Source organism: Pelecanus crispus, chromosome 3, assembly GCF_030463565.1.
Source record: "Pelecanus crispus isolate bPelCri1 chromosome 3, bPelCri1.pri, whole genome shotgun sequence".
Classification (NCBI taxonomy): domain Eukaryota; kingdom Metazoa; phylum Chordata; class Aves; order Pelecaniformes; family Pelecanidae; genus Pelecanus; species Pelecanus crispus.
The window spans coordinates 51,617,312-51,689,400 of NC_134645.1; the positions used below are offsets into that span (position 1 = coordinate 51,617,312).

The following is a 72,089-nucleotide window of genomic DNA, read 5'->3' on the forward strand; positions in this document are numbered from 1 at the left end:
AGGACCTGCCTTTCATAAACGCATGCTGACGGGGCCTGATCACCTAGTTGTCCTGTATGTGCCATGTGATGGCACTCAAGATGATGTGCTCCATGACCTTCCCCAGCACTGAGGTCACACTCACAGGCCTGTAGTTTCCCGGAACCTCCTTCTGGCCCTTTCTGTAGATGGGCGTCACACTTGCTAACTTCTAGTCAACTGGGACCTCCCCGGTTAGCCAGGACTGCTGATAAAGGATTGAAAGGGGCTTGGTGAGCACTTCCACCAGCTCCCTCAGTACCCTTTGGTGGATCCCATCCAGCCCCATAGGCTTGTGTGTGTCTAAATGGTGTAGCAGGTCACTAACCATTTTCCCTAGGATTATGGGGGCTTCATTCTGCTCCCCATCTCTGTCTTCCAGCTCAGGGGGCTGGCTACCCAGAGAACAACTGGTCTTACTATTAAAGACTGACACAAAGATGGCATTAAGTACCTCAGTCTTTTCCTCATCCTTTCTCACTGTTTCCCCCCCGCATCCAATAAAGGATGGAGATTCTCCTTAGCCCTCCTTTTCATGCTAATGGATTTATAGAAACATTTTTAATTGTCTTTTACAGCAGTAGCCAGATTAATTTCTAGTTGGGCTTTGGCCCTTCTAATTTTCTCCCTGCATAACCTCACAACATCCTTGTAGTCCTCCTCAGTGCCCTGCCCCTTCTTCCAACGCTCATAAACTCTCCTTTTTTTCCTGAGTTCCAGACAAAGCTCTCTGTTCAGCCAGGCCGGTCTTCCCCCACGCCAGCTCATGTTTTGGCACATGGCAATGGCCTGCTCCTGCACCTTTAAGATTTCCCTCTCAAAAAATGTCCAGCCTTCCTGGACTTTTTTGCCCTTCAGGACTGCCTCCCAAGCGATTCTGTCAACCAGTCTCCTAAACAGGCCAAAGTCTGCCCTCTGGAAGTCCAAGGCAGCAGTTCTGCTGACCCACCTCCTTACCTCTCCAAGAATCAAAAACTCTATCATTTTGTGATCGCTGTGCCCAAGACAGCCTCCAACCGTCACATCACCCACAAGTCCTTCTCTGTTCACAAACAACAGGTCCAGCAGTGTCCCTTCCCTAGTTGGCTCACTCACCAGCTGTGTCAGGAAGTTATCTTGACACTCTCCAGGAACCTCCTACACTCTTTCTGCTGTATTATATTTCCAGCAGACATCTGGTAGGTTGAAGTCCCCCACAAGAACAAGGGCTAGCAATTGTGAGACTTCTCCCAGCTGCTTATGGGGTATTTTGTCTGCCTCTTCATCCTGGTTGGGTTGTTTATAACAGACTCCTACCATGGTATCTGCCTTGTTGGTCTTCCCCTGATTCTTACCCATAAAACTCATCACCATCATTAAGCTCCAGACAATCAAAACACTCCCTAACATACAGGGCTACCCCACTGCCTCTCCTTCCTTGCCTATCCCTTCTGAAGAGCTTATAGCCATCCATTGCAGCACTCCAGTTGTGTGAGTCATACCACCATGTTTCCGTGATGGCAACTATATCATAGTTTTCCTGCTGCACAATGGCTTCCAGCTCCTCCTGTTTGTTGCCCATGCTGCTTGCATTGGTGTAGATGCTCTTCAGTTGGGCTATTGTTCTTACCACCTTTTTATGTGGGACAAGCCCTAATTCCTACATGACCATTTTCAGGTTATTTTGTGGTTTCTAACACATCCTTTGGTCCCTTGCATCTTTGCTACCACATGGATCTCCATCCTCTACCTCCACTGAGATGGCAGACTGAAGGACCTTGCTAGCACACCATTCCTCAAACATTAGCATGCCACCCCCAGGCTTATTTCTAGTGAGCCTGGTTTTATCCCTTTCCCCCTTCAAATCTAGTTTAAAGCTTTTAATGACCTCTGCTAACTCCTGTGCAAAAATCCTTTTCCCTCCTTTGAGACAGGTGTACCCCATCTGTCACCAGCAGGCATGGTGTCATGTAGACTGACCCATGATCAAGAAAACCAAAATTCTGCCAGTAACACCAGGCTCAGAGCCAGGTATTGATCTGCTGGCTCTTCCTGTTTCTTCCCTCATCATTCCCTGCAACTGGAAGGATAGAGGAGAACATTACTTGTGCTCCTGACCCCTTAACCAGTCGCCCCAAGACCCTGAAGTCTCTCTTGATTGCCCTCGGACTTCTTATTGCAACTTCATTTCTGCCTACCTGAAAAATCAATAATGGATAGTAATCTGAAGGCCATACCGGGGTAGGAAGCTTTCTCTTTTCTAACTGTCTGTTAGTGGTGACACCTCAGTATCTTACACTTGCAGCCCACAGCAATGTTACCTGACCAGTCCATCACTGTTCCAGCTCTCCCTGCCCAGGAATCTGGAATGAAGGAGAGATGAACAGGTTCAGCAGTCAGAGAAAACTCTTCCTGACATGGCTCTGGCACATGATGGGTGTAGTGGAAAAGAAGAATTGAGCTTTTCAATGGCCATGCCCCTCACACCCCTTCCAACCCCAAAGCTCTCCCCCTTCAGTGAAAGAATTGGTGCATTTGGCCCATACTAAGTGGAAAGAGGAAAAAGCCACTTGAGTACTACATACACCATGAAGGTATGGAGGCCAGTCTAAGACTGCTTTGGGCACATTAACTTTTTATTGCTTATTTTTTCCTTTGCATTACCTCAATTATGAATTAAATATATTATCCAAACACACACACACAAGTTCGTTGCACATACTTCTTATTAGCATTCACCTAGCAGCAGATGAAGATTTCTTTTTTATTTCATTTCATCTAATTTCATTTTTCATTCCAATCCTTTCCATTCCATTTCATTTAAAATACTTCCCAATCATTTTATAATACTTTCACTTGAAGCTGAGAAAAACGACATATTCACCAGATTTAGGATATTCTGCTAATAACACATCATCATTCCTGACTTCAAAGGATTTCAGAGCTTTAAAAATTTCTGGCTGCTTATCACAGCAGGGTACAAAACTCCCTGGAAAGAGAACATTAGCTTTTCTGGGGACAGATTATCAGGGGCAGTTATAACCTTGTCCAGCATGTCAATGAACTTCTTGTTGGCCATTTTTTTCTCCCTATGGCTGTGTAAATCTGTGCAAGCAGTGATATAAAGGGGCAGTTAGGTTATTTGTTTCTCAGCAATCAAGTAAAAAACTTGTCTTGCATGTTTATAAAGATAACACTAACAAACTGTGGATCGTTTTGAGGACTTACAACAAATTCATATGATTTTGACCCCTGTATCAGGAGTACTGGCAATGACACAACTCCTAATCTTATACTCTTTGCATGTGGCTGTGCAAACAGCTGTCAGCAAATGATGAGCAAGACAACTATCTCATTTAATGGAGTACGGTGCAGTGACTCCCTGATCAGCTCTGTAAGCAGGAGAACCAATGGGTGGATTTATCACCTCAGGTATGATCCTGTGCTAATGATTTTGGCCACAGTCTGTTGTCTCTGCACAGCATCACACTATCAGGTGGATGCACCAGCTTGGGTTAGCACTAGTTATAGTGGCTTTCCACAGACCTCCATTACTCAGTGTAAATGAGGCTGGAATCAGGCAATGGCATATTGTGGACATGATAAGAAGAAGCCTAAAACCTCTGGAAGCATCTGTATAGCAGGGCTGTCCAACAGCCATAAATTCCAGAAGGTTGAATTTGCCTCCAGGTAGGCTGGAAAGAAACTGCCTGCATTTTACCAGAAGTTTGTTGAAGCCAACACATTATTAGAAAATGTTTCCATTGGCAAAGTTGTTGGTTTTCAAATAAAATTCTTTTCATCAAACAATCTCTGATTGCTTCCAGCAGTTACCGAGCTCCTCTGCAATGCACCAGACAGGCACCTGCTTCTTCAAGCCCCTCTCCTTCCCATGCCTGCCTGCAGCCCAGTGTATTCAAGATCCTTGAAGCTCATTTTCTCACTCCCAGCTAGTTCCTGATGCGCAGACACACTAATACTCTTTACAATGCCTGGCCTCTCCTTGATCATCTCCTTTTAAGGTGCCACCACCTTAAAAGGCACCCACTGTTCAGTGTGCAAGCAACATCCCTAGCATGCCTCGTCATCCCTTCCATAACTACTCTTTACTGCCAAGATCCCATCTTCCTTTGTAAGAAACCTGTCTTTCCAGCTATACTCACATCTGCTCCCTACCTTGGCTCAATTTTGAGCATTCCACAGTCTCCGCAGGTGCCTTTTCTGGAAGCATTTCTATCTATCCCTGAGGCACTGCCTACTCTTGGCTTTCTAAAGTAGGCAACTTCCCAAATTATTTCCCTCCTCCTTGTCCCACCAAGTTGGCCTTACATATATGTACAGCTTTGTCCCTGATTTCCACCACTCACCTCCATCATATCCACCCTTTCCTACCTCCCCTCCTGCAACCCAGCAAAGTCCTTCACATACTACAGCTGCTACTCCCCTGTGCTTCACTGAGAGTCTCCTACCTCAGAGCAGTAGCATAAGGAGCTGTTGCCAACCCCTCAAACAGAGTAGAAGACGCTAAGTGATTGCAGAGCACGAAGACAAAAGTGCTAGGATCAATCTGGGGAGAGTGTTTTGACCTAGAGCAGAAAATTTCTATTACTCTTCATTTGAGCTGTTTTGCTCTCCCAGCCACGCAGTGGTGGGAGACCATTTGGGGAGTCTGATGATTCCTTCAGATGGATATACATGCAAGGCCATGAAGATGGCAGCAGCTGTGTGGAGAGCTACAGAGGTGCCAGGGTAAGTAATAACTGACAAATTCACCGGCTCAATGTACTTGAGTCATGAGTAGACCCTGTGTGACTTCTGCTTACCCACAACTCCATGATCATAGGACCAGGGGCTGGAGCGGGTCTGGAGTGCTGACTCCCATGTCCCACAAAAGCAGGAGAATGCCACACTGCTTTGAAAGCTGTCAGGAGAGGTTTTGTTGGGAAATGCTGGGTCATTGTCACTTTTCATAAGGATTCACTTGCTCTGCCAAAACATAGAATCATAGAATCATAGAATCGTGTAGGTTGGAAAAGACCTTTAAGATCATCCAGTCCAGCCATTAACCTAACATTACCAAGTCCACACTAAACCAATTAAGGGTAGACTAGTCTAAACCATGTCCCCAAGTGCCACGTCCACCCGTTTTTTGAACACTTCCAGGGATGGTGACTCCACCACCTCTCTGGGCAGCCTGTTCCAATGCTTGACTACCCTTTCCGTGAAGAAATTTTTCCTAATATCCAATCTAAACCTCCCCTGGTGCAGTTTGAGCCCGTTTCCTCTTGTCCTATCGCTAGCTACTTGGGAGAAGAGACCAACTACAACCTCCTTTCAGGTAGTTGTAGAGAGCAACATTCACACCTAATTTTTGTTAGGGAAAGTTTCTCAGCTCCAGAATGAATATTCTAATGGGGAGAGATTGAAAGAGACTAGCCCACCTCAAACAGGCTAATAACTAGGGCATCCAAGGTACAGAACCTGGAATAAGGATATAGGGGAGATGAGAAACAAAGGAGTTAAATATGCCTCTCCTATAACCTGGGTGTGGGGGAGCACTGCATGGTAATTTATTGATTATTTTGGAAAGCTCTGAAGGTTTTGTTTCATCTCAGGGCAGAGTGGGAAAAGCCCAAACTTGAGGGACACAACAGCTAAAAATAATCACACTGGAAAAAGCTACAAACATGTAGGTGGGGGTGTAATGTTTGTAAAACACTGTAATCAAAATATTTTAGCAGATAGCATTTGCAGACAATTCACTTTAAAGCTGCTATGTGTGGCACCCATATAGATTGCATTTCTTTCATTTCCTCCCACACATGATCCTTGTTGGATTTTGAGCAATAAAACTGAGACACAACTGTTAGGATCCTTATCCTGTTGCCATGCTCACCCTAAAATCTTCTGGAGTCTGACCCCTAACCTGAACGAAAACCCGGGAGGTTGTCTGACGTCTTTGCGCCATCTACTGTCCTCCACAGATCTTAGCATTCAACTGACACATTTTTTTGATTGCACAGAGAACTGGTTAGATGTTTTCATAGAAATATCGATTATAACTGTATGGTCTTGTTCTTGGGAGGTAACAGTCGCTCAGCACCCCAAATCACTTTTTTTTTTTCCTCCCTGCCCCCCCCCCCCCCCTTATCACAGTCAGATTGACTTCCAACAGGTCATAGTCTATTCAGGATTTCTCCAAATTATTTCCAACCCTTTAATAAGTCACCTCCCTTTGGTTTTAAAATGTCCAATGCTTAATTACCCCAGCTTCAAAAAAGTATGCCTTGTTTCTAATGACTTTCATCCCCAAATAATGGACTGTTTTTCCTCTGAGATGGAAAGGGGTCTTTAAGAAGCCAACACAATGAAAAGATAACATTCTTTGTCTTTCCACAAAGAAAGCCTACAGAGTAGTCCGTGCATTCCCAGGCTACTTGCTGTATGTGAAACGATATATAATTAAACACCTTCCTCAGAGCTGAAGAAAGGACCAGTGTCTGAAAACGTCACCTCCAGCTGCTGGATACCAAATGCTCTGTGAGAGAAAGGCTCCTTGCCTGAAGGCTGGAGATGTTCAGCTGAAAGACCCTTCTGAACACAATCAATATACAGCAAAAGGAAGCTTGAGGTTACCAAAAACATTACATTTCCAGATCTGCCAGCTTAATAATTGTCTAACATATTGGATATTGGGTTAAGGTGACATGGCCCTAACAGTAACTAATTTACCTTTAAAACTACAGCCCACTTACACTTTGATTAAGATAAGCAAATGCTTTCCCAGTCTGAATTAATACACTTGATACTTCAACAAAAAAAAATAGCTTATGTTCAGCTCGTTGTTTCTGGTGGGAGAAAAAAAAAAGGGGGGGGGGGGGGGGAACTGTTACTGGAGTTTCATGTAACAAAAAATCAGCCATTAGAACAGCCATAGGGGAGAGAGCAAAAGTGCAGCTAACTGAAATGCATTTCTGGCAGTAGCTAATACTGGATACTAAGGGAAATAATATATGTAATGGTGCAGTGGGAGAGTAATCCTTTCCCCTGTTTATACATCCGGTCTTCAGCAATCAGCAGCTGTCAGTTCCTGAGGTGATGGAAGCACTCCAACTACATTTAGCAGCCACCAGTGGACCAATCCTTCATGATTTTTCCTAATCTTCTTTTGTCTAGCTATGTGAACTTTAGTCTCCACATCATCCTGTAGCAATGAGTTCCTCAACTGAATTTAGTATTGTGCAAAAAGGGTTTTTTTTCTACTGCTTCTCCACTATCACAAGCATGATAAGATTTCAATCACCCTATAAAGACTTCTAGGCAAAAAGGTAGCTAGAAATTCAACTTCCTAATGTAAAACCCCAAAAAGAAAATAATCCTTTGAAAATAATATATATGCCTTTTAGAAATCTCTTTTTAAAAGGCAAAAATTCATTCCCTTTTCCTTGATAAATTATCTTTATTGTGAATTTCTAAGTCTAAAGGATCACAGGAGGAACATGCTATCAGCAGGTCATGACTAAAGAGATACAATACGCACCAAAGCTACCTTCTCCCTGGGTTCACCATATGCTGCTCAGCCTTCTTAAGGACAGAACCAATAGTTATTCACATGTCTTAAGTGCTAGTAGGTGTGGTTTTGCTTTATGTATTCGTACCAGAGAAGAAAAACTTACCTTCAAACTGTGTGCACTGTAATGCTTTTTAGTCATTGACAGTGTACTACACACAACCTACTAACTGCGTTGTATACACCAACATACACACATATATGTATATAGATATAACACAGTTAGTTTTTTCCTTTTAATTTGGCAATTCTGAAACTATTCTAAATGGAATATCATTCAATGCCCATTACTGCAAATAAAACTCAATCAATTTCAGGTAAACAGAGAAACTGCTATTTCCCTAAAAAGTTAGCTCAAATTAATCCAAAGCTTTTCTTGCCATTGTCATCCCTTATCTGGGATTACATATTTTAAATGTCGGCCTCCTACACTTGAACACAACACGTAAAGTACTTTTCTTGCAACATTAATTCATGGTGCAAAATTGCCTTTACTAGTGCCTAAAAGGGAATTCATACAGCCTATGTAAATGTATTTCCACGTTGGTAAGATTGGACAGATCTCTGATCTCTAATTTGCACCGTTCAAAACAATGATGCCACAACACAGCACTGGTTGAAAATATTTGATGGAGCATGTTTTATTAGAATATGCTCTTTCTGGCAAAACGATTTTGTAGGATCGTGTCAGTTTTTATAAAAGCAGTTATATATGAAAGATGTACATCACATCAAACTCAGAATATTTGGGATTGACTCCTTTCTGGAATATTGTCCTGACTTCCCCCTTTCATATTGTTTAAACTCACTGATATTTCATTAACCTAATACATTATGTGAAATATTTTACATTTTTACAGGCAGCTTAACTCTGCCATTTCCTACCTTTAGACTACTTAATTTCCCAGCTTCATTCAGGTAATATATATCGAAGTATGGCTACAAATAGTGTTATAGTTTAGTTTAATACAGTCTATTTGTTTTTTCACATCTGACAGAATTTACCTTCCCCTTGTCACTTGAAAATAGTTGGCAACTACAGCTTTTTGTCCACAGCTCTCCCCAGAGGTGGTGCAGTCTGGTGCTGTGCCATTAGATGTCACTCTGGACCATGCAAAAGAAGATCAAAGCATTAACTAGCATCTTCCCATCAGCAAACAATAACCCCAGTTTCAAAACAGGAAATACGTCTTCCAAGATTGCACCTTATCCATGTGCCCTCTCCAGTATGTACAGCTTGGCCTCCACCTCCACATTCCTCTGCAACTACTGGCTGTGCTGACACAACAGCACACACTGGAAAGCAGGTCAGGGGCCATACAGCAAAAACTTGGTCCTGTCCTTTCACTTCACAAAGGAACAATTTCTAAGGTCCATAGTTTTCAATCACATGGAGATACCATGAAAAAACACAGCTGTGGGGTGCCTCTGGGAGGGCCAAAGGGCAATTGCTGAGCATGGTGTCTGAGCTTAGAGCAAATAATCCCGCAAATGAAATATTTGGTGGATTGGATCTGAAGCCAACTGACTAACCACTCTATTCCTGCATTGCTTCTTGTGGGTTCTGCTTCCTTTAGTCTTTTTGGTTGGTTGGTTGGTTGGTTTGTTTGTAGTTTTCTCCTGACTGAGTTGTTCCCAGTGAAGCATTTAATCGGTTTGTTGCGGATCCCCCAGGGGAAGGGGGCAGTGATGGTAACTTTGATCTTGGGAGAAGAGATAGTAGTGGTAAGGTAAGGCACTCCCATGTCTGTTGGGTGGATTCTGCTGATGCTGAAATCCTGGGGGGAAAAAAACCCCACATATTGACTTCTCATGGCAGCAGGATCAGAGTCTAACTGCACTTACGGCTTTTATTATATTCCCAACCTTCCAGTCTAGGGCATCATGGCATTTTATGCAAAAACTGCAGGAAGCATAGCTGCCATGTCAAAACAAGACAATTTTTTAAAGTCCCCAGATTTTCTGCTGAATGACTACTGCACACAACAGCTGTGGAGTTTTGGGCGCATCCTGGAATTTCAGCCAAAGGGAAAAGTCCTGCTTGGGATAAGACTTTTGCCCATTGCCACATAGTTCCACTAATTCTAAGCAGCTCACAAACAGCTGAAGGCGGGGCACCTTTGAAGTACCTTGTAATCTAATCACATTTATGTCTTTTTAGGCAGAGCACCTCATATGTCGCAGCAAGATAGGGTTGGATTAATTTAAAAGGAAATTAAAGAAAGGATTATAAACCCCCAGAGGTTATTAAAGGTTCTGCTTTCTGATAGCAGAGGCATTATACCCTCTCAGAAACCACACTGCATACACATGTGCAGGTGGAAAGCCAAAAGAACAGGGGTTGTGGGTATAAGCCCTGACAGCCATGTAAGTAAAATTCACTTTGAATCAAGAGAGAAGCATAGCACTGTCAGGCTGAGAGCTCACATACCAGAAATGACAGCTTTCATTGGAGAACTTCGCCCAGAAACCAGTTACATAGGGAAGCAACTCTTATCCCTCCTGCAGAGATGGGTACCCAAAGCACAAGTTCCTGGGGGTCACATCACATGGCTATGCTGTTTTAGGGGGCTCCCAGTGTGCCTAAGACAGACAAAAGTGACAAGCCTGAATACAAACACCAGGGATGCAATAGTGCTGCAAAAAATACTGAAGTGTTCCAAGTCCAGCCTAGTATGTAAATATTGACTTGATATCAGCATCAGGTGGGCAGTGTTCTTTGGGGTAGGATTAAGCATTTCAAACTGAGGCATTTCAAACTGAGGTGGCCCATTTTCCAGCAGGAAACCAATACCTTTCAACTTCTGACTGTCATCATCACCTTCACCATTACAAGGGGCAAGCTGCTACTCTGCATGCTGGAAAAAGGATGGCTAAAGTTACACCACAATTGTTCTCCAGAAAACCTGCTGTATGATTCAGCTGGTGTCCTTGAAGGCTCTGAAGGTTTGCCTGAGACAGTTGTCTTCTCAGCCTGCAAGATAGCAAAGCATGTCTTTTTGTCCCACCTTCATTTTCTTCAGCAATGCTAGGAAAGGAAGTGAGCATCTCCTCCTCCGTTACACCCTCCTGAGTCTCATCTTTCCTCATTTTCCCACATTCACCCAGGGGACAACCAGAACCTCATCCCAAATCTCTGTCATAGGATAGTAAAGTAATACCTGCCATCTCCTCTGCATTTCACCTTACGTGGCAGAGAGAAGAGACAATGCCATTCATTTCAACATTGCTTCCAGAGGACTATAAAGACAAAGACTACCTGTTGCTACCTTAATTTGATGTCCTGGGAGGGATGGATTCCTGTCTCCTAGGCAGGATGGGTCTGCAATGGAATATGCTGATTAGCAAACAGAAAATGTACACAAAGCAATCTGGCCTTCCAAATTTTCTCTAGGAGGAGCTTTACAGGATTTACACAAGAATTTGCTTGCAGGGAAGGAGATTTGAGCACCTAATTTAAAACACCCTCTTCTGTGAAGATGAAATATTTCTTTGGGTGCCCACACATGCAGACATGCTTTGGTTTTTGCAAGTGTTTCTGTGTTTGTCCTTAATGTGTACTGCAGCTGGTGCATCAGTGTTATTTTACAGGTATTAAAAACATTCAGCAGGGTAGCTGCTAGCTAAGGTTTCAGACTTTTGATGGCAGATGTTCTTCATGGTAGCAATGAGGATAGCAGCTGCCTCTGTTTTGGAAGAGAGAATGGAGAAAACTTCATCCACACTGATGTTTAGAGAGGGCTGGTCTTAGGGCTTCTGGAATACCTAGCAAGCTTTAAAAAAGCACTAATGTCTCACTTCAGGTCAGAAGAATAGGGCAAAAAAGATCTACCTTGCTGCTAATGTGGGTCTGGGCACTAGCTTCTCCACCTTTGCAAGGCAAATTCTGGGTAAGGATTTCTGCCATGCTTCTACGATCTTGAGAAAAAGCTTTTGAAGAATTATATCTATACAGAAGAGGGAGGAAATTTATCAGTGCTGCAGGGAAGAGGAATCTGGGAAGTAGTAATAGAAACGACCTGATGGATAATTTCAGCCCACTAAAAGGGAAGAAAAGAGTCTGTGCTACTTGATCCTACTTTACTCAAGCTGCTGCAGAAGGCATGGGTGTGAGAGAGCTATGGTGTCTCTCAGGCAGGCTTGCACAATGCTCTCAGGGGACGCCCAAGCCATGGCGTGGGGCCATGAGCTAGCACCACAATTACAAACAGCATGGCTGTGCTAGAGCACAGCTGAGGCACAAAAGAGCTCAGGGACACCAACACAATGACACTCACACAGTCCTGCTAGGACGTGATGGAGTATCTCTGGACACACACTGCACTGATGTAGCAGCTCTCTCCAGATCTCCAAAACAGCACAGTGCTCCCATGGTCAGTGAGAACAGAAATAGCAGCAGTCTCTCCTGAGAGTGAAGGATGTCAGAGCTGAGAGATGAAGGGCAAAGATGTGCAGACAGGAGAAGGACAAGCCACCAAATCCAAACATGACCTGAATAATTTTTGGAGGTTCAGTTAATCCCTTAAGTGACTTCTAATTTCCTCTATTTCTCTCCATGTCATTCAGGATTCCTGATGGTGTTACTGATTTTTTTTCTACAATCACTCTTAAATATCTAGCAGTGGAAACACTTTCAAATAGACGCTGCATCTTCAAACCCCTACTCCAAGCTCCACATTAAATTAATGTAGTGGGGTGGGCAGTCAGGCAAAGCTTTGACTGAGACTAGAAATGCTTGCCCCTCACTGACCTAAAAGTCATGGTTACCCTGTAGCAGTGCTACACTTTTCTGGTTCTCACACCACTACATTTGGCAGTAACTGTGTACCAGTGCATCACGGTCTACAGTGTTGTATAAACATAATAATTACAAAAGCCCCCACATGAGGGGTAAATGCTCCTCTGAAACTCCTTTGCCAACTTTTTGGCATTGGTATTTCAGAGAACACATGTGCCCACAACACCAAAGCACAATTATCTCAGTCAGTGGAACAAAAGCACTAGCAATTCCTGCAGTTGTGCTGTGCCCACACACAATGGCAGCACGTTCGTTGTCCAGAAAACCTATTATCAATCACAGGAGACTGTTTTACAGGCAATAGGTCAAGCTCAGACCAAGCTTAATTCCCTGGACGTTTTTCAAACCGGATTCAGATACGCTCAAAGTGGACCTGGCTCAATAGCTTTAATAGACAGATAATTTATATTTAGGGAGTACTGACATGCGAAATTTTCTAGCAGTGCCATAACTGAAATACACTCTGGCGTTACTTGTGCTTCTCCAGGAATTACAGAGTGGCATCCTTTGGGAGAATTTCTCTGCCATCTCAATCTTGATGCAAATTTAACCCAGCACCCTCTTGACATAGGCCTCTGTCAATTCTGTAAGCTCCTCTACTCCTGTCCATTCAAGCAAGCCCTCCAAAACACCTCTGAAGCCGAGTAGAAGAACATTCAGCAGGAGGTGAGACTCAAGATGCTTATTTTATAGCCTGGCACAGGTGGGAAGAGTAACTGGTATCACTGCAGCCAAAAGGACAGCAAGACAAGTAAGAGATGCCTTGTATGCTCACATTCTAACATCAGAAAGACATGTGGAAAGATAATGAGGTCATGTGGGTCTCCTGCGGTGAAGGATGAGATGTTATGTATGGTAGTATGTACAGACCATAGTAGTATGTATTTTGCACGATACCAAATCATCTCATGTCCAATTAACTGTGTTCTATGTATTTTTGCAATCAAATTATGATTAAGGATTACTTGGGCATGGGTTGCTGATACTCATTTATAATACTTCAAGTGATTTTAAGAACCCAGTATTTTATAAAAAGCTCTACTCTAGTTATGATTTTCTGTCCCCTGTCTTTCCCAGGTGTTCACACGGCAATGTACTTTGCAATCAAACTAGTCTAATAAAATATCCAGTTAAGAACGTAATCAAGGAATCTTCATAGGCACCTCACAATAAACACAAATTTGCTGAAGAGGAATAGATTGTAGAGAGGATGACATGGCAAAGTAGGGGCATAGATAATGTACATGTGTGTGTCTGTGTGTGTTTGTTCACAGCCTATTCACACCAAAAAAATTGTGAACAGAAACATTAAACAAAGCACAAACTCCACAGCCTCAGTAGCAGAGGACTTAGAGATCAGCTATGCATCTCCCATTCCTCTTCCCCATCCCGGCATGTGCAATATGTGCTTTAGCCCATCCCATTGCTGAGCACACAGTCAGTGTCTCAGCATGCTTGTAAGTTTTCCATTTGTTTTTCCACAGCTCACTAATGACTTATAACAGCCCCCTGATCACCACCCTGCTGCAAAGATGATGATGAATTCAGCAGACCCTACATGCAAATGGCAAAGCATACAAAACACTAACTGTTGCTACCTATACGCAACTGGAGTTTTGCAAACCTGCTGGTGTTGCATAACATGCTGAAAATATAGTCTCACAGAATAAGCACTGTCTTCCTGCCAGCACAGCTCTTCTTCTGCAATATGCCTTAGAGCAAAGAACCACTGTCTGTAAAGTAATTCAATTTTATTCAGTAGCTAGTTTAGTTAACCTTTATAGGAAAGAAAGAAGTGAAAAAGAAATAAATATCACTATTTTAGTTTGCCACTGCTCTTTTCAGACGTGAAAAAATGAAGCAAAGGCTTTGTCGATGAGAAAAGTTTGCCATAATATTGTTCCACTGATGCATTTAGCAATACGGCAGTGGTGTGATGCTCACCAGTAAATTTTGTCAATTTATAATGCTGAAGCAATCTCTGCTATAGTTTTATCACTGACCTAGCTATGGGGCCCAGATACGGCACAGTTTTGGGAAATGGAGACACAATTGAAGCTCTGTGATTAATTCTTTCAGGGTAGACTCAGCAGGAAAGCACACCCCCCAAGGCATGTTTTGTGTACATTTGCTCCTTCTTATAAACAGAGGCAAAGCAATGGTTGAAACACAGGATTCAGTGTACGGGTTTTCATACACTTCCGTCCTAGCAAAAGGAAAGGATTTAACATTAACATTGATAAGGCTTCTTCTTCCATCTCAGATGTTGCTGACATTGATGTGCTTCTGCGGGGATACACACATCTGCACTTTCTAAAAGAAGTCATTTAAGTGGAAACATTTCCCAGTCGCTACAGAGCTCAGTCTGATTCTTATACACTGTTTTAGAGTGGTTTTGAGGATTCCCGGGAAAGTAAGCGTACCTACACTGACTACAGGGAAAAAGAAACAAGCAGTTTATTAACTTCAGACATGCACTACACTAGGTGAGTTTTACAAAGCTATTGTCTTACCGACCTGAGGACCGTGAGGAAGATGGTCCATCCGTACATTCTTGTGCCGTCTTGCGCCGCGAGTTCAGCCCAGCGGTCGGTAGGTGCCAGCTTTATGTGGGCATCCCCATGGAGGCAACGGTGACCTCGCCGTACACCAGCCCACCCCTCTTCAGGAAATCCCAGTATTTATATTGCAGAGGAAACGGGTTTCAACACACATGGCCAGCGGGTGCCAAAACACGCCTCGGTTGCAACAAAGGGAGCCTATGGCGCATGCGCCCACTGGCCAGGCACGCTGCACGTGCCATAGTCATCCCATCTATTGGTTCATGGGCTTTGTTCACGCGGCATATTACCATAATCCAGCAGTCACGTATCAGCTATGCTTAAGCCAATAACAGGATGTTCCAAAGCAAGCAAAATCATGAGCTGTGCTTTGTATTTTCCACAGCTGCATGTCCTCCCTAACATTTCTCAACTTTATCTCTGTGGTCAGTATTCCAAACAATAAATCATCTGTTTCCTGTGCTAACTGCATGTTCTCAGCTATCTACTTCTCACCCAGTGTTCATCCACAGACCAAAATTCCATCTTTTAACCCTTCCGTACACATACACCATCATACAAATCTTATTAGCTCACAAAACTCGCAAAAATATTCCCACTAACCATTCAGGCCAGTGGAGCAAACTGGATCTTCCCCATTTTATCTTGCCTAGAAAAGAGAATGCATTTTAAAGCATGTCCAATAAAATCACAGCCCTCACAAGTCAGCAGATTGTTGGCTTGTTTTTTCTGTTTTTTAGTGAAAGAATCCAAAAGAAGCAGGCCTATGAGCATCCAGCAAGCTAAGGGTGCATTATCTGAATGTGTTCAATGCCTGTTAGTCAATAAAAGTACATTACCATGCCATCCTCCGCATTGCAGTCTAACCCCCACTACCTGCACAGATCTCCAATGCAAATAAATACGAACACCAGCTAAATCAGCATGCTGTGAAACTGTAAGAGGAATTCCTCTTTCCTTCCACGTTCCTCCTGGATATCCTTAAGCTAACTATTTTTAACAAAAGATGTTTTGTTCTGAATGACCTGACCCAGAATTTGCAGAAGTATTTGGCAAGATTAAAATTAGTGGGTCTTTAGGCTTCAGTTTAGCAAGATATTAAAGCATGTGCCTAACTTTAAGCATAGAAGTAGTGCTTTTGACTTCAGTGGGACCACTCACCTAGTTAGAGTTAGGTGAGTGTTTACATACCTTGCTGAATGGGTGTCTTGGGGCTTTCTAACCACGTCCTGAAAAGTTTTGCCATCCTTAACTAAGCTTGCCGATACATTGCCATGAAAGGACCTTTTCTCTCCCTCTTTTTTCTGGCATTGTGTTTTACTCTCATTGGAAAAACTATTCGAGGTTGTTTTGCACTAACTAAACTTTAAGCTACATCTGTCCAGCAAAAAAAGGTAGTGTCCTTCCTTTACAAGACCTCAGAGTTAATCAGTGGAATCCTGCAGTGGAGCAGGAGGCATACTTTATACTCTGGAACTGCACACTGGCATGTAGCTTTTCCTGCTGGAAATACATTCCTTTTTTGAAGAAGTAGGCCTAGACCTTGCACACACCACGTTTTGCTTTGTTTTTCAGAGAAGTATGGAACTTTGAAAATGGAAAGATCATAGAGAGTTACATGCATGCACACACACACAAAGAATGGTGGAAAGACAAATCTACGTGCAAATGCTAGTTAAGAATCTGATGTGAAGCATACGATGTGAAATATAAAGCAACGGAACAACAATTCTCTGGTATAACTTTAAAGACTTTCGTGGATTCATTTCTTATTAATGCTGGACAGGTGAAAAAAGAAAATTGGGATCCCTTGGACTAGAGGAAAATAAAAATAATAAATGATTAATTCAACAAAACAGCAGAGACTGTGATTTCAAATATTTTTAGAAGACAGCTGTGCAATCCAAAAATATTTCCAATATTAGTAGAAAAGCCCATAAGTAAAAATAAGCTGCGCATGTAAGAGTGAGAGCAGACCCTGGAATGAGGGATTACAAGTCACTTGGACCAATGGCATACAAACAGAAAAGGTGGCAGCTTGGATATGCAAACATGATCACCTATGTTGAAAAAGCTGTTGAAGGATAATGAAGTAAAGGGAAAGTAATAATGAAGAGCAAGGACCAAACTGGGAGGAGGGTTAATTTCTGAATTAATGATCAGGAAGAGGGTTTTAAACAATATTGTAATGAAATCTCCAGGTGATGTGAACTTGCTAAGCATTATGAATGATAATGAGGGCAGAAAAATATTGCTGCAGAGCCAACAGAAATCAGGAGGACAGGAAGAAAGTGAGGTTCTGCTGGGGAAAAAAATACACACTATAATTGGTGGAAGGAAATACGGAAAGGAGAGAGGCTGCAGAAGAGAATTAGGGACTAATACCAGGATTGCCTAGTAGTCAGTTCTGAATGTTCATCAAGATGCCAATGAGTGAGACCAATAGGTGTAAAAGAAGGTATCACTCGACATGGAGAAATAATCATTATTCTCCTTGCCTTCTGATGTAACAGCACGAGGCAGACTGTGCCCTGGCTTTGTGTGCCTGATTTCAGGCAAGCATTGACTTGCAAACTGTTCTTAGCAGGAGCTGAGGTGAAAAAGGGCAATCAGCACCAAGTGAGCACAATCCAGTGCAAGGCTACAAGCCACATCAGAGAAGGGCTAGTGCCGGCATGGATAAAACAGGCCTACCCTGCAGGGGCAGCAGAATGACCGTGCTTCCATTTCCTCTTTGCCTGTGCCCCAGCCCAAGCAGCCAGCCTGGCTCTTTCCATCAGAACACAGATGAGGTTTTGAAGTGATGGGGAGGGACTGCTTGCCCCTCTTGGCAGCAAGTTACTCTTAGCTCTCTTCAAAAACTGCCTTACTCCTATCTCTGTGGGACAGCCTTCTGGCCCAGCTCCTCCCTTTAGGTTTGTCCATCCCAGTATCCACATTTGGTATCTCATTCTTAGAGAAGACAAATTAAAAGCTTCCTCTATTTCCAAAGAGTCTTACACCAACTTTGTGTCTATGAACACATGGAGGTGCAGCGACTCCTTGAGCACTGGCCCCAGGCCAACCGTACTCACCACATGTGCCCCCCAGACACCTCTAGTTATGACCTGCTGTAAACTTAGATCTCTTGCAGTTCAAATTATTTCTTTATGCGTTCACATCTTCCTTCTTAATTTAGGATGGCAATGCTTGCCCTGGCAAGAAGCCATTATAGCCACACCAAACTGTATCACTTATTTTCCATTCTCTATTAGGTTCCCACCTCTCTCATTCTTTCTGAATACTGATGCGCCTTAATTCTGTGTCCTGGCTTAATTCTCAGGCTTCTGTCCCCAGACCCATCCTGGCTACTGTGTGCCACTCTTTCTGCCTACCTGGATTTCCGGTCCCCACCACTTTCTCCATCCTCCTGCATATTCTGTGCTTCTTGAGTCCCCAACTGTGCAACAGTTGCTCATGTGCCCCGCTCAGTTTGCCCATCTACCCACAGATTTATGGATATGCATACATTTTTATGTGGACCAAAATATGGGCTTTTATTTACAGAGATTTCAGTTGAAGGGCATAAACTGGAAAGAGACAAGAATGAGCACTTTCATGCTAAACTTGTGACAGTCCTCAGCAGAGCCTCCTCCCTCCTCCCTTCCCTGCAACCCCCACCGTTGTGTTGGGAGTGTCACAAGAGAATCAATCTGCAACCCTGCAAAAAATAAACAGAAACAATCACAAAAACAGATGGACATCTCCTAATCCCTGGTAGCTGAAGGCAGGATTTTACTTGTGTTTTCAGAAGATTCCTCTTTCTAAAGACCTCCATCAGCTCAAATCTATTTTTGTAGCAGAAGCTGTATCTGTCAGCTGCACTCTCACTTCCTTTTCCCTACCCATTACCATGTAAGCTATAGTTCAAAAAGTCATTTTTTTCAATTCAAATCAAATTCTCTGAACTCTAGAAAGAGACCTTCCGACCAGTGATTTGTTTCTTTCTAATTAAATAAAGTAATCCTTGAGACATCAGCCCTTAAGAAGAATGTTTTTAAAGGCAGCTGCACTGCTAATTAGATGAAATGCCTAGATGATGGCAATTTACTTACAGTCACTTCACAGATGGACATACAATACTATGCATTCTCTGGCAAACAGTGTTAGTACAGAACTAACACTGCCCAGTGTGGACAGTGTAAGGGTTTAGTCCACTTTCAGGATATTCTTAATGGTTGAACTTAACATTTCCAAAAAATGGCAGAAGACTCCATCCCACGTCACAGCAGAACCCTGTACCGCTAAGCAGTGCCTCCATCCTTTTACATATAAGGATATGCTCAGTACGTGTCTTCTGGGCATACAACAAATGAGAGTGACAGGTATAAGAACTGCACGTTGCCTTATCTTGAGTAGGATAATGGCTTTGTGTTAGGTTTGGCTCAATCCACATGTGACTGCTCCGCATCCTCCAACTAACCTTCTAAACATCTGCCAGATGTTGACAGCTTAGAAGATTCCCTCAGGCAGAATCTCTGCATGAGACCCTCAGCAGGATCGATGGCAAGAGGCTTGTGAAGGTCCCAGGAACAACGGGACAACTCAGAGGACAGAGAGGCTGGCTGGCAAAGTGAGAATGCTGGTGCATGCGCTGAGTTTCTGTCATGTCAAGGGATAGTCCTAAACAAACAGATTCTTCCTCAACTAGTGCTACACATGCCACTGTCAGTACAGGCTAAAGACACAACTAAAATACACACAGGCTGAAGCCTATGCGGAGAGACTCATAACTAACAAGGTAGTGTTACCAAAAAAAAGTCTGAATTACTTTTCACCACAAAACATAAGCAAATGTGGGAAGCAAACTGCAATTTAGCTCTTGAAGTTGTCTGGTATACTAAAGCATTTTGTGTACTCTGGACTTCATCCAAAGCAAACATTCAACTACTTTTCTTTTAAACACATCTGGAGATCAATACAGATTGTCCTACCCTTAACATTAGTCCCACACAAACTGCCTAATATGCATCCACAAAACAAGGAGTAAAGTAATTTCTGAGGTCACATGAATGATTTGGCTTCACTTTTAAGTCCTACCACAGATTTCCTGTTCAATCCTGCGTAAAAGAGTTACCCTCTTTGTACATCTCCATCTGCCAAACAGGGTAAATAACACCTGCCTCCTTTCTGGTAGTTTATGAGGCTCTGAGAGCATGTCCCTACCACAGGTGCAGGCACACCCAAGCTGGCTCCATATGAGGAGCACTAATTGTGTTCCTCATTTTTCTAAGGATTCAAATTAAAATGCCCAGTATTCCATTTACCAAAGTGCTGAGTGCTCAAAACTGCAACTGAAGTCAAAGGGAACTCTGCTTAGAACAATAAAATAGATATATATTAACTGTATAATACTAAGTACACTGAAAAATCAGGCCAATGGGCACCGAAAATGAGCGAGCATCTCTGAAATGAAACTCAGTGCCTGAGGTCCCCTCCTAGAAAACAAAAACAGCTTTATACCTTTTAGGATGTTGTAAAGATATTATTCATTCATACCGTAAGGCACTTAAAAGCTAGAATGCTAAGTATATTTTTAAAAAGCAAAAGGAAATGCTATCAGCAGTGCACAGCTTAAATCATCTGCAGTAAATAAGGCATGAGCTAGAGCATGAGGGCAGAAGACATTGAGTAGTTCCCCACTGATCACCTGTCTTTCATTCCATACACTTATTGAGGAATAGACCTGTGGCACAACACTGTGTGATCACATCATACAAATCAAGACCTAAAGTAAGGTTATGTAGACAAGTTGTTTTATTTCCTACTGTTTTGGTGTCTGATTGTGCAACCATATCATTGCTTTACTACAGCTTTTTCGTGAAATTTAATTTACCTCGGGATCCATCGGTGGAAAAGAGAAATCTTATTCCGACTCTTCCATAAATCAATAAATGTCTTTGAAATTAATTGAATTAAAGTAACATCAGTGAAAAGCCAAGCCTTTTGGCTCCTGAAAAGTGCAAGTTACTTTTCAGCATTTGGATTTAGTATTCTAAAGCTAGGCAGGAAAATGTCACATTACCTATAGACTGTTCCCTTTTTTTTAAGTCATTCTTAAAGTCTAGTGAAACTTTACAGAGCACCAGTATTGAACATTCTTCTCTATTGGTCATTAAGAATAGCTGAAGTTTTATAAGTCCCTACTATAAAGCTTTCACCTTCACCGCTACCACTCCCCCACATAATCTCACAGTTTTAAATTTGGGGGCGATTCACACCTTTTACTCTCTCCTCCAGAAATCGGATAACACAAGCTATTTGTTGAGTTATCTGAAAAGATTAAGTGACATCACAAGGGTTCTGGGGAAGAAAGTAATCAGTACAACAGAGGGGATAATCAGGAAGCTGATTAGAATAAAGATACTGCCGTGATATAGCCCATTTGGGATTTAATGTATGAAAAGATAAAAAAGATGAAAGAAGAGGAAGAACAAAGAGCAAGGGATAACAGTTCCTTGTAAAGGAAGGAGGAAAGGAAAGAAAGATATATGACCTTATATTATCTAATTCTCCTAGCAAGTATGTCCTAACTGGTATTTGTGTCGGTGACTCCTGTTTGGTCATGCTAGAACATGGTTTGAATAAAATAAGGAACTGTGCTGTATGTCTGTTTTAACAAGTGCCAAGCCAAGTGATTTACAAAAACACTTCAGCCCCTCATACCTGCAATGGCATTTTGCAAGATTCTTGCCACATGCCACACACTGATCGTTGCTTGCCACCCTCCATCTGAGAGGTGACAGCATTTCATGCTGTCTTTTGCCAGCACGTTCAAAAGCATCTCAGTTTTGAACTCAGTTTTTTTTCCACCTTGTAGGTGAAGCGTTCAGCCATCCTGGCACTGAGGCATTGCTCTGCACAGGGAAATTCAGCAAGATGGATGAGGAAGGAAGAAGAGCAGAGGCATATTAATTAAAGAGAAAGCAAAAAAAAAACCAACCCTAAAACATGCCTTAGATGATGTCATGTGTCATACGTCGTACACACTTTAACTAAGCACTGTAGTGCTGTGACCATCACTCATTCCTGTTTCTGCAGTTCCATCTGCAGCTGGAGACATCTGTGAATATTTCTGCATGACTTGTCAGAATAGGACCTCTCTGGACCCCTTCTGACATAGTTCAACTTTGCAGGTTAAATATTGTTCTCAAATCTTCAAGCTACATGAAAACTGTGGAAAGTGACATGGTGAAAGCAAGTTCTACTGGGACGATCCAATAATGTGTTGCACGGGACTTGGTGAGCAAACACATGAACAATTTGGCCCCCCAGCAAGAAGCTGGATTTGGCATTACTCCAGTGCTTCTGACATTCCTACAGCTAGGGACTGCTACAGGGAAAGCTAGGCTGGCTGGAGTCTCAGCAGCGGAAACAGCCACCCACACATGGTGTTGAAAGAAGGCTACTTGAAGAACAGATGACAGAGCAACTGGTTCTCGCTCACCCAACTCATGTATCCCAGCACAAAGTCAAGGGGCATTCAAATTAAAGTATGCTAGCTTTTAAAGATATGCCACAGGGTGAACAGAAGATAACCACGGACAGATGGGTTGTGTGTGTGCTCACTGCTTCATGGGGAATCACACACCCTTCCTGAAATTATTTCAATCTCTTGAGTGTGGCACACAGTGATCTCAGGATCTGTGGGATTCAAATGCTTCTTATTTCACTGTAGGCAGCAGTAAAATTAGTCTCCTGTAGCATGGTCTCCAACTGTGTTCACCAGACACTGGGTGTCAGGGCTTCTTCTCTCCCTCTGCATCACTACAGACTACACATACTGCCTTTGCTGCCTGCTACCCAACTGCCTCCTAAGAAGCTGCAGCTGCCTGTCTTGGGAGCTTTAAACACAGGCATTTCTTGGTAGCAACAGCACCATGACCTTGTATTTCCATGACCAACTGTCTTTTCTAGTCGCATTTAAAGCAAACTACTTTCTGGGGGGCTGAGCCACACCTCGATCTCACAAAAGAGGTCTCTGCCTTGCTTCCAAAGTGACAAGCAACAATTCAGTACGAGAAAGCGAACTCCTGCCATTAGATCCCAGCTGGGTCGGTTTCTGAAGAGGAACATGAGGAGTGCCAGTGCTGTGCCTGTGCCTGGCAGGAAACGTCAGCAAAGCGGGGAAGGGATGGAGTTACAAGCCCCGCATTTTTGTGAGGGAAGCGTTGTACCTGCGAGCGCTCACCGCACCATATCCTGGCACTATTTTCATTTGCACGCAGCTGCAGCACGACGACGGGCTCGGGTCCTGTCTCCGCAGTGTCCCCGGAGCCCGCTCCCGGGCGGGACGGCCACCCACGCCCCGGCGCTGCCTCCTGCCTGGCCGGCCCGCTGGCTCTCCCGCGGGGGGCGGGCGGGCACCCCGTCCTTCCCCGCCGCCGGGGCGGGGGCGAGGCGAGGGCTGCCCCCGGCAGGGGCAGGGGCAGGGGCAGGGGCAGGCAGGAGCCGCCCCCGCGCGGGGCGGAGGGAGCGGACGGGCACTGGCTCCTCTCCGCGCGTATCCACCCCGGGAGGTGGCCCCGGCGCTGCCCGGAGCCGCAGCCCTCTTCCCTTCCTTCCCTCCCTCCCTCCCTCCCTCCCCCGTCCCCACCTCTCCTCCAAAACCGCAGGAGCCGCCGCGGCCGCGCTTCACTCGCTCGGGTGCCAGCCGCGGAGCGGGGCGGGCGGCCCTCGCCCGCAGGCACGGCCCGGGGCGGGAGCAGCCCCCGCCGCCTCCCCGCCGCCCCACTGCTATGGCCGGTGCCGCGGCCCAGCCTTGAGGATGCTGCTGGGCGCCCCGCGGGCGGGCGGCTGGGATCGCGGCCGGGTGGGCGAGAGGCTGCAGGCGGCCCTGGCCGGCCTCCAGGAGCTCCAGGTGCTGCGGGAGAAGCAGCGGGAGCTGGTGCGGGCCGCCCTGGCTATGCCGCAGCGGCCGGCGGCGGGCGGAGGAGAGCAGCCCCTGGCCGCCCACGGCAAGGAGCACCGGCTGGAGGCCACCCTCACCGCCCTGAAGGAGCAGCTGGTAAGGGACGGGGGGGGGACGCCCCGCTGCCCCCTTCCCGCCTCCGGGGCTCCTGCGGGGCCGCGGTGCTGAGGGCGGGCGGAGGGGAGCGCCGCCGGGCCGCCCTGCACCGGGCTGCCGGGCACCCGGCTCCCCCTCGGGAGCCGCCGGCGCCGTTTCGGGGCCGAGAGCAGGCAGGGCGCTGGGGCCGCGGCCGCCGCCGGCCGCTCCCCCCCGCCCCGGGGCTGCGGGGCGCCGGGGGGAGCTGCAGCGAGCGCGGGCGTCCCCGTGGCAGCCGCGGTAACGGTCGGTTCTGCCCCTCAGGCGGGGCTCACCTGGGCGCGTAGTCACGGACCCGAAACGCGCGGCGTTGGTAGAGGGCCCGGTGCCGGGGGGAGCGCTGGGGAGGAGTTTGTTACCCGGCGTTGCTCATTCATCGGAGCCCAGGAGCGGGAGATGATTAACTTCTGTGATACACGTATCGCGATTGTGAGCCCCCGGCTCTTAACGGCGGTGGCCGTTCCAACAGGAGATCAAGAGGCACGCGGAGCGAGATAAGCGTCAGTGGAGTCAGGGCTCAGGGGGTTGGTATGGGCCTGTGCACTCCCACCTATGTGTGCCCACGCCTATGTGTGCTCCCACCTGTGTGCGCCCACACCTATGTGTGCTCCCACCTATGTGTGCCCACCTGTGTGCGCCCACCTATGCGCGCCCGCGCGGTTGTGTGCCGGCGGGAGTCAGTCTGCCGGGAAAGGGGGTCGTGGGCCAGGAGTACTTTGTTCTTGCCACGGATTGCCGTGATCAAAAAGGAATAACCCAATGCCGGGCCTTGCGTTTGAAGTGTTACGCTGGCTGCTTGCATGGGTTTTTTTGTGGAAGAAGAAAAAAATTGGAATTGCGACTGAAACGGGTTTCATAGGTGAGACAACAATCAAAGGGTAAAGGGCTTTAATTTCTAGTATGGGCAATTACACCCTTCAGTAAACTCAGACTTAATTCAGAGTCCTCTCCCTCCCTGTACTGGTGCAAGGCTTGGCCGTCAGTTGTCAATCAGGTGTGAAAACAGCATGGCTATTCGCTCCCCGTAGGCAGCTTTATCAGGCAGCGTCTTGGAATAAAATTGGCTTTAACCTTCAGGGAAACCTAGCCACCACATGGGAAAACACAGCAGCGGGCATATCTTGATTAAAGTAAAAAATGCAGGACAAGTGGACTGCCAACCGCTTGATTACCTGTCATTGATAATTTTAACTAATGGCTCTACTTTATTTCTTTTTTTTTTTTTTAACTAAACAAAAGAATTGAAGGCATTTATTTCCTGTCTGGGGCCACTGGGTTAACAGAAACACCCAGGGACCTCTGACCATAGTGACTGTTCTTTTCTCATGTCAGCTGTTGTGCTTTAATTACTCATTGGTTTATATATTTTTCAAATAAAATATGAAAAGAGAAGATTAGCTTGTCAGGACTTTTCTGGCACCTTACAAGGATTTCCAAGGACGCAGGAGAAACTAACCATTAAAATAGAAGAAAAAAATGGCCTTTAATTGCTGCCCTTAGCAATGCAGGAGTCAGGAGGAAGAGAGTAACTCAGCACACCGCTGGAGAGGGACGGATTTCGCCAGTAGGTGCCAGTGCAATTATGGGGAACATGTCTTCTGGGGGTGCCTGGGAGGGAAGTGTTCATAAAGCTTGAGGGATGACTTGGAACTACATAAATCCAGGGGCAGGTTCTTCAGCAAAAATGCAGTTGTGCGAATGCTTAAGTAGTGGTCCAAAGCTCTTCTGATTGACCTGTGGCTCCTGGAAGCTTTTCAGACTGGCATACCTGGTACCTTTATTGGTTTTTTTTTTTTTCCCCTGCAAATTGCTGACATTTATTTGAGTAGAGGTGCAAACCTCAAAGCTCCTTAATAGCAAAGTAAACCCAGGTTGGTTTTTTTTTAACACTCCTGTTAGAAGTAGTCCACAGATCCTAGGAACTTGGTGACCACAGGCTGAAAACTGTTTCTCGGTGACTCGTGAGCAGTGTGTTGCACTCAAAACCCTTGAAAATTCTGTTCATGATCACAGGAAATTAAGTTAAAAATAAAAACAACAGAAAATGCAAAGCACAGCATTGCTCAGGGAGTGTTAATGTCTTCATCGTTGTTGTTCTTGGCCCATGGACGATAGAGTATGTGATCTCTGCTCTGTAAGATTTCAGATTGAGAAACTAATTAATGCTGTAAATTTAGCTTTGCCTTGCAGTGTATCTTGATCCAAGCTTCAAGTAGGGCTGTAGCCCTGGGCTTTATCACGGTCACGGCTTAATTCATAAAGTTTGGACCTTGCAACGTAAAATGGGGAAGCTGTATCAGCTGGAGTGGCTCAAGGCAGTGGAAACAAGGCAGATAAAGAGTCAAGCCAGGCTTCTCCTATAATGGTAAGGTGAGAAATAGAAGAGCAGAGGCATTGTCCTTAAGGAGTCAAGTGCCACCAGCAGGAATGGGTGGAACAGAGCCATCAAATGTGTTAGGGACCAGGTGTGGATGCCACTCCAGCATCCCAATCTCTTCCCCAACAACAGGTACCAGCAACAGCCAGCAGCTGGCCTTTCCAGCAGTCTGCTGTAGCCAGCAAGGTTGCAGGCCTGCTGCTGCCCCTAGCAGTCATGTCCTTTTTTTTGCCCCAGCCAGGCTCTTTTTGGTGGCCAGGGGTTCTTCTGGCAGCTGCAAGTTGCTACGGTGCAGGCAGGATCAACTCTCTGTAGCAGAAGAGAAGCAGAGTTAAGTGATGCCATCTACCGTCAGTGGTCCCAAAGGCGCTAAACTAGTCTCTTGGCCAAACTATATCAAGGTGGCATAGAGGAAAAAGGAGAGATACAAATTCAGGCTAATACAAAGAAAGAAATCTGTGACACTTTCACTGTCAAAGTAGATGGATGTCTAAGGCTGCAGCATCCAGTATTTTCTCAGCTGTTTCCTCAGAGAACATATTTATAAAAATCGGTTGATTTGATTTGAATCCTATGATTTTTTTTTTTGCAAGCTTTCAGGTGGCTTATGATGTTACAAAAGTGTGAGAAGGGACACATCATACTGAAGAGGAAAAAAATGCCACTTGGTACCCTGCATTTTGCACAGATCTTTTTTCCCCCTTACACTGTTTTAGATAAAAGAAAACATGTTTTAAACCAGGGATTTTATGGGGCTTTTTAACACTAAACTAACTTAAAGGTTTTGTCAACTGAGAGAAAGAGTTGCTTCCAGAAGGAATTCACCTCACTCTAGAATAAGGGTCTGGGATAGGTGAGATTAAATTTCCTCTGAAGCTGGCAACTTTGCACCATCAGTTACAAAAACACCCAAGGGTGAATAGATTTCAGATGTGCAAAACTATACAAGATTAATGCTATCTTTTGTCCATTCCAAAATACAGTTGAATTAATAAAATTATCAGGTGATAATCTACAACCAATAAATGTCAACCCCCCTTTAACTGAAGAAATTAATAGTTGAGAAGAATAGTCAAGTATGACCAGTGGTTTTTGGTGCCTTGGTTTGGGGGGCCAATTTGCGTTGTCTTAAAGGAACCTGCTTTTCAGAGAGTGTTCTTCGTTCTGAAAAATGAGTGGTATGACAATCTCCCAGATTTGGCTCCCAAAAACTGTAGGACATCGATAGTACAAGTTGCTTTGGAAAGTCTGGTCCTGCATTGTGCAGCGTACGGAAGTCTTCGCAGCTGCATTGCCCAAAGCAAACAGATGGTTTCACCTACAAGGTTTTGTCTCATGTAAAATTCATGTTGTGAATTGAGAAAGAGTGCGCTTAGGGTTTATTGTTGTGGGTGCTGCTTAATGTGGTTATTAGAGCAATAACAACCTCAAGCAAACACACCGGAAAAGTCATCCTTATCCAAATGGTTTGAGGAATGCTTCTTGTCTCAGAGTGCAGAAGGAGTTAACTGAAAGATCAAAGCTATGAAGTCTGCCGGAAACATGAAAACCCAATGGTGCGAGACACCATAAAAGGGTTAAAAACAATGATGTAAATCATGTGTGTTGGTTAAAATGCTGTGAAAGCATAGACAGAACCTGGAGGTATAATAAATAATCTTTGAATACCTGAGAGCCTTGCGGCCTCTCTGTCATTAATCAGAAACCACAGACTGAGGGATTGGCTGGCAAAACATTAATCGTTAAGCAATTAATTCCAGCCGCGAAAACAAAACTTTGTGATTTCCTGAGTAGGTGGGATTGAAGGAGGCACGGCGTGTTTTTGCTTTTTCACCATAAAGGAAATAATGAAGTACTGAGGAGGTCATACATTCATCATTCAGATCGGATAGAAAATGTCCTTTATTATCCAGTTCTTCCCTTCCTTTTTGTTTATATGAAACAGGAAGAGGGAAAATCACCATGGGTTTTCCTAGGAAGAAGTAATGAGCCTCTTGAGCAAAACATTTCTAGACGTGTGACACTAACAAAAAAGGGCTTTATTCTTGTGTCTTATATGTTCTTCCAGTCCTCCATAAAAGCATGCTAGAAATAATCTTTTTATTCTTCTCAGCAGCATCACCAGTCGTAATAGTTGTTTTGTGAGGCTTGGGACATCTGTCTTTTTTCCTTAAATCCCAGTTTCTAATCATTTACCAGTTACCTTAGTTCCTTGCTTTCAGTATTTATAGCTATGGAGAAACCTAAAAATGCAAATATTAAAATATGAATAATCCAAACACAAGGAAAGTGGAGTCAAAAATGTGTACATACTGATTTTGATTTTCTGCATGTCATTTAATTCTGCAGATACTTAATTAGTTCAAGGGACCTAGATTATATTTTTTTCATATTTGGGGTTGGAAATGCTGCTAGACCTGCCACTTGTATTTTTAAATCTGAAACGTACAAATAAAGAAGAATCTTAGTCATGTTTTTCTCTCTGTTACTGAGTGGAAACCTGGCCCCTCAAGGGCTGTGAGCACAACTTTACAACCAACTTCAAGAGACCACCTTTCTGCAAAGTACTGTTGGATGGGTGGTGAGGGGTGATGTAATTAGAAGCTGCCTAAATAGCTACTGGGCCTAGATAATTTGCCTAGTGCCATGTGAGAAGTTTGTGACAGAAACCAACTGTGGTTCTTTGGCTGGTCCCTAACGCCTGGCCATCTTCCTCGCCAAGCTGACGGCATAAATACTGGGGGAGCAACTGCGGGAGCAGTGACCTCAGATCAGCCTGGTCAGTGGTTGCAGTGGGCAAAGGACCTTGTTGCTGGCTTCTGAAGGATTATTCATAAGCTTGAGACACCATTTATTTTAAATACAGTCATTTTCACAGCAGCATTCAAATGCCACCTTCTCCTTGCATGAAATGTGTGGAAATATCTAGCCATGAGACATGCAAGGAAAGCTTTCAGCAAAACAGATGTCACAATTTGTGCAGTGTACCCTTTCAACTATATAAAGACATGTCATCAAAGCCAAGGGTTTTACAGAAATGAGTATGCTGCCTTTACTTTGTGTGGCAATAAGATACTTTTACGTACAGCAGTTTCCTTTCATCAGGCGGCATCTTAGAGTTCATGCAGACAATACATAATCTCATCCTCTGCTCAGAGGCAGTGTATGGCAAAACGCAGTGCCTATATTAATACATTAATTAGTTAAAAGATTGCCATCCTCTTCATAGAGAGACAGTTCCTGCCATAGGTGTAACAAAAAACCCAAAGGTTAAAATAAGTATATTCAGTATGAAAAGATTTGAGAACTTGTTCACTGGGCAGAAGACAATACATGCTGAGAAACAGAATGTTTTGTACTTGTCCATTATGTCAGTCTCGTTACAGAGAACCATTTGCAACAGTCCCTAGCTAAGCAAAACACTTCATGAGAGCAGAATCTGCCCGCACAGATGGCCCGAATTCATTCGTTGCCACTGAGATTCTAACTGTGATTATTCTTCATTTCCTCCTTCTTCTCTCAACTTGTGAATTAGTCTCGTTTGAGGAGACAGGATGTCGGCTTGAAAAGCCACCTGGATCAGCTAGACCAGCGAATAAGTGAGCTGAAATTGGACGTCAGTAAGACCTCCAGCGAATACTTGGATAGTGACAGCCGGCCCAGCTCAGGTAATGCGCACTTGGTCGTTTATTCCCAGGGGTGTGGTGCTAGGAGAACTGAAGGGTGTCACTTCTAAGCAAAACTCTCTGTATTGATTGGTCAGAAACAGTGCCCCATGGCTGAGGTGGAGAGTAGTCATCTGGCACAGAGCTGGTGGGAATTTTACTACACTTTTAGTTGGAAATGCTTCTTCACTCAAACAGTATTTTTTCTGGGGTTTTTTTTTTTTTTAAATGTTGAGTGTGTAAGTTCAGGATTTGTGCACTTAAGCACATACACACGTTTCAGAAGCTTCCTTTTCTGTTTGCTTTATATAGAGAGGAATAATAAAAATTCCTAGCTTGAATTTATACAGAGCCTTTTTTAATACTTCCATAATTAATTGGCAATGATCACAAGACCTGGAGAGGGAAGATAGCCTCCATTCTCTTCCCTTAGACATTGCAGCTATCGTAGACTTGGCAGCTCTGATCACAGGCTAGTTTTACTCTACTTTCCCATCCAAGCTGTGCTTGTATGCACCTAGCAGGAGTTACAGCAGCATAAGACAGCCCTATTTTACACCAGTTGCATAATAGTCCCCACAGATGTTTTCCAGTGAAGAACTGGGTGTGATGGTGCTGCACTTCACCCCATCCCACCCTCAGAACTAAGCATGCATGTGTGTGCCAAGCTGGCTCAGGGCCTCAGTAAATATGCAGAAGCTCAATAAAAGGTGGTTGAATTAGACCATACCTCTGCTAAAGTTACCCAAATAAGTGATCGTGAATTTAGGCCTGTGGCACATCGCAAATGAAGATTTGTTCTATTCTCTGCATTTTTCTTTTACAGAGCATGTTTAGTTACTGTAAATAAGAAATATCTTCCTATTTATTTTAACCCTGCAGGCTTTTATGACCTGAGCGACGGTGGTTCTTGCTCACTCTCCAATTCTTGTACCTCTGTGTACAGTGAGTCCATCTCTTCCTCCCACACCAGCCTCTTGCCCGGCTCTCAACACCCTAAAGCAAGGCTCAGTGTGTTTGATTACCGACCCAAGTCTGCAGATGAAACTACTGTGCACACCACCAGCTTCCAACAGCAGGGAACTTATGTCAGCGATGGATGTCGGATTACAGCCAGCACAGACATTTCTGGGACTCCTGCCAGGTCCCGACCGAGGCCAGTTTCCACAGGTAATCAACTGCAGAACTGGATACTCGTTCAAGAGAAGGGCAGAATCCTGGTTATTACTTTTAGGACCTAATATACCAATGTGTAATCAATATATAACACTAATTTTCAATACACAGAGTGAGAATTAATCGAAACCACAGAGCCAAACCGTTTCCTGTCCAACTTTCACTTGTCACCATACTCAGATCCTTTTAAATAATAACAAGTACGAGGACGTATGCATTGAGATATGGAAAAATATATAAGTGCATGAGATAAAATTGGAATGAAAGTTGAGATGCTTTTTTTTAATTTACCTGCTTGTGAAATCAGAAAAATTGCAGTATTTGAAATACCTTCTGTGAAGGTGCAAGGATGTATGAAAAATATAAAGTGAATTCAAAATTAGAGGTGATGCATTTTACTGAGAAAGATTTTACAGAAATTTAAGGAGGAAGAGACACTTTCAGACTTAGTGCCTGTTTTGTCAATCTGTTGTAAAATGAGTATGATAATACTTATACATGCCTTGCCCTATTTATTCATATTAACATGGACTCCAACGATACTCTTTTTCATAATTTATTATGTACGGTTAAGGATAACAGACACCAAAGGTTAATTGACTGTCTAGGAACCAGTCATGAGCCTAATAGTGGATCGACGGTGAATTTGCATCATACCTTTAGACAAAATGGACAAGTCCATTAGTATTCCAAATCTCTTGTTTACCCATCTGTGAAGTGACATCGTATCACTTCTTATTTTGCATCCTTCCATGGCCTCAGAGCAACCTTGTTTTCATATGGTGACCCAGCCAGATGTGTGACAGTTCCATTATAGAAACAGGGAAGCTATAGGGAACATCCTTTCAAGTACAGTGCCACTCTGGAGTCATTCCCACAGCTTCGTGACCTGAGCTAGCTCACCTCTGGCTTGCTTGGAGCAGAAGCAAAGACCGCCTGTTCTGTACCTATCTGTGCAGGCACACCTGAAGCGATGGTGGTAAATTATAGCATAAAAGCAAAGTATTCTCAAGGCTTCTCAGAGGCTGGGGATGGAGCTGAGCTTAATGATCTCTGGCTTCCATGTTCAGATTACAGATTTCTTGTTCTATCAGAAACTTTCCTGCCTTGCAGCATTTTGCTAAGACCTCAGGGGCTTTATGTTTTTTTGGATTTGGAGATAGACTAGCAGAAAAAGGGATAGCTGATGTTAAGTAGGAGTGTGGGAGTGAGGCTACAGACCTTCTTCAGCCCTCATTCCTTTTTCCACCACCACCTCCCTTCTTCCTGGCTACAATCTCTTACTTCCTGCAGCATGAGAAACGTAAGTAATGGGGTGTTAGTGGGTGTAGTCTTGAAGAAACAATTCTCGCGAAGTTGACCACATTGCAAGAAGTGAGGCAAGGTGTTACTTCAGAAAAGCGTCATTTGGAGAAGGGAAAAAATTTCTTTTTTCCTCTCCTTAGCTTGTCCCCACAGATAACTGCAGGTACAAACCAACTGCCTTTTCTTTCAGTGGCAAGCAGAAAGCTTGCTGAGACAGCGCATGCACAGCATTCTTTTGACACCTTCCTGGTTTCTTTGCACAAGAGAGCACCACTACACACTGCCAACAACTTCCTAAAGAATTTTCATTATGAAAATATGTTGTTTGAGAAATCATCATCCTAACCTTTGCTGTAGCAGGTCTGTAGGTACCTCAGGTAGGACACTGCAGACTGCCAAACTTTGAAGTCTTTCAAAAGCTTCCTGTCACAGGACAGAAATAGTCACTGTAAGTGAAATATGTGGTTGGATTTGATGGTTGGGTTTCCTGGTCGCATGAAGCAGCCAGGAAATCAGTTAGCTGAGGATTTGTTGGCACTGAAGCCTGCACTGTTGTACAGAGAAATCCAAGCTAACTGCAGATGGTTCCAGTACTCTTGGTACCAAAGGTAACACAGCACCATAGCACCCTATCAGATGACTTGTCTCGGTGGAACCGTCTTACTTCACACAAGAACGCAGCCTGTCCTCTGAGCGCACAGGAAATGCTCCTGAGAGGAAGGTACAACAGTCAAGTGTAACTTACAGCAACCTTGACAGTACTCCAAAATTTAAGAGATCTGAATTGGTGGCCATAAATGCCGTCTTCAGGGACTGAGCCTCCCATCTGCCTGAGCAGTTACCTTTAGATTTTTTTTCTTTGTCAAAGTAAAGGTTCTTTAGTCCATTCTTCTACGTCCTTAAGGTTGACTTTTAAAAACTCCACACATAGAATTATGGCATTCCTGATTGTCTGCTTTTGAATAAAACCTCTGTATATTTATTTCTGGAATTGAATACTCTAAGAAGTTACTTAATTGAGAAAGGCATGAGACTAGTAATGTTGTTATCAAATGAAATGAGAGATCCAGTTAGGAGGTCTCATTGGATTTGGGGTTAAGGAAAAGTAGAATCATGTCACTCTCTGGCCTATGGGACACATGAGTCTTAATGGCTCTCCTGTGTGCATTGAGTGCTTCTGTTTACTAATACCTTACTAAAGCAAAATGCAAAAGAATAAACAATTACTGCTTCCAGCATTTAAGAGGTTAAGCAACTCTATAACCTAGTGTCTGCTTAAGTCCTCTTAAAGCAGCTGGTTGACTACTACAGATTTTTCCAAGACATGTGATGTTGAAGGAAAAGCTGGAATTCAAATTTAACCACTTCAAAAAAAAAAAAAAAAAAAAAAAAAAACCATTGACTCTGCGTGCTGGAAATTTCAGGAATTTCTGAGTTATAGTCATATATCCAGAGGAAGTCTTTACCCTGCCCTGGGGGGAAAGTGTTCAAAAACTGTATCTGTTGTATTGGATAATTTTACATGACATTCAGCTTCAGGCTTTCTGGTTGATGGATTCATTTTTTATCTCTGCTAAGAAATAAAAATAATCCCTTATTTTTGTGTAGTTGGTTGGGTTCCTGTTAGTCTTGACATTCTAGAACATTTTTACATCTGCGCAGATTTACTTTCATCCAAGCAGCACAGTTTAAATTCCCTGCAAAGGCATGAATTTTATTATTGGCATTAGAAGGCATTCTAATCTCCGTTATGCTCAAGTGAATAAAAGCCTTGAAGTAGTTCAGTGAACTTGGAGGACTGAAACTATTTTCTTCATTCATGCTACTGATTTTAGTAAAAGCTAGCACATCCCTCTGAAATAGCACTTATAGCATAAGCCAGTTTGAATGTAATTGTCTGTGATTTAATTAGGTTATTTATTTTCATCCACTGTGTAGGTGACTTGGAAAGACTTATTCCAGCAGACACTAGATTTCAGAAAGAGACAGATCCCAAATCCCTGTTGCCTCTGTGCCATGCCGGAGACATGCACTTGCTCAGCGTGGATCCCAAATTCCAGAATGACTTGGTCTCCAAGAATGGCATTGATGTGTATCCTTACCCAAGCCCCCTTCATGCGGTGGCTTTGCAAAGTCCCCTTTTCTCCCTGGTGGGGACATCCCTAGAAGCAGACCTCCAGGCTCCTCCCAGCAAAGCCATGCCTAGTGCGCCAGGTCCCAGCTTGATTAGGAGTAGGCCAACCGCTGAGGCCAAGCCAGGGGGTTACATCAATAAATTACTGCAGCTGACGAGATGCAAAGGGAACAATTGGGCTGATGCCAGTGAGTGGGTTTCAACAAAGAGCCAGCCAGCCACAATGCACCAGAGACTCATTATAACCCCCAGCGCCGGTGGAGTGAAAATTAACAGCAGCAGTAGCCAGCTGGAAAAACAAGCAAGTTCTCTGGAAAGTAACAAAGCTGAAGGGAAGCTGCAGAGAGAGGTGCCGGAGGGGGAATGTGCCAAGCAGCAGGAGACCATGCGCTGTGTGAATGAAGAACAGCCATCCACTCGGCCTGACACAGAGCCATCAGCTGTGAATAGTTGTTATCCTGCCAAGTCAGCAGCAAGGGGCTCTCCTCTGGCAGAAGCAAGAGAGAGCAGTGTGGAGCGCAGTTCGTCCTGCTCGCAGCTGTGCCAGGAGGACTCCAGCCCGGGCACCTGGATTGCTAAAGCCGTCCCACTCAGAAAGCTGCCCCTCAAAAGGTGTGGCAATGCCAAATTGGCTAACGCCGGGTGTCATGAGCAAGTGGCACAAAGTGAGTTCGTTCATGCTCAGTTCGTCCCTGCAGAATCCCACCAAGTCCGGGTCAAGTTTGCCAGCTCCAAAACAAAGGCAGTGAAAATAAAGAGGAGGAACAGTGAAAAAGTACTACGGCCTGGGAAGCAAGCCTTTTGCATGGAAAAGGCGAGAGGGTCCCATGGGGCTGCCAGGCTGCCTGCTGAGTGGAATCAGCCCCAAAGACAGCAGGGAGCGAAGAGCCTCGTGCGCAGACCTTCATATTCTGGTGACGTGACCGGCAGGTCGTGCTCAGAGTCTAGCCTGTTCCCTGTGCAGGTCAGGCTCCCCACCGTGCCATCCAGGCCAGAGCTCTCCAGAGCTTCTGCCAATGCACTGTATTCCCTTGAAGGAGCTTGCATAGACACAGCCAACAAGAAGAAGCAGCGCAAGTGGCAGTCCACAGTGGAGATCTCTGCCAAGGCCCACCTGGCCAGTCTCTCTAGTAGCTTTGGCCTGGGAGTGCCAAGGCAGGCAGCAAGGAGAGCTGGTGTCCTGCGCACTGTCAGTATGAGGGCTCGCTCCAAGAGTCAGCGCCACGGAGCTTATGCCAAAAGTGAGTCAGACCACTCCGAGTACTCTGCAGAGTGTGCTTCCCTCTTTCACTCCACCATCGCAGAGACCAGTGAAGGGGAGGTCAGTGATTTCACGACTAACCGTTTCGGGGACAGTGAGTCCAGTGAAAGCGATGCGGATGGCAGCAGTAACAGTAGCAGCCTTGCCCTTGACTATGATGAGGGGGATGAAAGTGAGCTGATTTGGCCTGAAGGTTCGGTCAGACAATCAGGGACTGCCCAGGCCTCTTCCAAGCCTCTTCCCCCAGTGCCCAAAATCTGTCGCATCAAAGCTTCAAAGGCACTAAAGAAGAAGATTAGGAGATTCCAACCTGCCTCTCTGAAGGTCATGACCATGGTTTAAGGGAGAGCAAGCATCTGTTTCTTACAGTGAGACATCCTGCTGGCTGTCATTTGCAAAACAAGAGAACCCATGTGCAGAGAAAAGGACTTGCTTAAACGAACTGTGAATAACCCCTGAATCAACACAAGGGATCTTGTTTGTTAATGCCTGGACATTAATGTCACTGTATCTAATTTCCTCTTCTGCCACTTATTCTGTAAATATGGATCTGTGTATATTGCGTGATGCCTTTTTTTTTTTTTTTTACTATACAGAAGGGTCACCATGGTGAAAATGAAAACGACCTCCGCCATAAGATTTTACAGGCAAGCTCTTGATGGTTTGTTGACCATATGCACCCACAGAATCAGTCCCAGACACAAAGGCTTCCCAAAAAAGAGGGGCTCTTCCCAACTGGATATTTGGTAGCATCCCTCCCTCCTGTGAGGAATTCTTTGCAGTCTAAAGTCTGCATTAACCATCCAGCTGTCACTGTGCTCATATGGAAAAGCTCTCAGTGCCCTCCATAGGTTTACTTTCTTTCAGATCAACCATTCCATACCTTTTCCCAAACATCAGCATGTCTGTTGTTCTGTAAAAACATACTATGTTTAATCAAGAAGGCAAATGTATTTGTGAATCAGAACAAGACTTCAGTTTGTTTCCTGTTTTCAAACCTGAGAGTATAGGTTTTTTTTTTTTCAAACTCCCTCTTTATGATGTTCCATGTTATTGTTTATTTGTTGAATGGGTGAAAGAGCATGAGGGCTCAGTGCCACAGTGTGTGAATAGCTGGGACTGAGATTACAGCTTTGCCCCTGAAATTACAAACTCAATAAATACTATTTAATGTACTTCGGAAAATTGTGCTTGTCTGACTTTGATGTCTAAAGAAAATTATTCTGACCTCTAATGTCACGTCAGGGATGCAGAGGAGCTTTCTTTGGTGAAACAGATCTGTGGTTTTGTGATTGCTATGCAGAGGGGTTCTTTTTTATTTTTCAGAGTGTAGCTATAGCTCAGTCAGAACCAAGGTCCTTTCAGCTTCTACCTCAGGAAACCTGCTTCAGCACCTGCTTCTAAATGAGTGAATTTAAAAACAGTATTTGTATTGAGGACAGAGTAGTGTTTAACTGACTCACTTAAATTGATGCAATTGTGTCACAAGAACTCTTAATTTAAAACACATATTTATGTATACATAATGTGTTTATAATGCATTTGAGGGCATCTATGTGAAGCTTTGAATCGGTTGCTAAACTGCTGAAGTGATGTTTTTGTGTTCAGACAAGCAGTCCTAATTCTTTCCTCTGAGCACAGCAATCTGGAAGCTGAGCTGAAGTTTACCCTGTGTTTACCAAAGAGCAGGTTTTATCCTCCCACCCTGTTCCAGTGCCCAATCTGAATACATTCCTGGCCTAGGAGATGTAGGCATTACCTCATTCAGTCGAGTGTACTGAGTCTGAAACAAAAGGCTAGTGCTTTGCAGAAACTGTGGGTAAAAGAGTGCTTGTTTACTCCAAGGATTCATTAGCAAATAGAAGTATTGAAAGACTAAACATTTAGCCAATGCCTTCTATTCTTTGGAAGCTCTGTTATGTTTTTAAACCACTCTATTTTCAAATCATTTTTGGAAAATGAGGTAGAGAAAAGTAGAAGTTACATAAAGTAATTTAATTCAAGTATTCAAGCTAGTGCATAACACCATCCTTACTGCAACTAGGAAAATACTACATTTTAGTCAGTGGAATATGTTTAAGCATTTTTTCATGGTCCCAAGAGTATTGGCCATAATCACTACGGTAGGATTAATGGGAGAATTTCACAGGTCTGGTGGTGGTTTCTTGTTCAGCATGTCTAGCAACAAAACAAACGAAATAGTGATTTATGCCATGTTGACTTTCTACACCACAAAAGGATTCTTTTTCCCATTTACACAAAAGGTTTGGTTTGGGGGAGTGTGTCAGAAGTTACATACGAACCTTTAATCCGTGGATTTTCTGTATTGGGGTGGTGTTTATTGGTTAGATAGGAATTTTGAAGGTGTGTTTTTTGTGGGGGAGGAAATTGTTCCTAACTAGAAAACTGCTCTGGGTAGGAGCGTTCTGAAACCTAGTGAAAACCGCCACCCAGTAACTCCCTGCCTTTTTATCAGAGTAAGCTCAAACAGTAAGTTTGTGGTCCCACAACTCAGTAAATCCCGCTTTAGGGCTGTTAATACTCCGTCAGAAATGTTGCCAGACACATGGTGAAAGTGCTGATCCAGAACGAACTCACACTGCCAATTCAAATAAAGAAAAATAATGACTTAATTTTGTACTGACAGGTTTTATGCCAGATGAGGTATCACTGCCTCTACAGCTCACACTTTCTGCCAGGTCAGATAACGTCTCTCCTCCTAGAGCCAGCGTAAAGGCAACATAAAAGCATAAAGCTGGCACAAACGTCATCATCCTGTGCCTTGGCTAATTTGACAGAAATATGATTATGTGCCCACACTTGATCCAGGGGAAACCTGTGGTGCTGGAGAACCCCAGCAATGCAGAGAACCTGCTGTTAAGTGTTGAGGTATCACCATGTGCGGTGGTGCTACCGAGCTGTGACTTTCTGGGGAGGGCAGAATGGGTGGTGCCACCCCTCCTTACTCCAGGTCATTGGATCTTCTCCCTGGCACTGCCCTTCAGAAACACTGCTTTGCTCTGCTGGAGCAGAAACTGCCTTGGGACCAGAGCTCGGGAGGGAAGAAGTAGGACAGTGCAAAGAAGGGCAGGAGACTCGGGTGGCCAATACTCCAGCTATACTGGCACCAAAAATACAATTGTAGTTCAATACAGTGGTACAAATTAGTATGTTTTGTTGGCATGTAGAACTTTCATAACGACTGGGTACCAGTGTGACAGCTGTCGGTCCTCTGTCCATCGGAGACTATGGGCTAGCTCTGCTGACAGCACTCAGGAATACCTGCCTCCTAAGCAAACAGATCTGAAACATATTTAGAATCAACAAATATCAATAAATACTTTGGTGCACTATTCTTTTATATGTATATAGTAAACATAAAACCAGCTTTCAGCTCCATATGAAGCCTCATAATGAGAATCGGGGATGCCCAGCTTTACTCATGGTCATGGTAATACAAAATAGAAATATTCACTGTCTATTTTCCCTTCCAGAAGGAATCCACAACATCTTTTTACCTTGCAGCAGTCTTGTACTATAAAGACCTAAGAGAATGCAAAAAATGTCAGTCGGTGAGTCAATTAGAAGTCTAGCACCAAACCTGGTACACTTCAGGAGTGAGAAGTTTAGCACTTTCACTGTGACTTGATTAGCAAGTGTATAGATCTGACGGCTGTTTCAGAACAACTTTATGCAGCGTCTCTGTTGCAGGTGCTAACATCTGGCATCATCGCTCCAAGCTCTAGTGAATCAAAATCAGCCACTGCTGAAATCTATGCACCAGATCAGCAGTTTCCTTCTGTCAAAGACAGACATTTGCACTTCGATGTAGGAGCAAATTGCTCCTAAACCACAAAGGAAAGAAAGGAAAAACAGAGAGAATAGAAAGGGAATTAAGGAAGCTTTAAGAGCAATTTGCAGAATAGATCAGAATTATGGTTTTAAAAACTTCATTAATCCTTTTATTGCTCTAATAATTTTGGAACTGGATAATTACCAGCCTTCTTGGCCTTGACACGATCTTAGATTTTCAAGTCCACATCCAGTACCCAAACTATGGGATAGAGTCAGAGAACTGATGCTTTGTTGGAGACACCATCCTTCAGACCAGACTTTCGTTTGAAGTGACTTCTGGTCAGGCAGGGCACTGGTCAAAAGAAAGGCAATTATCATGTGGTAAGTCTCAAAACCAGCTACGACTGATTCCATGCTGGTGAACTTCAGTCCAGTGGACATTTTAAGGCTGTGCTGGAGTCTGTTTTGTATTTGCTTACCCAAAGCAAAAAAGGGGCGAGACCTGAAGGCGAGAGGTGCTCCAGGAGCAGCTGAAAGGCCGGTGACAGCGGTGGCCCTGTGCAAGCGAGTCGCTGCCCGCAGGACGAGGCAGGCTGAGCGTGGCACGGGGGCTCTGGCAGTTCCAGCCCCAGCAGCCATTGCTAGCTTCTTTATCACTGCTAGGATGCTAACCCAGCCCCGCTGCTGCTCATATGGCAGTGCTGGGATTTCGATGCTGCACTTGAAATAGTCGCAGGCCACCTGCACCCAAAGCCACAAGCCTATCGAGCCTGAGTTACAAGGTCAGGGAGCGCCCCAGCCCAGAGTCCTTCCAGACTACCAAGTGCAAAACCCCCGTTAGGCAAAGATTGTTCAAAGGAAGCGTGCAGCAAAACAAGGCATCGGTGACTGCTCGCTCTGACAGGGAACAAGACAACGACATGCCAGGGAAGGACTGCCCAATTGCTACTCTGAAGCAATAGCAGCAGCTTTCTTTTTTGAGCCCTCATCAGCCATCCTGAGGCTGAAGGGATCACCCCAGCCGTGCTCATCAGAACAGAGTAGCTCAACTTCTAACTACAGCAGCCCCTCTGCCCTCCACACCACAGCAAACCCTTTGGCTCCTGCAGAGACCTGTAGTACCTACTTCTCTGTAAGCATGAACTCAGCCCTCCTTGCTGAACATGCTCCCCAGGAAGTTGCCCTGACACAAGCAGTGTGAATGATCGTGTAAAGGAAAGAACATATGTTAATCTGGAAAACAAGGAGTCCTACGTCTGAAACTTGCCTCTGAGGAATACAAACATACAATGACACCAATACAGCATTTAGGCAGTCTCCCATATCTTATATGGATGTGAAGGAGACCTGGGATTCCACCATTAGCTGCTACTCTGTACAGACAGCTACTGTGATACTTCAGCTACAGGTAAAGAGCAATCAACAGGAAAATGCTCAGCTAAGGGCTGTTTTTTGATGTTTGTACTTCTCATGTTTAAAAACGTTGCAGTATGTCTAATTATACTGCAATGCAGAACATCAGCAGAGGAACAGCTTAAATGAGCAGAAGTCCAGCAACCATCAATTCTATTAATTCTATGTGTTATCATTATAATGAAGCCTGGAGACTACTGTTAGCTAATATTGATTTTTTTTCAAGTATTCCAGTGTTTTTCCTTTCTTTTCCTGGCTCAGCATTTTTAACTAGGGATGCAGTACATCAAATTCACTCATGACATAATTTCTGGGAAGTCACTGGAGCTGCCCCACAGATTCATTTATCCCCCTGATGCTGTTCTCAAGATGTCAGCAAGTGGGATGATTGGCATGACAGATGGAAAATAAGGAGGATTTCAGACCTCGCTTTCATTCTTGATTGGGCTGCAGGCTGTGGAAGTAACTCTGTTTACGGCTGGTTTGTCTGGGGAGAATTCTGCTGCCATGTCACATCTGTGTTAGTGGGTGAGCAGGGGAGATGGTTAGGGCTGTGCACAGCGATGGCATTTCATGTTTATTCTGGTTTTCAAAACACAAATTGAAAGACTATCAGCAGTCTGGTGATCCTGTAAAGCTACAAACCGAGAGAGGACAAAGCCCACAGATTAAATTGACCAGGCAGGGCTGACCAGGCAATGTTGAACCCAAACTGCAGACTTGGCCCAAATGAAGAATCTCAGTTTCAGCAGGAGACTTGAGCAGCTGGATGTGCTCAAAAGCTCTGTCAAACCACTCTGGGTGCCTAGTCTTCAGAATCCAAGACAGAGATGTCAGGCTAACAAGTTGCTCTGAGAAATATACATCACTTCAAACCTTACTCCTACATTTACATGCAATATTTTCTCTCCATTCCTTGTATCCCAAAACTGAGTCTAAAAAGCTAAAGGTTCTAATTCACTCAATGCATTATTGTGTTTAAGATTCTACCAAACTCTTCTACAATTTCCAAGATGGAATGATATGGATACATTGACTCTTGAGACAACAGGAAGTATCCTTCAGCTGGAATCCAGAAGTGAAACTTGCAACCACACAACAAGTTGTAGCATCAATAAGAGCTTTACCATTTAAAATTTAAAAGTTCAACACTTTGCCTGGACCACTGCAATGCTAAACCACAAATTAAATCTTAAATCTTCTAAGATTATTAGCTCATTCACTAATGAAAGCCAAGAAGTTCAATTATAAAAACAATCTTTGAGTTTGACCACTGTCTGGGTTTTCAGAATTTGGCAGATAATGCCAGTAGTATGGCTTTTTATGCATTTTTTTCTATTTTCTACTTAACATTCCCTAAAGAAAGAATAAAATCAAAAGAAGAGAAGCAGAAGTTCATTTTCATGCTCTTCATTACGAGGGTCATCTTCATGCACTTGGATGTACAAAAGGGCAAGAGCAGAGACAGTTGCAGTCAGGATGAAAATTGGTTGTATCTTAAAGACGCAATGAGGAAACCATTTTTTGACCTATTCAATGGCAAGGAAGTGGAAGAAGTTAATGGCTAGGGCATACCCAAAGTCTGCTATTCTGAGATTGTTGGAATTAAACAGATTCCTTATCTCAGATGCGATTTATGGCAAAGGGCTATGTGAATAGAAATTATTTGCAAGGGAAGATTTTCCTGATTATATGCTAAGTGTGCTCACTGTGTTGCTTGCCATCCTTCTGTGCACAACCAAATCAATATCTCTTGTCTCCCCAGTATTGCTATTTCATTGTGTCATTAGTGGAAGAACAGGGTGCTTATCAGCTACACTTTGGCCTCTGATTGCTGAGAATTTCACCTTGGCATAGAACTCTATATTCCGTAAGGACTGAGGTTTATGAAGTTATTTCTTGGACTGGAAATTCGCCATACATCTTCATAGCATTAGATGTATATACAGATATTTGGGAAGAGGTAGTTCAGTGGATGGGTGAATGTGATTATGTCCACAGACATTGCATTGGAAGCAAAGCAGAAAGGGTTTTGGACTACACTGTATCTTGTCACTGACTCTGTATTTCCCAAAGAAAATAGGTCTCAGTACTGGAGAGGTACTGAGAACGAGATGCTGATGATTAAAATTAGTACTACGAACATTTCCCTTTTTTGCTTTAATCACACCTACTGAAGCTAACAAGTTTGGGGATGGTTCTATCAAATCTAACTTTGGAGTGGGCTGAATTTCTTGAAAACAGTTCTGTGATGTATTTTGTTAAACCAGAATGTTCAGGGAAGCTTCATATGTGCTTACCTGATTTGCAGCTGAATTCTGAATCATCTGAAGTGTACTTCTAACTATCTGTTAGAAAACTCTGCCCCTTTTTCTCCCTCTCCCAAAAAAAGTAGACATACGTTCCACACGTACAAAGTACCTCTAATAAAATGAGTATGACTGTAAAATGGCTTTTCTAGCTCTTCACGCTACATTTGGATTCCGTGGTTTTGATTATGTTTGCATCCTGGGTCTTCTTTGTTGTCACTCGAGCACTGGAATTGATATAATACTTGTATGCCTACAACCACAACTTTATAACCAGTATTTATGGAGCACAGGCTGCTTCTAGGAGGTCAGAGAAAGGTAACTATGAACAGTAAGCCTAATGACAGCAGGCTTAACTACACTGTACCACTTTCATTTCAAATTTTTAGGAGCTCACAAATCAAAAAAGGCTGAAAACCCATATGTTGTCTCCTAGGTGCCCGAGATGAAGAGGACTTCAGAAAAAGGAATCTATAAAGCCAGAAATAGGAAGAATTCCAGGACAGCTGAGATGAGAAAAAAAAATTTTTCACAGTCTGATGACAAGTTACTGCAAATCAAGGGGAAAAGCTCTCCACAGATGGTGTTAAATAAGTACAGAGGTCTGAAACAGGCTGCAAGATAGGCAGGGAGAGCCATAAAAAGGGACACTTTAAAGCTTTGGTATTATAGGAGGGTTAATAATTTTCTAGCACTGTGGTTAGTATATAATCACAGCAGCCTCCCACATTAAGTAACATCAGTGTGGTTGTCAGGGAGGCGTGTGTGCCACAGAAACGCGCCTGGGTTGGAAGCCAAGTATCCCAAATGTGTTTGCATCATCCGCAGCCGAAGGCGCCCTCCCAAGCCCAGCCTGTGGTCCCAGCTGCCTGGGGGTCACCTTCCTGCTAGCTGCTCCTGCACCCCACCCCGTCCACCCAGCCTCTGTCACTTCCCCAGCTGACGTGTCCCGTCTCTGCAGCTGGGAACCCTCCTCCAGAGGAATTCCTCTTTTCCTCAGAAGACTCATCAAGTTATGAAGTTTCACCTCAGAGCATGCGGAGAACTTTTAACAACAAAATGTTTGGCCATCTCTCCACAATCAGCCTGCAGAAATGCACTCTCATGGCTCATGTTCATTTGTATGTCTCTGCGGTGTGCAGTTTGGGGACACTGGGGGTTAACTGCCCTAGATAGCAAGGGAATCTACTGCAGAGAAGGATGTAGCCTGGGCTAGAATTCAAAATCAAAAAGGCAACAAACAGACCCTCCACTGTCTTTTTTTTTCAGGTGCAACCAGGCACCTCCATGCAAAGCAGACACCATGCATGTTGGGTCACACGCTGGGCCCATGTTATGCAGGGGCGAATGACCCCACGCAACACACCACCCCTCAGTGTCCTCACTCACCACATTAGTTCAGCTCCTTGGCACAAGTATACATGATTTTCACCTTTACAAATTAGAGGAAGATCAAGCCCTGTGCAGTTGGTATGTGCTGAGAGCTCCACAGGCAGATATGAGAACTACCAGAAACAGAATACAGCTATTTTCATACAAATTTTTCTCTATACCGTCACCTATAATTAGATAATATAATTACAGAGCTAATTTCTCCCACCTTCCCCTTTACATGATGCTTTCCCTGACTTTTCGGAGATGGCCACCCCAGCCTGCTGAGGTAAGAGCATGCCCTGTGGAAGCCGGGCTCCAGGCCTTTTGGTCTGCATTTGTCCCAACACATGCTGGGAAGCAGAGACGAGACCTGCAGTTTCCTTTGGCACAGCAGACTTTGCTTCCTGAGCTGCCTCGCTCTAAATCTGAAGTTAGCCTGAATCTCTGATGGAGAGAACTATTTTTTGCATATTCCAAGACCAATTTGAACGCAAATTGCCCTTAATAAAACTGCGTTTTGTAACAAAACTCAGTGTGATAATGTGGTTTGCAGCAAAGAGCCACTGTTTATAATTCCCTATGGATTCAGTTCACACCAGCTTTCCAGGTATAAAAAGGTCAAGTCTGTATCTGGACTATACTATAAAGACTGTACAATGTATATAAGTATATACTGTGTATACTGTAAGACTTATACAAGACTATAAGGAAGGCAGCTAGGATAATTACTGTCTTCACTAGACACATATTGCTAAGAGAAATCCACAGCATGAATACATCAAATAAAACATCTCTTGTAATATATAATGGAGTCATTGTTTTTTGGGCCTGTGTGGCTGCACAATGCTACGTCAGTTTTAATTGCTCTCATTTACTCAAACACCCGCAGGAAAAGCATCTTGTTCTTGTAAAGCTAAAGGTCTTTCTTTGAGATACAGAGCCTCCTATCTATGGTTTACTGGCTTCCTGAATTAGCAGGCGTTCTGTTCTTCCTTTAATAACAAACTCTGGATAATGATTGCGGTTTGCTTTGAATATTCATCTGAGAAGTTATAAAACTATGTTTAAAGAAGCAAACAGATAATTAAATCTTCCCCAAAACAAACCTGATTTTTAAAGAGACTCAGAGGCAAAACTATCTCTGTGTTTTAAACTCACCTCTAGCATTTCAGTAAGTACTTGTGAGTTCAAGCCAGGTCAAACCAAATTTCTAGAAGAATATAATGCTTTTTCTAGTTAAACATTAGGAAGATTATAAAGTGAACTTGTATCTTGCCAGGAATTTGTCTTCGATGGAAATTATTCTGTTATTTCATTAAAAGCCCTTTTTTGCTACAAAAGTAACACTTTCCATGTTGTCATTCTGAAAAACACAAATACCTTTCTCTATCATCTCATCTGTAGTCTGTGGCTTGTAATGTGCAGGAGGTCAGACTAAATTCTCCTGTAATCCTTTCGAGCTTTGGAATCTATTAACTTGCATTCTGTTTCCTATACTGTATTTCTGTTTTAAGGGGAGGGTGATCCTCGGGTCACAAAGCAATTTTAAAATTTCCCAGCAAGCTAGGGGAAAAAGTCTCTTCCAATGCCTTAGAGGCAAATATCAATGGATTTAGGATGGAATTTGTTACGTCTATCTTAAGGCATCTAAAATTTAGGAATCTGGGCTAAACCAGTCTCCTAGGCACCTCATATTGCCACTAGAGAGTGAGTAGCACCGCCAGCAGGGAAATTACCTCATTCCAAACAAGGTCTCCCAGATAGGTGGGCTGAATTGTTTTCGGGAAGTACTGACTGTAAGGAACGAAAATGACTCAGTTCAGCAATACCTGACTCTTGAATAAGTAACATCAGATTAGACACATTTGATTTCTGGGGGTGTGGGTAGCTGCTTTTGATTGTACACAGCTGTCATTGAGATATCTAAGGAATTGTTAAAAGAAATGGAAGGGGATTAATACATTTTAGTTTTTTATAAAGGAGTTATTTTAGATGGTACCGGCAATGCTGGTAATAAGTTTAAGGGTAAGGCCCAGCACATAAACGTACAGATGGTACAAGTAAGGGCAAGCCATAGCACATACACGGCATAGAGCTGTGACATTGTTATAAATTATATCCAAACCCTGGATTAATCTAAGAATAAAGAAATAAAACAGGAATCTATCAATCAAAAATTGTTACATTAAAAATTCCTTAGACCTGTGCTTTTCTTTCTTCTTCTTCTGCAGAGATGATGATTTATTTTTTACTCCAGAGGACACCAAAGCTTGAACAGACTTGCAAAAATTCAGTAATATCTCATAATGTCTGGAAAGTTGCAGCACCTACCTTTTTAGACATTAGCATGTAACACTGTGTCCCCCTTTCTTTGGGGCTTTAGTTACTGTTCTGTTCAATAATCTGTTTAAGAATTGGTCTACTGTTCTGTTTAAGAATCACAGAGACCAGATTACAATTCCTGTGCACCTTAGGTAGTCACTTAAATCAAAGGGAATTTGCACATAATTGTTTTTCACAGGCTTTGAAAAGCTCAGCTGATTTTTAAAATGGCTATTTTTCATATGACTTTACACTTTTCTAAAGACAAAGGAATGAAAACTTCCATTCTTTCCATAGAAAAAAAAGGGGGGGTAAAAGAGGCTTTCTCTCTGAATGACAGTTAAATGACCAAACAATCTTTAATTCAGGGTAAAAAAAACAAACCAAATGAAACCAGTAAAAAAAATAAATTCTTCATGAAAGAACATGAGAGATCTACAGCTCTGTCAAGGTTGTCCAAAACCAAAATCCAAGGCATGACCAAAGCTTCATTCTCCACTTGTAAAACTGTTCAGTGGAAACAGAGGATATGTGTTTGGTAGCCTGGATGCCTAGATGTACAGAAAAAGTGCCTGTTTCACAGGGACCTCCCCACAACTACGACTAATTCCTTCATATTTATGACCTGTTTCATATTCTGCTTGCAGTAGTCTGAATTACCAGAGGCAGGATAAGAGAGAACCAAGCCATCAAACCTCTGTAGATTTACCAGAACACACAATTTCATGTAATGAAGCCAGAACTCCTATCACAAATATCCATGTGAAAAAAGAACTGTAAACATGAAGTACCGCACCTCCTTTCATTTGCTGATACTAAATGTGTAAGTAAATAAACTATATCGACTCAGACATGCACACGTACTCAGTTTTTGAAGACCTGTGACTTTTCTAGGTAATTCACAGTAAAAGCAAAAGAGCAAACTTTGAAGAAAATAAGTTTAAAGGGGAAAAGCTTATGGCCCCAGAGACAGGGATTTTCCCAGTAGGATACTTGTTTGGTGGGATGAATAAAGGTAACATGCATTCTTTTTCCTTTAGTAAGAGGTGCACTTTCGTAACTCATAAGGGAAATTGCTGAATAGTTTTGACAGTTGCACTGCTGTGTTTGTTTCAGCTCTGGAATGTAATTCAGATATTGTCTGAGAGTTGAAAAAAAAAAAACAAAATAACAACAAACTTCAGAGCAAGTTCCCAAAAGCTCCATGAGCTTAGTGTACATATGAATGGGAAGGGACAGTTTTCCTGCATGCCAGAGGAGAAGGGTAGCTTTTGATGGCAGGTCATTCAGCTATAGGGTGCCACAGGACTTAACTGTATCTTATGCAAGAGATAGCTTCCTCTGGTCTTAACTGAAAGCTCCCCACCCAGGGGGTCTGGCAGGAATCTCAGCAGCATTTCCATTTTGTTCAGCAGTCTGTATTTGGTTGACCAGTTCAAATGCACCTGTTTTCATAGAAACTGCTCTCTTTGTTCAGTGTACATTCCAGCACAGTGTTAAAAAACGCCAAACATGGTCAAAAGGTCACTGCTTGTGGCTCAGCTCAGCTCTAACGACTGTCTGAAAACTGCCGTTTCATTTCAGTATCCTACTGAATGAAAATCAGAGCACCTAAATTGCACTAAAGAAGTTGCATGTGCTTGCATGGGACTATTGGGGAGGAGCAGTTTCTTGGTCAGCTTTGCCATCGCACCAGATACAGAGTGCCTGGAATAACCGTACCTCAGCCCAGTCAGTAATTTGTCATCACATTATTATTCCTCATCTGGATTTTTGGCTCTCTGTTGGTTAAGCCCCTGTCCTTCCCCTCCAGCAATTTCCCAGCTGGTGTTAGTTCATGCTGATGGTCTGCCAGGTTTGTTTCCCCACACACCCGCTTTCCCGTGTCTGGGCAAACCTACCTTTGGTTTCATTACAAGCTGTTGGATATACCAGGCTCCATCGCAGCACTCCATGCAGCGCTGGCAGACCAGTTGCTTTAATCACATAGCCGGCAGGTGAGGGAGGAAGTCTTTCTGCAAGGCACATAACCGTAAATAGGTTTTATATGAGCTTTATCCATTTCTTCCCATGCTCTGTAGCTACAAATAACTCCACAAATGGCAAACATCTCCACACTGAACCTCAGCGCTCACTGAGACAACAGAGTTTGGAGAGGCTGGAGTGACATTAAAAGTGAAAGATCTAACAAAACAAATGACAGCAGCTAAACTGCTGTGCACTGAGACCCTGCATTTTCAGGGCTGCTGTCATAGCACTGCCCTACCCAGCATTTCTCATGCACTATGAACGAGCCAGCTCCTGCTCTGAAAGACTAGTAGATCCCAGACTCCCTCAGCTATTTGCTAGATCTTTGGCATCCCCGGCTTTTCTCATACATTTCCCTGGTATCTGCCCAAGCCCTTCTGTGATACGTGGTAGGTGCTGTGGGGCAGAGACCCCCTCTGTCTCTTTGCCTGCATCCGTCTCTGTAGTGTCTTGCCAGTGACTACCATGTTTATGCCATCCCAGTGAGCGTCCGTGTAATAATAACAACAACAAAAACAGGGGTTTGATGAAGGGTGAAAAGAGGCCATTAATGGGGTAAGCAAACATAACACTTAGACCTGCTTCAGGAAAACTTGCCCTTTGCTGGTGACACAATTCTGTATTTCATACTCACACACCTGCAGTGCATTTGCTGTGAGATTTAAATTCAAAGGAAAAAGAGCCTCAGCTGCAGCCTGCCTGTAATAAGCTACTGGGAAGCTTCAGAAACCCCATTAATTGTTAGATCTTTGCTCTGTGTTCCCCTGTGTCCTGAAGGCTCATGCCTCACCTATGAATTCCTCTGGTAGATTTACTTGCTGCCACCCTCCCATTCCAGTGTGGTAGAGGACTGAAATCCCTGACGGTCCCATTTTGGCAAGCAGAGGGATAGAAAATCCCTTAAAATCAGTCTGAATCTCCAAGTGGACACAGTTCACCTCTATGCTGTCCCCGAGACCTACTGTGCAAACACTAGACAGCCCCACCCAAGCTGGGAAAGAAAGGTTCGGGGCTTTTAATGAGTGTCACGGCCATTCCTTCATTATTTGCCCACTCACAGACAGACCCAGCTCTCTCCCTACTTTGTAGCAAGCTCATTGTATGTCTGCATGGCACGGAGTCTTTTCCAGTGCATAATGGTGTCGCTAGGCTAAGTGGATGCCTGGTTGTTGTTCGTAAATTAAGCATCTTTTGTTTTTCCACTGGGGAACCTTGGAGTGTCGCACTGATTGTCTGTTATCTGTCAAGGCATCAGTCAGCAACCCAGCAACTCTCTGCTGGAGGCTGCCCTGCTTTTACAATTAGCAATAAAAAGCTTTTGTTGCTGCACAATGATGCTTCTGAGGTCTGGTTCAGGGTTTTAGGAGGGTTTTCTTAATCAACAATAAGATCAAAACCATACATATTCTGTTTGCTTTAACAGTGAATTGGAAAAGAAAATATTTAGCTCAAAGAGAAAGAAACACTTCTACATGCTGGAGTAATTATTCTGATGCATATAAATAAGGTTTCAGAACCTCATTTCCTACTGTTTCATGCATTGCCTCCTCATCTCTATTAGTTTTAATATGAAATGTTCTGAAATACAGTTCTACAAAAGACATGAATAACTGAAACTGTAATTTACACTGTGTTTGAAAGAAACTTAACCAGAACAAGATCAGCTCCCTTCATTGAGATGTGTTATTTATACAAACCACTGTTTTAGAAAAAAATCAAGCACTTAAATGGACAAGCTGGATACAATTAGGGTCACTTGATCCTTCTCCTAAGAGATATTAAAGCCTGCACATACTAATCATGAATCAGTCAGGGGCTAGCAATGTTAATCCTAATTGTCTATAGCTTATTTGAGTACATTAAAAATACAATTTAAGGCTACATCTGTCAGAACAGTTCTAGTTATGGTACTAGTTCATGTGCAGCATTACACCTTCTCATTTCTATCAGCTATGGTGACAGGATCTATTGGACCTTGTGTATGGCAAAATATAGATTATACAAACTGAAATTCTATCTTTAAAGGGCCCCTTATTTTGTGAAAGCTTAAATTTGTATCAAATATCTGGGCCTGAGTGGGTCTGGGGAGGGATTTGATAGAGAGTAGTAGGCTTCATTTTCTTTTCCTCTCACTGCATTACACTTGTGCCATGAAAGAAGTGTCAGTAGAGTGTGTGTATAAGGGGGGTAAATAAAGGGAAAAGGCATAAACAACAAGACTGAGGAGAAGAAGTAACAGGAAAATTTCATTAAGGTATCAATTAGTATATTACAGCTGGTAAAAAAGATATATGGTGGGAAGGTGGGAAAGAAAACAGTAAAAGAGGAATGACATCTTTTAATTTAGAAAATGTTATATACTAGAACTTGTCAAAATCAAAAAACAGTCACACCATTTTTCTTCTTTCATAATGACCTGCAAAAGGAATAGCTACAAAAAAATTAATTTACATAAAACAACCTCTGCAAATCTGGTTCGGGGTTTACACATCATTTGGGAGACTGGTGTAACTCATCTAAAGCTCTACCGACTGAGACCATTAAAAAATCTGGTTTTCATGGGAGTATTGCACAGAAATATAGTTTATTAAGGAAATTAAAAAAACGTTCCGCATACAACCTGCAAAGTTCTTTGAGACATCTGTCCCTTTTTATGGGTTCCAAGTTCTATCAAAAATCTGTTGTATTCTGTGTAATAGTCATAGAAAATCATGTGAGCAAAAAATTTTAGAATGCACTGCTGTTGCTCAAATATAAAACACCCTATTGGGATTATAATGAGTTTCCAAGAAATACAGCAGCTTCAAACAGCAGCTGCAGTTTTTAAATCAACTTGACAGAGAAAAGCTTTTATTAAACATGGAAACTCTCCTCCAGATATACTGCCCATCCTGGGCCAGAGCCAGCACTCATTTTTTAGCTTGGAACAGCTATATGTACATATATATACATATACGAGTTCTGCATTTTAAAACTTACTATTCAATGACCTGCGCAAAATTTGTATAAAATTATTCATAGATTTCAAAGTATTTGTATATGTAAGGCAAGTTTATAGACACAAACTAAATTTTGTTTATTTACACAGTTTGTTCTCCCGGTGTACTGAACACAGGGGAGGAAGTGTTTGATGTAATTATGAGGAAAAATAGAACATTTAGAACATTCAAACTGTATATTTCATACCAAAATCTTTGTCCCAATAATGTTGCATGTGAATTTGGCTTAATTTATTGCGTTTTGCCTCTACTATTTGAATACATAAATCAAGTAAATAAGGTTTTTCCTACATGATCTCCAATAACTGGCCTATCAGTGATGCAATAGTATGTGATATTAATAGTCAGGCTTTCTACAAAAAGTACTCCATGAAGAACACCCTTTGTGATTATGTTTCAGTAAAACTTACCCAAGCCAATAATTCTATTATTAGATGAAATTTCAGCTTGAAAAGAAAATGCTTGATCTGCCTTAGGAAAAGATATGCAAATAAACAACTAAATCAGTATCAGTATGCCAACTGCGGGGAGCAGAGGACTTGGCCTTCAAAAGAATTAATGCTTAAATGGCAGCAGCAAATCCCCAGATCTCATGAAAACAGGCCCAACATCTCCAATCCTTACCTATGACCATCTTCACCCATTTCCTTACCAGTCCTTACTTATCCTCACCTATTTCTTTTCAGCTATCCAACAGATTCACGTTCCCCCTCCTTGGCCCATCACTGACATGCAGTCTTATATGGGAAACCATTTATCTGTGTTCCCAGTGGGATTTAAGCACCTTGGGGTACACTGGCACCGCCAGATAAGTGTGGCTGGAAACCTGCTCTGCAAATTGGCCTCTTTTACTTGCCACACTGAAGACCCTCAAGATCTGACTCAGCAGGATGCCTCACCTGGGCTTCAGCCCTCCCTTTTCATGGGTATATCATGCAACAGTACAGCCCCACCTCTCATCCACATAGCCTGGCAAGGGCACATCCACTTGTATTCCCACGTGCATTGACGGTAAATACACCAAGGTCTACTTTTCCTACAAACAGTGTGGATCCTCTGAGCAGAAGCTGCAAAAGTAGAGAGGTTCCAAGGAATTTTAGACCTGCTTTCCATGTCCTGGTGCAAAAGTAGCATGAGTGTTTCAGGCCTTTTAGGATGCCTTCAAATGGAGGCAGGTATTTTGATAACAAGTGCTGATGAAGCAGGGATGCAGCGGCCAGGCTCTTTAGCTTGTGTTGAACATCTATAAGGTAATTTAATGATGATGTGGAGGATAACAATGCCAGGGCTGACTTTGCAGCTGGGATTGCCCATGCGTTTTTTACAAAGGAGAACTACCTGAGGCTCCTAGTAAATTATTAACTAATAAATGAGAAGCTGTTTTTGAAGTAGGAAGGGAAGATGTTGTCACACCTTTCGAGAGGAAGCCATTAGGCAGTTGAAAGGAAACAGGTAAGAACCAGAAAGGCAGAATACGGGTTTTGACTGAGCCTGTTAAGAGATCATTATGATTGTTGCGCTAGATAGGGTTACTGTATTTAGAATAATTTATTTTGGTATTAATATTATATTAAATTCACACTCCTCTCTTTTTTTTCTTCTTTCTTTTTTTTTTTTTTAATTTAGTGTAACAAGACATCTGTGCTAGGCTGTCCTGAGGGTCACAAGAGACTTGTGCCTAAGTCTTCTCTGTCCAAAATTCCTCTCCCAGATGAATCAAATGCTTTTCTTCTGTAAACAACTAACCTCACTTATTTTGCACTCCCCAGCCTTCCTCCTGAAACTCAGCTGTCTAAGGTTACCCCTGTTTTGAAGATGGCTACACAAGGTTGCTCTTATTTGCTAGTGAAATACTGACTGTGAAGAAGAAGTGGTATCTGAGAGAGGCATAGAGCAGGCACGCTACTGCTGGGTCTCTGCCCTTACCTGCAACCTGGAACCTGCCCATGGCATGGGCTGCCCCTTTTTCAATTTATTTTGTCTTTGTCCTTCCTGAAATAAACTAAGTGATGAGGTTTGCTTGATCAAACACGTAAACATGCGATCTGGTGTTTATGTGTTCCTTCTCCTCCTGGCTCCTCCTGTCCAGCCACATCCTGCTCCAGAGGGTACTCAAGCCCAGGGCAAAGACCAGTAATTGTTGGTTTCAGTCAATTTAATCCCCTGAACCACTCTTCTCTTGGCCAAGGTAAGCACTGTCTCTCCTGGGTGCTCGGCTCTTCTGGAGTGTTTCTCCTCCCTTCTCTGTTTGAGCCGGAAGTGCTTTTCTGTAACTGATGTCCTGAAGAAATTTAGCTAAAATGAGTATGCTACAACAGAAATTCTGTTTTGATAAGCTGGCATTTTCCAGTGAAAAAAAGGTGCCATCGTCATTTATGGTGAGGAGAGAACTTGTTAAATACAAGTATGGGTCAGACAAAGTACTGTCGTAATGCGCAAGGTAAACTCACTGCTCTTTCTTGGTGTTTGTACCATACCTTGATCCTGACTGCCGATTTGAGGTTCTGCTGGGATCCATATAAACTATTTTCTCTTGCTTGAATATAGTTGTCTTGCCTAAGGCGGTAATTGTCTTTGGGCAGATGATTGTTTTGACCATACTTAAATGGGGCTAGACTCAGTTGCTTTTCAGATGAGTTGGTCACTCGGAGGGAGCATGCAGTACATTTTACAACAGTACTGTGCTTCCTTTGCATCCTGTCTCATTAATGGAGTCGTCTGTGGGTTTTGAAAGGCTCGAACCCTCAGGAACACCTACAATTAAAATGCCAGATTTTATGCTTCTTTTTAATAATGCTTTCTAAGCTGACCCACATACATGCAAATACTTCTGCCCTTACTGACCATGGATGGCTTTCATCTTCCTTCTGTGGAGTATTTAGGTACTCAGGGCACAAGAAAACAACCATGCAATTCCTGCAATTTATAGCAGAAGTTAACGTCCCTGGCATATCCTATGAGAGAGTAGCTTGTTATTAAGAGCTTATAAAAATGAGAAATGTTCCTGATATCTTCAGGCTACCTTCAGTAATGGCCTCAGACTTTGACATGTCTATGATCTGAACCCAGAGAGCTTGCTGGAAGGGAGCACAGCAGCTCTGTCCTGTGGTGACACTTCTTTCATTCTCCTTCTTGGGAATTTACATGCTTTATATTTACTTACTTTCCTTTTTTTTTTTCCTTCTGCTACAAATGTTTAGTGAGCAGAAATTGCAGTTGCCTTCTTCTACCTTTCATTTAAACAACTGTGATATTAGTTCTCTATATCTCAAATCAACCTACCAATGTGAGACTGAATATATACACTGGGTAATTTATCTTTCCTATGATAACACTAAAGCTTTTAAAGAAAGAACTCTTTCTTATTTCTTTCCCTCTCTGTACAAAGAAGATGCAGAGGAGCAAAGACTGGGCAGTCTAAGGCCTCATGCCAGTAAAAAATTGAGTGTGGAATTTGAAGTTACTTACAGAACAATCCCACAGGAGCGGGGCAGTCTTCCCTGGATTCAAAGTCCAGTCCCTGGCTATTGCAGCCACCACTATCATATCATCCCCTAGTGCAGTGCAGTGTTTCACCCTGCTTCTTCCACACAAAGCTGTTCCACCCGGGGTACCCCCTTATCATTACTTACCTGGTTTATACATACATGTCCTTGTGTCAATATTACCCTTTTGTTTAAAGGCTTAAGGGGATTATTTCTAAGATCTGGTCTGTCTCTCAGCTCTCTTTGAAAAAAACCGACTGTGAAAGTGTTATAAAAAACAGCCTGGATCAATAGCATGATTATCTTTTAAAGCACACAAGGAAGGAGACTTTCCTGCATCGATGATAAACTCTTACATAGCTGCTAAAGTGTTTCTAAGATCACGTTTGAGGTCAAGTCAGACTGCACCCTAGTGTACTAAGTTAAGATTGTGCGTAAACCTATGCAAGGTCAGTATTTCAGTTGTTACCTGATGCAGTGCCTTTTCTTCCTCTTCCTCCCTTTCAAAGCAAATCAGTGGCAAGGAAAGGAGGAAGGGCATTAAGACGTTTCCCTCATATACCCTGTGCTGCTCTACAACAGGCAGTTTTATAGGACAGGCTCCGGTTTCCTGATGCCTCGTTTTGCTGGAGCCGTGTGATGCAGCCGTGATTTGCTATTGCATCATCCCATGTCACCGGTGTCTGCATTTACACCAGTGAGCAAAACAGGACCAGGGCAGTGGCACATGTGCATATCAGGCTTCCCAGTTAGGCTTGGTCTCATGGTGACCAGACTCTCCTAGAAAAGGGATGGACATATTTTGGGGAGACAGCATGGGCCAGGGGCTGTTCCAAATAGGTAATTTAGACCTGGGTAACATCTTCAAGGATAGAAGAGTTTAGCCATATGGCCCCAAGCCATGTGCCCCTTTCCCGGTCTGTTTAATTAATCTTTGAACTATAGCTACTGCATTCAACTAAGTTAACATTTGTTGCATCAGCTACAAATTTATGTTCATTTATGATGAAATTTTTGAAAACAGCTGCCTGACTCAACAGCTGCAACTGCCTATGGATGCCAGAAACGTGTTTATTGCTTGGATGCATCACTTTTACAACCATCTGAGTTTTGTAAAGTATGAAACTGCCCTGAAAGGTTAGTTTGTGGTTACCAGTGTCTAATTGGCAGGCAGAGATGTGGAACATGAATTTGCAAAGCTATTTGCAGAGGTCACTCTGCAGTGTGCTGCCTTCTTGTGCTACGTAAACCTGCAAAAAACCAAAGCAGACCATGTTGCAGTGCTGAGGTTGCAACAATGAACAGATAGGTCAGAGGCAAATTTAAAACAACAGTGAGTGGTTAACATCCTCCGCCAAAATTCTTCACATCATTGCATGCAGCATAAAATCACTCTCCATTCTTCTCTTTCTACATAATAACACTCATGCTTTTTTAAAGTGTATACATATTAAGAGAAACTTATCTGAAATATGATTGCAAACTGCTGGCTCTGTTCTTCTATTCCACTTTATTTAGAACCACTCAAGGCTTATCAAATTATGGCTGAAATTCTCAGTTAGCTGTTCATTGCATCACGTATTTCATGTGTGTGAATTTGCAGTACACGGTCTTAGTGATCTACATTTTATCTGCTTTATATTCACATCTTCTCCCATTGATCCCTTCACACTGCTGAATTTTGCTGCCAGTTGCACACAGCAATAGCTTGTGCTTGTCCTAGTGAAATCAGTCATTCTACAGTTTCAGCTGCTTTCCCTTAGTCGTAACAAGATAGATCTTTGAGAGGTGAATGTTTTCGCTAACTTTCAGCAGAAAAGCTCTTTAATTCTTCTCATTTAGAGAACAGTCAAAGTAAGCTAGAAGCTCACGAAATCAATCATCACCTTGTAATCTACCTATCAGAAATATTATTGCTTGTATCTATGTGGCCCCCGATCACAATGGCATCTGAGAGACTTGCAAACTTTGCTGTGCAACATCCCAGTTTTGGGGGAGGTATTATCCTTTCTGTTTTAGAAAGGAAATGCCCTGAGGCATGTTCACAGTGTTTGGCCAGCAGCAGAAGATTCGTTGTGTGGACACTACAAACCAGACTGATGCTGCACAGTTGCATTAATATAGCTGCAGGCCCAGGTTTAATAACCTGTCATTCAACAGGGATGTGAATGATTCGGGGTGCCCTCAGCTGCATCCTATCTGCATCCCTGTAGCTTCAGGTTTAGGGAGGCTTCCAACTCCCAGAAAAGACCCCTTGCAAATATACCTTTTGTGCTCCTTTAAGCTCAGGGCTGTTGTTATGGACTGAGAGCGTAGCACATCAAGCAGAGGGAAGCTAGGGTCAGCTCAGGCCATGGCAGGAGGCAGCTACTCCATTTGTGCATAACTAGGGATAACATTCGCTGCAGATGGCCAGAATATCAAAGCAGAGCTTGGTATATTCAGTCATCCAGAAATGGATGTTTCATATATGTCAACAAAGTGGAAAGCATGTGAGTATCACGGGAACAGACCTGTGAGTTAAAATGACAACAGAGCCTGTCAGCTGGAAAAAACCATCCAGGAGGGAAGTTGTGCTGTTGCTCAGCTCAGAAACCTGCAGCAGCCTCTGTGCTTGCTGGGAGCGGAGCACAGCTCGGAGGCTGGGAAACACCTGAAGGTCCTGTTCTTCACTGTCCCTTCCCCTCAGCTCCCTGTCCTTGCTGCAGTGAAGCCCACACCAGCCTGGGCAAAGGCTTGAGCCAGTGCCCTGCAGAGTGCAGAGCTAAGCACACCTGCATGTAGAGCTGGTGCAGAAAAGCCAGGCTCTCTGCACTGCTTGCTTTGTCAGTAAGATGCTGAGGAGCCCAAGCACTTAATGACCGTCTAAAAGTCAGTCTGTAAAATGAGTATTATTTATTTAACTGTAATTTTCAGGCAGACATATTTTAATATAGATTTTTTACCCAAGACTACTCACTGTTGAATTTCCATATGGAGAAATCCTCCAGTATGAATTCCCTGCAGAGGCAGCATTGCTCACTTAATTTCTACCAGCTCAGCCATACTGCACCCTTCAAAGCCATCAGCTCAGCTGCAGGAATGACTGCCACTGGCTGCTGGGAAAGCTTCTGCAGATGCACTCTGTTCACAGACTACCAGTGAGAAAACCAGAGTAAAACCTCATAACTCCTGGTGAGGCAGAATGTGATTTACAGCAGTTTAAAAGAAGAAGAGTCCTAGTTAGTGGTGCTGCTGGAGGAGGCAGCAAGATCATTGGCTCTGCATTGGCTTAGCATGGCATGGTCTTGGGATCCTGTGCATGCTCTTCCCACCTTAATTTAAGAAAAAATGTGAGGGGGGGTGTGAGTATTCCTGCTAATCCCATTCTGCACAGAGGCTTATGGGCTGCAGTCAGTGGCACAGATAATAGCTGGGGCTGGAATGTCAAAGGGCAATGACAGGTGAGATGGCAGCTCCTGGACATCTCTTCCTCAGCTCAGGAACCAGCCCTTGAGCTGTGGGTGATACATTCTTTGGAGAAATGCCAGTCTTCTTCATATGTTGATTCCCTGATTATCAGAATAGCTAACATGTTTCACTTTCCAGTTCTTTTAAGAGAGATGAAAAAACTGAGAGGAAGGGAAAACTGTAACAGGATCAATTTTAAAACTGAACAAGGAGAAGTTTTTTTACCACTAAAATAAAATAGTCTCAGGTTATAAACATAACTTTGCTTTTTGTCTTCTCCATGAGGTACGTTCCCCCAGCAAGAGAATCTGAACCAATCCATTCAAAATCTCATTCATGAGAAAACAGAGAGGTGCTGGGAGGCACTGCTACTGCATGGTACTAATAGTAACTATAAACAGGGTCTTAGAAAAAAGGCAGTAAACATTTGAAAGATCTCCATTTCAGAAAGGACTCAGATATTGCAATTGGAGGTATGTCTCCCTCCTACTTTCGCTGAAGTGGTGTTTACTTCAGCTAATGGAAATTGTCTAGCTATGCAGCCTTTTCATATGCTGGGTGGCGAGTGTGCAGAGCAACTGGGTCAGGGTGTGCCTCCTGCCTTTTCCATGAAGTGTGTCTTTTGTTTATATTGTATTGCCAAATTATGTGAGGGAAGTTGTATGTGTGTGTCTGACATTGATCGGGACAGCCCCCTCCCAGCAAGGTCCTCTGTGCTTAAAAAGAATTCTCTTAAAGGTGAGGGGTATGACCACAGGGCAGCCTGGCATCACAGGGACAGCCCCAGAGACAGGTCCTCTCTTCATTCAACATCACCTGAACCATACTGATTTAAGAGTATGGATTTAAATACGTTAGTGTCACTGCTAGCAAGTGGGGTGAGTCTGAGATTTCCAAAGCCAGTTCAGGTGCCCAGGGGCCTCTGAAACATGCAGAGTTTGCATGACAGGATTCCAGGGGGCTATGAAGTGCCATCAGTTTGACTTCTGGTCAAACATGAAACATTCTACCACAGGTATTAACAAGTGGATACTGATGCTTGTTGGTACTCACCATCTTGCACGTGATGCTTGTTGGTACTCACCATCTTGCATGTGGAAGAGAAATGCCCACATAGCCATGCAATGAAGGGAACTGGTGTGAAAGCAATGTCAGACTTGTGATCAAATTATCAGGTCTAGTCATTCTGCAAACAAGTGGACATCAGTGTGCTCTCTCCCAAGGGTATTTGTACTCATTACATCTGCAAACCCTGTGCGATTGCTGCAATGACAGTATAAAGAGCAACCCTTTCTGTGGTATTTCAATCCTCAACTTTTAGTCTGTGCTGGAGGAGAGAGAAGGGTGGAGTGCAGGGAGTTGCCTCACCTCTTGGGAGATTGGGAGAGTTGTTTTCGCTGAAGGGTTCATGAGGAGGTTTGGGGTGGGTGTAGGGAAGAAGGAATTTCTTATCTGCACCTAAAGAGATAACTTAGATGAAGACACCTCTTTGCACATCTTTAGTGTGTTAATTCCAAGGTAGTTTGTAATTTACTTTTACAACTTCTTCATCCAACAGTTACAGTGGCAGCCTCAGTATTTGAATGAGTAATGAAACCTCCATTCAAATTGAAACTGTAGTCTTTTCTATAAAACCTTCAGAATAACAACTCTCTCTTGTACTGGCCTGTAGAGCTCCAGGATGCTCTTCCTGCTCTGCAGCTCTTCAGCAGCTTCCTCCCTGAACCCCCTGAAAGGCTATGAGAGGATGCCCCAGCTTCACCCAGGCTCCTTCCTGAAAAGGTCTTGTGCACACACAATTTTCCCGAATGTCTGAGCAAGACACCCAGGCATGCAGGCTGCAGGGGGTTATAGCACACTCCAGCCAGACCAAGATATAGATAAAGGACTAAGACAGACCTACAGTCTAGATATAGTCAGAGACAAGTTTATGCATATCTCCTCACCTGCACTGAAAATGAGAACTGTGGGGCCTCATTATCAGCAAACAGGAGAGAATTTTCCCCACCTCGTTCCAGGAGCTATGTTAATGCAAGATAAAATGCTGGATCCTTTAAGGAAAAAAATAATTGTAGGGATAACTTAACCAGCAAAGATAGTTGATAAGCATAGGCATGTGTACACTCAGCTCTGTGAACAAATGTTCCCTATAAAATGGCTGTGCAGCCTGCTGGCACATGAAGTTGAACTCTTTTGATATACATTTGCCAGTTTGTATGTCCATATGCACCAAACAACAAAAAGAGAAACAAAACCCAGGAAAAACAAGTGATGCACTTGCTCACCACCCACTGACCGACGCCCAACCCGTCCCTGAGCAGCGATCGCTGTCCCCTGGCCAGCTCCCCCCAGTTTTTATACTGAGCATGACGTCATATGGTATAGAATGTCCCTTTGGCCAGTTTGGGTCAGCTGTCCTGGCTGTGCCCCCTCCCAGTTTCTTGTGCACCTGGCAGAGCATGGGAAGCTGAACAAGTCCTTGACTGGTGTAAGCACTACTTAGCAACAACTAAAACATCAGTGTGTTATCAACATTATTCTCATACTAAATCCAAAACACAGCACTATGCCAGCTACTAGGAAGAAAATTAACTCTATCCCAGCCAAAACCAGGACAGCACCAGATTGGAGACCTTGCATATTAAGAAACTGACAAATAAGCTTATACTGATATTCAGTTAAGCCACAGCAAGCCCTCATGTTTGGTCATGCTCGTACTTCGAGAGTCTTGTTCAGCCTAGCTGGCATTGATTCTTGCATTTAAGATCAGCTAAAATCCTGTATGGTATCAGATTGGTTATATCACATCTAGGCCTCTGATACAGTCGTACCTAGGGCATAGCTGGGAAAGAATCCCTCATTTTACAGATGGAGGAGAAATGAGGCACCGGAGCACATGCTGAAGGAGTCTGAAAAATATGGGTTCAATCTCTAGCTCTAGATCGTATGATAAGACATTACTCACTGAACTATCTCCTAATTATTCCTTGATTAAACAAATGTGTATCTAAATAGTATTTTTTCTGGAGACTAAATGCATTTCAAGTAACACATGCATTTAAACTCTCCCAGTGTCAGCAATGTTGTATAAAGCTATCCCTTCATCTACAAATGTGATTTTTAATCTAAGAGTTTCTTGCTAACCCAGGACTGACAAACAGGATTACTTCAAAATGAGAGAAAACAGAAATGAGCATATGTTTCTATCAGAAAAACACACCTGCTCACTGCTATGAAAGAGCAGGCCCACAAAAAAGTCACTTTGATGCCTTAAATCAACATCTCTGTTGGATCTGGCTTTAAACACCTTCTCAGATGCTGTATGACCAATTGACACCTGAATGCCCCTAAAAACCCAAGACTTTGTCGGTGGACATGGACAAGTCACGTTCTGACACCACCAAGCTGTGCAGAGACCAGACAAATGCCTAAGGCCTGGAGGGATGCTCAGCCTCTGCTTTGCCCTGTCTGTTGGCTGAAGGACACGTTCTGGTTCATCTTCTCAGAGGGCTCCTAATAACAAAGCAGCTGTTTTCACTGTTTTCCCTCCCTAGCTTAGGGCACTCCCCTGCAATCTAGGAGACCCAGTGTTAAAGCCCTATTTTACCTTGCTCAGAAAGGGGCCAGCAGCCGGATCTGGTGGGAGATTTAACATTTAGGCTGTGGGAATCAGAGGTAACCTCTTCCTTCGAAGTAAGTCCACTCTTCAAGAATAAATAAACATTAATGAGATCAGAAAACTGTGACATCATACCTCAATGGTTAAAGCCCTTAGCAGAGATGCAACAGGACAAGCCAAGTACCTTCACTGAATCTTGAGTTATACAAACTGGAAACGGGTTCAACCAGGAGGACAGGGTATCCAGCAATGCTGAAGTGAGGGTACTCCCTGTGGACCTGTGAAATCTGGACTCAAGGTCCTAATTCAAAGTGTGTGGAATGGGGAATTCCTGCACATCTCAGGTCCTTGTGAAGGAGAGCCCTCATCCTGTAACATGGATGTCTTTTGCTTTTGAATCCTTTACTGGAGCTGTGGGTTAAGGAATCACTGGTGGAAGCAAGTGCCTCCCCCATACAGTCTGTGCCCATACCTAGGCACAGACTACCTTCCTGACAAATCTTCCTCCCTAGCTTTGCAGGTCCTTGCCAGCTTGCTGGGGTCTCAGGGTAGGACTTCCTGCTCCAGTACAGAAATCTCTGGAAAACCATGGGGAGAAATAGCAGTCAAGTTACAGCACTCAGCAGAGGATGAAAAACAGCAAAATACCCTTTATTTAGACAAGTGACCTATTCAGTCTGCATAAAGCTGCTCAGCAGGCAGGTTGAAGCCAGCTTAGGTAAGTGTGTGTGCTGCAATGGCAGGTGCAGTATAGACAGCCCATCTCCCTCCGTACAGCATACGGGGAGGTACAGGGCTAGGAATTTCCCAGAGTGTGAGGCATGAAACACCACAGTGTCACACAGGGTTGCGCGAGCTGGCTGCACACGCAGATGTCTCCAGCGACAGCAGCGCCGTGTCCGGCCGATTTACCGGCCCGCTTCTCCACGTGGCTATCTGTGTGTGGCACCACTCTGTCTCATTGCCTGCACAGCTCTCGCCCGTCTGCATACAGGGACCTGGGGATGCTCCAGCTGCCTCTGTGGCACTCCGGACAGTGGGTGCTGCCTGCCACACGCTGCAGCCCTGCAGGCACTTTTCTGCTTGTGCGTTGAGGACGGGAGGAGCAGGCTGACATCTAACTCGACAGACAGAGGCATTAGGCAGCAGAGCTTTTGAAAATGAAGTGCTTTACAAGAACTAATCTTCTTCCTAGCTTCTCAGCAAACAAGAGTGAAAAGAAAGGGTGGAACAATTGTTCCCGGAATCGGACAACAACTCCTCCCAGTCCTGTTAGCAAGCATCGGGCCCTCTGTGCCGGGGCACAAGTGGCTGTGCAATGCCCGGCCCTCACACAAGCTCTGACACTGCCTAACAATTACATGAGGGCTTGGGAGTGCCTTCGAACCCGCAACACAAATTATGAATAAAGTGACTTCAGAGAGACTTCAATCAGCTTTCATGTACTGACACCCTGGAGACAAACTGGGAGGGTTTGCCTGCCTCCGCCAGCTATTATAGCCTGGAGTCAATCACTTTCGTCAGCCTTTTTCTGTCACAGGAGACAACAGCCACAGGCCATAGTTTTAAAAGGTCTTGTCTTGGTGATGACTGCCTCTGGCGACCTTTCCCTCTCTGTGCTCCCCCTCTGCCCGTGGGACACAAGGCATTCCAGCTGCCTTTCAGTTCAAAGATTAGCTCGAAAACTTAGCTTTGGTGAGTCAGTGTTTGGTGATTATTTTTTGTGCTCCATTTTTTTTAATTCAAAGTGCTGTGACAACATGTGTGAGCGGCAGCTTCCTTCCCATCCGGCCCCAGCCTCAGACACCCATGTGGGATGCTCAGATGGGCATCTGGCATGTTTCTGTCCTTCTGACCCAGGTTAGCTTGCTTCGAGCCAGTTCTTAAGTTAGTCCTTGGAGACAAATGTGGGGAATAAAAGAAGAAAAGAAAAAAAAGCCTCTCAAGATTTAATCATCCCCAAGGGTAAAGCAATATGCAATTGGTAAGAAAGGTCACTGAGGGTCAAGAGGATTCGGGGAGGAAAGTGCCTTTCATGAGGAATTGCAAATGTTTACTTTAAACAAGTATTTAAAAAGTCAAGATCCTGAAAGAAGCCATATGTTTCGATTTTGAGACCAATTAGTCTGCCTCATCTGCAGTTTATTTTGTGGACTTTTGGCCTTTCACTTCTTCTGAAGGCAAGGAGGCTAATGTGCCACCGCAGCCCCTGGTTTCGGCTGGGATAGAGTTAATTTTCTTCCTAGCAGCAGGCATAGTGCTGTGTTTTGGATTTAGTAGGAGAAGAATGTTGATAACATGCTGATGTTTTTAGTTGTTGCTGAGTACTGCTTATGCTAGTCAAGGACTTTTTCAGCTTCCCATGCTCTGCCAGGCGCACAAGAAACTGGGAGGGGGCACAGCCAGAATAGTTGATCCAAACTGACCAAAGGGCTATTCCATACCATATGACGTCATGCTCAGTATAGAAACTGGGGGGGGTTGGCTGGGGAGCAGCGACCGCTGCTCGGGAACTGTCTGGGTATCGGTCGTCGGGTGGTGAGCAATTGCATTGTGCATCACTTGCTTTGTATATTATTATTACTATTATTATTATATTGTTATTATTATTATTTTACTTCATCTTATTTCAATTATTAAACTGTTCTTATCTCAACCCAGGAGTGTTTCTCACTCTTACTCCTCCGATTCTCTCCCCCATCCCATCAGGGTAGGGAGAGTGAGCGAGCGGCTGCGTGGTACTGAGTTGCTGGCTGGGACTAAACCATGACAGTAGGCAAGGGGAAGGTGGGGCAGCTGCCTGAAATGTTTTTTAGAGATGCACTTGAGAATGCTTTTCAGAAATGATACAAAGATCGACTGCACAAAAGAAAAGAGGAATTTGACTATGCTTCTTTGGTGGAAGAGAGCGCTGGCAGTCGGCACACCACAGTGCTAATCTCTTCATGTTTTGTAGTGCTCTTTGATAACAACAGTCCTTAAGAATTCGTTTGAGCTTTGTTTGCATATCTAATCATTCTGCTTTCACTCTTGCCTTTCCACAAAGATTATTTGGATTTTTTTAACTTCAGGAAGGTGTTTTTCAGCACACAGAATGCCACGAGAAAGTGAAAACATGTCATGAGTAACTGACGTCATTCCATGAATCCCACTAGCAGTACTTTATTTGATATTTGGCCCCTGTCAGAGCACGTAGCCTCTAAAAATAACTAAACAGAAGACAAAGCCAATATGAAACAGTTGCCCTCTTCACGTATAGGTGTTCTTATTGCACTCTTCACCTGGGTCATTGTTCATGTGTACCACAATCGATGCTAAATGTCCTGGGAGGAGGGACCAGGGCCAAAGTCTTCCTATTGCTCTTCACAATATGACATATAAATCGGATGATTTGCACAGCAGGAGTGGAAAATGCCACAGTACCAGGTGCTTAAGCACACAGCACCATCTCCATTTCTGCAGCCAAAGTATTCTAGGATTGAATGGCAGTTTTGGCTACAAGTCTCTTGAGTCCAGGCACCTAAAATTCAGCCTCAGCCATGTTAATTCATCAGAACCTTTTCCACGAGTTTAGATGAATCTTAGGGTTGAGAACAGTGGTAAAGTCCTGGTCCCACTCAAATCAACAACAAAACAGGGTAGAGCATGACTGGGGTTTCATTCAGCATCCTGCTTTCCTGACTGCTAATCCTGTACCATAAATCAGGCTGCACTTTACCACTCAGAGCAATCACCAGAGCAGGGACAAAATTCATAACAGGGTCTGAAAGCTCAGCTTTTAATAGGATTGCTGATGTTAGAGGAAATAAATATGAATCTCTCATTTAGGGGAGAAAACATGTGAAATGTCTAGCTTTCCTATTGTTTGGAATTGAGTATCTGAAACCTTACCAAAACTCATACTAAAAATTGGAATGTGTTTTATAGGGAAATGAAGGGTGGTGATTTGTCTGAAATATTACAATTCTCATGAAGCAGGAATCCACATAAACTGCAAGAAAAAACCTGTTTCTTTTCATCATACTAAAAAAGAAAAAATCCTTGATTTTTTCAGTGCCCAGCAAATATATCAGACCTACTAGCTTCTCCATTGAAAGTTAGTCTACTATTTTTTCATCTGAGGAATCCTAAACTCACCAAAGCTTAAAATCCCATATGTCTATAAATTACTAGATAAAAGGAGTCTTCCTGTAAAACTGATATTTATTACCTTTATAGAGACAGGAAAATGGAATTGAATTAAGGCAACAGCTCAGTCTAACATTAAAGAATATGGGATTTCTAAGTGAAGTTCAACTTAATACTTTACAGAGTCTGACAGTATTGGGGACTGAAATGAAATGGAACAAAGTATGTATTTATTAAAATTCCAGAGACGTGGATGGAATAGTATAGTATCACCTAGCCATAAGTATTCTTTGAAAATAGGGATAGGTAGTCTGGAAAGGGAAGGAATCCTCCAAGATGTTCTGGCAATGACATAACTTTTAATTCCAGTATCTATTTCATCCTAGATTCTCCATCTTTTACCTCTGAGGGCAATCACATGTCTGAAAGTGGAAAGAAGCCACCATCTCTTTTGGCAAAAATAACTCACTCTGAATCTTTCTTCTAAAACAGATGCTGACTTGAGGTGTTCATTCATTAAGGTAAAATTGGATGAATTATTTTCAGCTCAGTTGAAAAATTAAAACAACTTACTCCAGAAACATACTAAGTTAGTTTGTAATTCACTCATTTAATAAATGAAGAATGAGAGATTATTTTTCTCCCCAAATCACTTTAAAATATGATCTGAAGCTTGCCCAGTTCATGAAATTCTGTCATAAATCCAGCAACTGTGACTTCCAGTTCAAGGAAATGCTATTGTATAAGCACTAAGCATGACTGCACTGGACAGTCAATGGCAGCTTCCAAAAACAAAATACCTAAAGGGCTCATCCGTTTGCCATGGACTCTGAGGAGACCCGATGAAGGTCCCGAATGGGAGATTGTATTTTGGACCACTTCTGTTAACACAGATGTTTTCTATCTTGGTTTGAACCATTTGGCAGCTGTTTCCAAATGCCTGGCCTTAGTTTCACAATATTTTTGTTTGTCCATGCAGGTGGGTGCCATGGGTCCAATCCTGCAAGTTGTCCAAAGTGGATCTCAGTAGCCCTCCCACAGGCAGGGGAGTTTTTCCCAAGCTGAAGTCTAGCTCTGTAATGCTTCCAAAGTGACTAACAACCCTCACACAAGAATGTTAAATGGCCAATTACAACTGTGAGCTCTTACGATATAAAAAAGTACAGGAGAAGAAAATGGGAAGCGTTGCCTAATTTAAAAAAAAAAAATATATAAAATAATATGAATTGCAATGAATACAAATACCTTGGGGCTTGAACTGTGATCACAGTTCATGGCTACATTCCTGTTAAGGACTGAGGTTGCAGACAGGACTGGTTTCTTCCCTTTCCTGAGCCTTTGTGCTCAGTGGTGAGAGGACACTCCAGAAGAGATCAGCCAAGCAGACTTTTATCCCTGCAGCAACTCCTAGCTCTCCCTTTCATACCCATCAGCATCAGCAAGTCCAGGAGCGATGGATCTGCATTCCATGGCAGCCGAGTGGTACACACCCAAATTGGCACAGCCTGGATCATGCATACAGAGCAACACCACATCACACAGGCTGTGTTCATCAGTCCAGGGCTGCTGGATTTCCATCATCCATGACAGCCAGATGTCAGGGAATCTGGCGGATCATGAAAATGGAAGGGCAGTGTTTTTTCACTAAGAGCATGTGGTAGCTGGCAGACCTGGGCAGGTAGTTCAGTTAGTAGCGATGCCAGGCTCCCTCAGTGGCCCAAGCTAGTCGGCTAAGGTGAACAGCAATGATCCCAAGTGTCAAGTGCTTGCTGCCTCCCATCCAGTCTGGCTTTGCTGTAACCATCTGCAGTCAGAAAGAAGGAGTCCAGGCCAGCAAGATCTTTTTGGTCACTGTGAAGGTGTGTGCTGAGGCATGCTAGGTGCCATAGCCCAGTGGGTACTTTTGCTGCTCATCTGCTCTGGACTACTCATGCATGTGCACCAATTTGCTCTTTACATAGATGCCTGAAATTAATAATACTGTCAGCTCCGATAGAGCACTCTTCTGACTCATAGCTCAAACTGCTTTACAGATAAAGCAATGCTATCCCATTTTACTGAACGAGGCAGGTAAGGTATGACGAGGTGGAACAATCTCTTCCCGTCGCTGGCAGGGAGGAAATCAGCCCTTCTCCTGAGCTCTAAGCCCTTTGCTTTCTCTGCTAGACCCCACCATGCCAGCTATACTTCTCACAGCACCGCAGTGCTCAGGTTCCAGCTGCAAAGCAGTAAAGCACATAAAATGGATGAAAGCTAATGTGACCACTTTTCTGATGATTGTTGAAGTCACTAATGAATTATAGACACTATCCATAAGGTCTAGAGGAAAAGACAAGCTTTCAGCACACGCTCATGTTGTCATGGCATATGCATAACTTGCTGCAGTGAGTTGAATTCATTGCCTACTGCTTTCCTTTGAATTCTGGTAGCATCTTGTCCACAAACCTTAGAGAAGATATACATAGATAATCTTTGGAGAATGTAAATGTATTGCTCTTGGTTTTGAATCTGTTGCAAAGTTTAGATGTATTACTATGCTGGCTCCCCTCTTCCTTATTTCCCTTACTCCCCTACTTGCCACTACAACCCCTATTGCAGACCTCATCTGCCACTTCTCTTGCATAGCTCTGGGCAAATCCAGCAGCAGTCTACACCAGCTTCTCTTCCTCTAGTGAGTATGAGAAGGTGAAGGGGTCGCTCTTGCTTCTCCACCCCACAGTGCACGGACTTGCCCATCATGGTCATATTTCTACCCTCCAGCCTCTATTTGCTTCCCCAGTCAGTTCTGAATGATGGACCTACTTTCCTTGCTTTCCCCAGAAGGGAAGCTGAAGAAAGGTCAACTACTTGAAGTGGTAAATCTGTTTCACTGCTTCTGCTTCCGACCCTCCCCCAAGAACAGAGACATGCCAGGCACTTCTTCATTTTTCCCCACTCTTCTATTAGCCACATCTTCTCCACCCTGGTGTTATTTATACAATAAACTTGCAGCCAAGGGTTTCCTTGGCAACGCACATGCCTTCCTGCTATCTATTTTACAACAGGCTTGAATTGTCCTGCAATAGCTTAGAGGCAGCAATTTAACACAGCTGGTGGCACAATACTTCTATTCTGAGTACATGTTTCCTTCACCAGAGGTAACTCCTGTGCTGATAACTGAGCTTTCATTCATCTGTAATGGCAAGTGAAAGGAACATATAGTGAAAATAAAAGTGAAAGCATGATGGGAGCAGTCAGAACAAAGCATCCCTGGACCCGTACTTATTTTATATTGCAAACTAATCAGTTACTGAACAGCAATAACTGAGGTACCTAAGATTATTTCTTTTCATGAATGAAAGAAGACATTGTGCTAACTCAGCTGGCATAAGGGTGTGATAGCTCTCTATTGGGTGCTTATGCTACAGCATCTTCAGTAGTTATACTTGCTGTAATTCTCACAATTTATTTTTCTCTCTGTACCTTCATTTATAAACAAGGTCAGGTTTGCAAAGACAAATTATATTTTTCTTAGGCCGGTTAGCATACTAGACACAATAGAGAACTCTTGCGTGCACACTCACACACATCAGGGCATGCAGATAAGAGAAATATGTTGCCACAGACCTTCTTTGGTCTCTAGTCAGTCAGCCCCTGGAATAGACACCACTGAAGTCTGAATATGAGTATTCAATTTATCTATCTTCTAAACACTGAAGCAGAGAAGAAATGGAGAGGTTTGGGGTTCATGGGTGCATGTACAAGCTATATACTGCATATTCCTGTACCTCAGAGTAATCCTTCCTTAAAGTGGAGGGAGGTTTTGGCTATAAGAGAGCCATACATCTTCACCATACCACCAAATTATCTCTTTTCCTATTTTTGTCTCCATTTCTCTTGACCTCACCAGTTCTGAAAGAACTAAGGAAGCTTTATTGTACTGCTAATGCTGTATTTGCAATAACTGTTTTAACAATTGTAGCTTCTTCCTCTAACAAATTGTATGAAAACCTCTATTGCTTGTGTGTGGAAATCCATAAAACATTACTTGAGTACCTCTTCATGCAGAACAAGTTCAGTCAATAATTTGCAAGCAAGCTCTTCAGTGATTTTCACTGTTGTCCAGCATCTGGTGTTGCCCGGTTGTTGAAGCTGATTAAATTTTGCTGCCAAATTTTTTTGAGGCTATCAATAATGCCAAGGTCACAGGTTCAATCCCTGCTCACTGCAGGGGGGGTTGGTCTAGATGATCTCTCAAGGTCTCTTCCAACCCAAAGCATTCTATGATTCTATGATTCTATGATCTATAGTGTTTCCTGCAGCCAGGAGTGAGTGAGGGCTGCCAATGCTCCTGGCTGAGCAGAAGCTTTGAAACATTGGTAGCACAGCAAGCAAGGACTGGAAAGCTTTGCTGTGAGACTGGGCATCTCTAGCCAGCCTTAGCTAATGTGCAAAGTTTAAGCCTGCGTGGAGCAAGCTGACATTTGGCCACAAAATACCAAGCATTTTTATAAACATAAGGCTTCAGCTAGTCAACTTCTGCCAAGTGTGTCTACACAAGTGCTTGCAACATTTCTAAAAGTCTTGGAAGGACTGGGAGGATGTGGTCGCATTTTTTGTGAGCAGGTATGTCTTTATCTGTTATCAAGACTGACAGGACTGTGAAAGTGGGGCTTCTACTTGCTTTCTTGAATAAAGTCATGGCACTAGTCATGTGAAGAAGTACTTGGCACTGTATTTTTTTGGTGACCATCTGCTGTTGTAACAAACATAACTTATTCCTGTAAGTGGAAAGGGAACAAAAGTTTTTGCAAGTACTGCAGATTCACTCACAACTAAAAATATTCCCTTATGAGCAGATTCTGACCTGGGAACACCAGGTATTCTCACCAAAACAATTGGTATAATGCAACACAAGGCAGAAGAACATGCCTAAATACATTACACAGAAATACCACCTCCGTATTCTTAAGTATGAAATCAACTCTAAACCAAACTGTAATATGCTTTAATATTGAATCAAATGCAGGAGAGATCCTAATAATGACTGAAAAGATGAAAGAAAAAGTGTTTTGTTTCCAGTATACCCCTTTCAGAAGCATTGAATTTATAATACCTGCCCACCTTGACAACAGCAATGCATGGAGATTTATTGGTAGCAATTGAAGTCCATGATTTTTATTTCATTTGTCTCCAGACTGATAGGAAATTCAAACAGAGGTCTATTTACGTAAGGGACATGTATGCTTTCTAGCAGCA

The 72,089-nt window shown here is 43.4% G+C and overlaps 1 protein-coding gene across 1 annotated transcript; it reads left to right on the forward strand.

Annotated features, from left to right (window-relative positions):
- Positions 1-23,732: 23,732 nt before the first annotated feature.
- DACT2 (dishevelled binding antagonist of beta catenin 2) lies at positions 23,733-36,271 on the forward strand. Its single transcript, XM_075708324.1, has 4 exons — positions 23,733-23,972; positions 29,924-30,056; positions 30,936-31,223; positions 34,473-36,271. The coding sequence occupies exons 1-4, from the start codon at positions 23,733-23,735 to the stop codon at positions 36,269-36,271; spliced, it is 2,460 nt and encodes an 819-aa protein (XP_075564439.1).
- Positions 36,272-72,089: the final 35,818 nt, after the last annotated feature.

Coding starts and splice junctions, on each gene's coding strand:
- DACT2 (XM_075708324.1), top strand. CDS start 23,733: ATGCTGCTGGGCGCCCCGCGGGCGGGCGGCTGGGATCGCGGCCGGGTG. Junction 23,973..29,923: donor CCGCCCTGAAGGAGCAGCTG/GTAAGGGACGGG, acceptor CTTGTGAATTAG/TCTCGTTTGAGGAGACAGGA. Junction 30,057..30,935: donor TGACAGCCGGCCCAGCTCAG/GTAATGCGCACT, acceptor TTAACCCTGCAG/GCTTTTATGACCTGAGCGAC.